Below are 72,089 nucleotides of genomic sequence, written 5' to 3' on the forward strand. Positions count from 1 at the left end.
TGGTGAAAACAAAGCATAGGAGATATCACATGATTTATGCAAATCATATTCATAATTAATTATGCGAATATGCAAATTTTTATCAAAAAATTGAATTTTTCATATTTTGGTACCTATTGCGGTCCATAAATTCCTGTTTGCAAATTCTTGAGTATTCTAGATATATTTCGGGTTTGTGTAATATATAACTTATTCAATATCAATTATAGCATAATCAACTAAAGTGTGACATTACTTGTCTATTCAGTGTTTCCTGCACCCAAGAATATAGTTGTGCAAGCGATTCTGGTATTTTGCACTACTTTTCTTATGTTTTTCTTTGATTTTAATTTCTTGTATTTCTTTATTTTGCATTTCTTATGTATTTCTTTATTTCTTTATGCATGTTTTTTATTATTTATATATCCTAGAACTGCTACTTGAATTCACAAGTGACATAATATAGAAAGAAACAAATAAAAATGTAGTTAGAAAACAATGTGTATAACATTCATTCAAATACCATACACTTTACACACAACACAAACGAATACAAATTTCAATTTCTTACGTGACATGTGATACGAAAATGTTACGTAACTCCGCAACCGCGGCATGAGGGTATACAAATTTGGTATCAAAAGTTGCGCAAAACTCAAGAAAAAAAGTCATGAAATGGCGGCGCGAACGCTTTATGCGCAAAAAAGTTATCGCGATTTATGTACAGGGGGGGGGGGGGGCCTAAAAGGCCCCCCCCCCCAGTCTTTTTAGTGTTAAGGCGCTCTATATGCTCATTGTATGTACATGATTATGTACTATGCATGCATTTATTGTCATGTTCAAGTTCTGTGCTGTTCATCGCATCGTCCACTCTTTCATTTTTTGGTCATGTCTTCAATTTCAAGTTCTAGTAAATGAATTAACTGGACAGACAATGATCTCAGTTGTTGAGTATACAGTATCAATATTAAATTGGATCTACGCTGAAATTCAATTTCGAACACCATTTGGATAAACTAACAAGATGGATAGAAGCATATGGACCCTATATCATAGAAGTAAACAAAATGAGGTATAGACTGAATTCTGGAAGCAAAAAAAATTTCGAGAGCCGAAACACGTGGGAAAAACTTCCTCTGTCAAACTGCGCACTAGTGATGCGCACTGGATTGGCCCGAATCTGAGGAGAAACAGCATTGGAATGAAGGTCGTCTAAACGCTGATTCTGTGATATTGTGATTCATGTTTGTGATTTGAATCATAATTCAAATCATGATTCTGGCTTGAGGTCGCAGAAACGCAGCCTCCGACCCCAAGGAAGGATGGATACAAGTGAGGTATCAAGAACTCCAAGGTTATCGCTAAGGCTACAAAAACGTCCCTCAAAAGTGGTTCCGAATCGGATAAGTACATCAAGAGGCACTGGTCCTCTTGGGCAACAGAGTACAATACAAGAGTGAAATGGAACAGAAAGCCAATCATCCAAGTAAAAACCTACTATGAGCTTCAGACATCGAGTTTTAGTGTAGATGCGATATATGATGGGATGGTAAATAGAACAAGAATGCTCCAGTAACGTCAGTACAAGATTCAAAGGACTGGCAATTAGAAGGGACCAAAAGAAGTACCTAGTGTACCCATGGAAAAGAATTCAGCGATGGTTGGTTGATCGGATGACAAGGGACGTACGCCTGCCCCCCCCCCCCCCCTGACGAGTCACAACCGATTCCCGACGAGCCACAAGTGGACCACTCTTTTGAACTTGAAGACACTTTTTTTTGCTTGTTATTTTTTTCTGGTACGAAATCCTTTATTTGAGTTAAGGTTGAAGACGTTTTTTCCGCTTGTCAATTTTTTTGGCGGAAGAATTTGCCCTCCCCCTCCTTTAATTGAAAAGGACTGGCAATTAGAAGGGACCAAAAGAAGGGACACAATAAAGCAATCGTTGAAGATTTGACTCAGTTGAATCAAGCACTTTTAAATCATACTAGATTGCATGAGAGGGTTGAAACGGCGTGGAGCTTCGATGGAAGAATCATTGCGTTGTTAAAGGAAACCAAAGAGAAGAAGGTGATACACAGTAAAGAAGACTTGAAAACATTAATACCAAGATAGTCTCCTGGGAAGTTTTCACGCACATCGCATATTTGATAATCATCCGAACACTGGACAGTGACTTTCTTTATTCTTTTATTTTTTATATATATATAATTGAAGAGCTACTTTCAAGCTACATGTAAACTCTTTATTTGTATGAAACTGTTTTTAATTCTCTTTTTTCTTTTTTTTTGGCATTCATATTTTGTATAAACCTAATTTTTTTTCTCATTTCATTACATTGCATTTTTTTTTCATATAGTAAAATAAATTTCCCGTAGTAATTCAGCTTATTTTGATTTAAATTCACATTTCATAATAATACCCAGCTTTCACGATATCAATTGTCTGCTTTTTGTCTGCTTTTTTAAAGTGTGTTGTGAGTGTGGGTGTAAGTATGTTTGTGTTTCTCAGAGGAATTGCCTTGTACATTTTGAAGTAGACCTATTACTCCCCCATGTCTGATCCATTTGAAATTATTGATCCTGATTTAAATATTGATAATTCTTTTGTTACCTGTAAGTGTTATACATCATCTGAGTTTAATTGTAATTTTGATAAAATTTCAGGTATTTCACTTATTCATTTTAATGCAAGAAGTCTTCACAAAAAAATTTGCGCAATTACAGATTTACTATATATTCTTAAAAATTCTTTTTCAATTATAGCAATATCTGAGACATGGCTTTCTAGTACACCGATTATCCCCTTTCATTTGGATGGGTATACATTTGTTAATTCTAACAGAATGGATGGTCGTGGGGGTGGTGTGGCGTTATTTGTGAAAGAAAATCTCCAATATCAAATTAGAAGTGATATTTCATTTGACACTAATGTAGAGAGGGTATGTGAATATTTGTTTATTGATTTTGTTTATGAATCTCATGTAAAATACACTGTAGGCGTTATCTACCGGAAACCGAATTCTGACATACATGCATAGGGTCTTTTTCCGAATTCTATATCTTCATATTTCTCTCTCAATAATCAAATACATAATTATAATACTCGTAGTTCAAATTTGATACATTTGTGGAAAGTTCAGAATACACTGTCTCAGAAGTCTGTTCGTCATAGTTTACCTATTATATGGAATTCCCTCCCAAGTAATGTTATTGATTGTAAAACGTTATTACAGTTTAAAAGGGTACTAAAAAAACATTTGAGTTTTACAATGTTTACCATTTATCAATTTACATTAATATATACTTAACTTTACCTTGGCATGTAATTCCTTTGATAGCTGATGGATGTGTCGTGTGGGGTGAGTGTGTTTTGTGTGTTATGGTGTGCGTGTGGGTGTTCATAATACCATTGTAAGACTATTCTGATGTTTGTTAAAGGGGGTGGGGGCATAACAAATTGAAGATTCTTATATGCCTGTAACGCAATGTAAAATGTAGTACAGCTATTTGAGGGAACTTTTACACACAAAGCCTTAAAGGCCTTTCTTTAAGTTTTCTTATTTCATTTCATATTTTCATGTATTTGTATATTGGCATATTATGTGATAATCGTGTATGTTATACTTTGTAAATGTCTTTTTATCGAAATCAAATAAATGGATTCAATCAATCAAAGAAGTACCTAGTGTACCTATGGAAAAGAATTCAGCGATGGTTGGCTGATCTGATGACAAGGGACGTACCCCTGCCCCCCCCCCCCCCTGACGAGTCACAACCGATCCCCGACGAGCCACAAGTGGACCACTCTTTGAACTTGAAGACACTTTTTTTTGCTTGTTATTTTTTTCTGGTACGAAATCCTTTATTTGAGTTGAGGTTGAAGACGTTTTTTCCGCTTGTCAATTTTTTTGGCGGAAGAATTTGCCCTCCCCCCCCCCCCTCCTTTAATTGAAAATCCTGGGTACGCCACTGGTTGACGGTGAAAATATTGGAAGTTCTTCGGAGGTTTTCAACTCGATCAGGCGATGACTAGGAGCCTCGACTCCATACTGCAGAGACATGCACCGGTGTTGATTTAACACCAGCCCGGAAGCTATGTCCACACCAGAGAAGTATTGAAAGAACACCAGTTTGGAATCAAATCAATGCTGTTTCTGGAATCAAATCAATGCTGTTTCAAAACTAATTGGTGTTGTATAAACCCCTATTTGGTGTTAGACCAAAACCAAACTGGTGTTGTTTCACACTTTTGTGGTGTGGACATATATATAGATTCCGGACTGGTGTTAAATCAACACCGGAGTTTTTGCAGTGCATTACGACGATGTCGAAGATGCCAAATTATCGCAGTGGACATGGTGGATAGATTAGATGATTCTGAAAATATCATATGTAGATTGCTAAACCCTTTCACACCTTTGAACTTTGAAGACACTATTTAGACGGTCAGACTATCCCTTTGCATCTTCTAAACCTGCTAAAGGTCTTATCGAGTACGGGAACCATTCTTTAATCGCTAAACATTGAAATCAAGCTTCAATGTTTGAGCTCTTTACTCTAAATTAGTCTTATCCACTACGAATGAAAAGTGTAAAGATTTATTTCATGAATTGATGAGATTTATACACGGTGAACTTGCTAACTCTTTTTTTTATATCATGACAATATTATTAGGAGAAAAAACCCTTTACCACAGTAATTATGATATCAAAACGTGACGAAGCCTTCGATGAAGTATTTATGTGACGATCAACTTTGATGCAATTTCAGAGTCTATGCATGCAGAACCTTCAGTTGTTCAAATACCTGTTAAATGCCAGCAATAATGTAAAAAAAAGAAATGTCACCTTTGATGTTTTCTAATATCATTTGTATAATGTGGAATAATAGCTACGTAATTAAGCCGTAGAGAATGGTTACGTCCAGTTTGACACCTATCATGCCTATAGCGGGTGTTTCGTGAAGCTGCATGTAAGTTCTATCATAAAGGTTGAGAGACCTGACCTGCTGACACGTTTTATTATTAAAACTATTATCTTGCAATATTACAGTGATGATTTGATTAGAAGTACGGATTATTGCCCCCCCCCCAAAAAAAAAAGGGGGTGAAACTGATGAATTGTGCCCTCCTACATGCCTCGAGATGTCGCGAGCTTCCTCAAAGCATTTACCCAGATTTTGGATAATCTTCATTATATATCCTTTTGATTTTCCCTTTGTATATCGCTTTCCGCTTTCTACATCGCTCTTATAAACGACATCTCAATGCACACGTTCTTTAATTAAGACCATGAACACCGTTTTGACAGATATGAGTACTCCAATTACATTTTACGGCAAATGACACCAAAGTCATCGCTTCATATGACATGTTTACGGAAGCTCATAATTTCCGGCCAACCATCATAAAATGCATGTGACGAGATAAGAAGACAAGAAGACAACGAGTCTTAATCTTATTTTAAACAATTCGTTCATCATTTCCATTAAGGCCCAGCAGAGGTGCCGTGACCAGATCGAGATTGTACCCCGGACTTTCGTGCGTCTAGCCAAGGCATGCGTTTTGGACCTCTCGGCAACGACACCTCCACATTTCCCGTTTGTCTTTCTTTCTTTCTTTTTTGGCGGGGGTCGGGGTAAGATGTTAAGGGTCCCTCGCCTTTACACCAATCTGTACTATGCTCTTAATCTACTAAAATGACTAATGCTTGACCTCTGATCTTCCTTTGATACGGTAGACCACAAAATCATTTTTGCAAAGATTGGCTGATGATTTTGGCCTCTGTAATAATGCTCTTTCCTGGTTCAAATCGTATCTTAGCAACATGTCTTGTCAAGTACACATAAAAGTTCACTTTCAAGTGAGAAACCATTAGAATATGGTATACCGCAAGGGTCAATTATCGGGCCTCGGTTATTTACCTACATCGGTAATATTGGGAGCATCATCAATCGGCACTCAATTGAGTGTCATGTTTATGCCGATGCGTTAAGATGTTCACCATTTTTTATCCTACCAAGCCTGGAGATGCAGCCTGCGCGTATTTCTTGGATTTTAAAATGTTTGTCTGACATTCTATCGTGGCTTGTTGATAATTCACTGAAATTAAATTCTTGTAAAACAGAGTTCTTTGTTGCTGCATCTCCTGCACACATTGATCTGTTCCTTAACTGTTCTTTCCTATGTCATTCCAAAAACAAGCCGCTTTCAACTCTTCCCCCCCCCCCCCGTCTTTGGAACAAACTCATCCATCTCTTCGAAACCTCTTTTCTCTTGACCTCTTCCAAAAAACATCTTAAAACACACTTTATAACCATAAATCTTAACTTGTCTTAATTATGCTATCAACAACGCTTTGTATCCTTTAATCTGGAAAAAGCGTTATATAAATCCAATTATTATTATTATTATTAACATGGATTGGGGGTAGAGACTCGATCTCCATTTATAATTTCTCTTTTTAGCTTATTTTCTTTTCTTTCCCATTCTCTTTCCAGTCTCTCTGTCTCTCTCTCTTTTCTGTTCATTTATTTTACCTCTCATTTTTCACTTCCTTTGCTACTATAGTTTTATCCTTTCTTATTTCCTTGCTCCGTTTCCTTTCTCTCTCTTCTCTTGCCCCCTCCCTTCCTTCCTCTCTCAATTCTTCTATTAACTATTTCCCTCCCTTTACCCCCCCCCCCCTTCTTTTCCTTCTTTCCTTGGCCCTTGGAAGTTGGGGTAGGTGGGGATACTGCGTGCATTATTCTCCACAGGCGGCACCCCTTGGAATTCACGCTAGGTATCAATAAATGGAGAACTACCAAAAACGACCGATATTTTTTTAGTCAAACCCTTTCTTGTTTGTGTCTGTTTGTTTATTTTTATCTATTTTTTTTTACTTTTCAGATTTCTATGGACAAAATTGAGCTCTATTTTGTAGTGGAATCTTTTTTTTTTTGGGGGGGGGGCTTACATTTTTCTGGACCGAAATTATACCTTCCTTTTTAATGAAACTCTTATTTATTTATTTATTTGTTTATTTATTTATTTATTTATTTATTCATTTATTTATTTATTTATTCATTCATTCATTCATTTACTTATTTGGGGTCCCTTCTGTTTAAATGTATCCGTGCTTGCGTGTGTGTGCATGAATACAATACGTGAAATATTATTAGCTAACAAAACTTATTGATTAAAAAGATGAAAACAAATATGATAATAATAATTGTAATTTTCTTTTTAAATGCTTCAAGCGATTTTTCTGATCGGATTCTCAGTGGAAAAGCATTCCGGAGAGATTAAGGTAAAAGCCTTTTTCCTGGATTTTTTTTTGTACATTTTCTTTTTTATCAACAGGAGAGTGGTGTTATTTTTTTAATTGGCGGCACCAGGATTTTTAAACTAGGGGCGAATGAGTTGCAAAAACACCTGAAAGGTATCTTGCGAAAACTGAAACATTGCGATAGAATTTTGCAATGTCGTTTTAACAGGTCACTCACATTGCCAAATTTCTCTCAAGCATTGGCATAATTAGGAATTTATCCTATTTAAAGGGGAAGTTCACCCTGACAAAAAGTTTATTGTAAAAATAGCAGAAAAAATAATAAAAAAATATTGCTGAAGGTTTGAGAAAAATTCATCAAATAATTAAAAAGTTATTAGAATTTCAATTATTTGATTTGTGCCGTCATATGCGAGCAGCATTCATACATAGCAAATGGTAAAAAAAATCAAATAAATGTCATTTTCTCAGAAAATTGAAAATGGTTTTCACTGTACCTGTTGTATATCAATAGACAAATCATTTCACACCCGATCATGAAGAGAAAACAAAATTAAGTCATCAGGAACCATACAAAATTTGAAATTCATGCATTTTATATTACATAACACACGGGGCAGCTGCTCGTCTATGACGTCACAAATCCAAAATTTTGAACTCTAATAACTTTCTTACTTTTTAACGGATTATCCTGAAACCTTCACCAATATTTTTTACTACCTTTTCTGCTATTTTTACAACAAAGTTTCCTTCAGGGTGAACTTCCCCTTTAATTTCATAAAGGCCAAGTTTTGGCAAAAAAAAAATAAAAAAGAAAAAGAGGTTCTAAGGTAACAACCATAGCACAGTAAAGGACCTACTGACATGACTGAGAATCCCGATTGACTTTATACAGGCGGCATGTCTTCCGGTACCATCTCTGGTGTCCTTTGAGAGATTATAACTTGTGTTCTGTAGCTCTATGACATTGAAATCTTCTACATCATTGGCAAAATAATTTAGTCTTAATATTTACCCTGCACTCTAAGAATTTGAATTTTAAATCAACATTTGAAACGGTTGGAGGAGTGACAACATTTTTCAAATGTTACACCCAACCTTGCTTAAAGCTGAATCCAATATTTTAAGTGTTGGGTAGAACCATTTAAAGTGGTAAATGCAACATTTATAAAATGTTGTCAATACTCCAACCTTTCAAATGTTTAGTTAACATTTTCTTTTTTAGAGTGTAGTGTTTGAATAGTCCTCCTGCAGGTTTTTGGAAATAATTAAGAATAACTAACAGAACGCGATCATATTTATTTTCAATGTGTATCGATCAGTGGCGGATCAACAAGGGGGGGGGGGGTATGGGCTGCCATGCAGGTATATATAAAAAAGAGTAATTACATACATTTTGGAGCCTTCCCCAATTGCCTTCATTTTATATTTTATAGTGAACTTGTAAAAAATTTCCTCGGTAACATCATTTGCCAGTGAACCCCCCCCCCCCATTTTTTTTATTGTCCCGCCTTGGAAAAAAGGTATATCTGCCCTTGTGTATTCAATAAATACCAGAATTAAATTTGGTTGGAATATATGTTTTTTCTATAATCTGATAATACTTTTGATTGTCCGACTGCTGCTTTCAAAATGTTTTTTTTTTAATCTTTTTCTCTCTAATCATGTCATATATTTTGTTAATATTTCATTTTGTAATTGCTGAAACGCATTAGTATTAATTTCTAGTATTTTGAAGTTTGATGTATAAGTTGTATAATTATATTGTAATGAATTTATTGTATAATTTATAATTATGTTTCAAATAGTTTGTACAAATTGTTTATAGAATCTGTGTATTTTGATTTGAGAGAATATAATAAAACATCCTTTAAAAAAATGTTCTTTAAACAAAAAGTTAGAGCGCCCTCATGTGCACACGTAAACCCTGTGTGAAAACAACCATCCAAAGTTTCCAAACATTGTGACAGGTGTATAGATCGGATGAATCGATTCGCCGTAACTAGGGAAATACCAACTTGCTTGGAGAAAATATAAATTTATCCTGTGTCAATTTTAGTAAATATACATGGGTTTTATAATCTACACTATTTCGATATGTTGGGGAATATTTTTGTATGATTTATACTTGTTTTAAATGTATTTACTCCTGCAATACTGATTTTAAATTGTTTGCATTTGAATAAATTGATTTTTTACCCCCTATCGATGAAATCGACGTGTCCTTAGCTCCCAGACTAGACGAGACGCGTGAGTTTGTGAATAGAAACTGTAATTCCCGATAAACTCATTATTAATCGGCATTTTGCTTGGATTTCTTGTCCACACGCGCTGGAATGACAACACTTCTATACTGACTACAAGGATTGGAACTCATTATATCCAAGTGAAGTAAACATGTCTGAATCATGTAGGAAAACGAAGAAAACAGTGTCAAAATGACACAGCTACCGACTCTGTGCATGGTCAATTATGACCAGGAAGAACCACCGGGTTTTCGATACCGCTTGCCCCCAGATCTCGGGCGACGACGTCGGGGCAATCCGGACTCCTCGCCAAGACACGCCTTCTCTCTCCCGAACTCGCCGAGAAGTGCCCGGGTTCGAAGTGCCCACGGCCGGGGGCACTCGTCAGCATTTCCCGCTGCTCAGAGACAAAGTTTATTAACCTCAAAAGATGACTCTTACACAACTCAGGTATTGTTTGATTTTTACCAGATCCAGAGTCTGACCTGGACTTTTACAGCCAGGTTGTGAATTTTTAACGGTAGACCTAGGCCTACATGTATATCGTAAATGTCATTTTGCCCCAGGTTGTAATAAACTGCCCTTATATTCTTAACATCTTCGTGCAGATACTAAGAACACCCAATACACCCTTCTTATAGTTATTATCAGTTCACAGACAATTGTGATATTTGCTTAAAAATCTACAGACAAAAAACAGCTCCAACTTGCCGAACACCCTCCGAGAGAGACGTCGATCACAGAGCCAGGACGCCCTCCCCCTCATCTCCCCGGAAGCATTCAACTCACGGACGCCCAACAACAGCACGGTGGATCCCCTGAGCAGGGAGTCTCGGATGGTGAAAGTGAACCCCTCCTATACTCAGCTACCCCCTCTAAAGACGATGGGAGAGACCAGTCTAACGGCTAATGCCGAGTTGCTCGACGGTCCCATATGGAATGAGTATCTTCAGGCATGGGTCTCGCGATCACAGGTAAGCAGCAGGCTAGACAGCTGGCAGCCGTCTGTTTCGAGGAGATTTTAATTTTTTTAATTTCTCCTCGTACACAGATGGCTTGCTATCGTGCAGCCACCATTAGGGGTTAACAATGCGAAATCCCCCCGACTCGGCTCATTAATTTTGGTCTTTATTTCATAAAAATACATAAAAAGAACTGTACCAAAATAAAGATGATTATTTAGTTTGGGCCTGAAATGCACCAACACGGGGAAAAATAAACTTAAAAGGGGGAAAAACAGTGACTTCATCTGTCGCGCAACTTCACTTCCCTGTTTGATCAGAACTTAATACATAAACATATGGCCATTAAGTCCCCTGTACAGATCGCGCTAGTTCTTCAGTCTCTGTAATTGGTGAGTGGAGCCAATACAGTTCAATGGAACAACCAACAGAGACTGAAGCTTTTGGTCCAGCTGCAGGCATTCTTTTCTTCTTTCTCTCGTTTTTTTTTTGGGGGGAGGGGGGTCTTCTTGTAATGGGCAAGTCCAAGAAAAGGTCACCCTACAAGGCAAAATTTCATCTTCAATTTTAAGAAGTTATCTTTGGTGTCAGGGTAAGAAAGCCCAAATGCTGAATTTTAAAATTTCATTAAGAAAAATTTGATAATATGCATATTTATGCTAATTTGGGGCACCTAATTTGCATAATTGGTAAAATTGGCATTACGTATGGGACAATTATAAAAACTCATAGAAAATAAACAAAAAACTTGTGAGATTTAGTCATAGGTGGGACATGGACCCCCTAACATCTTATTACTTTTTGGGGAAAAAAAGTGTCCTTAATTAATTATGCAAATTAGGTCTTGTCCAAGGATGGAATGTCCCATATGTAACATTTTGAGGATGTTATTTCTCACAATACAATAATTGTATTGTTGCATTTCTGGGAATTTATAAAGTATGAAAATGTTATAACCCAAAAAGTTTCAAAAATAGAGTTTACTTTCTAATGAAAAGTGAATTTAAAAATTGTTACGTATGGGACAACATGTTACGTATCATGGGACATTTACACAATGTCAATGGGGAGATTTGTGTACAAAGTGAATGGAGAAAAACAAATTTCAGTAGCTTTTAGCTGTTATTGTAAATTAGTTATTGTAATATATTTTGTGAAACAGACCCTAGACTCCCACCTGAAATGAAGTCTGTCTGAAAGAATGAAAAGTATAAAATATTGTATTATTTTGGAACTACTTACCCAGGTATCGCAAATTTGGTCTCAAAAGATGCACAAGACTGGAAAGTAAAGACTCGGGGAACAGCGCGGTCAAAATATTGTGTGCGGCAAAAAACATTGCGTGAAATGTTGAGGGGACCTACAGTAAACATACGAGCTTCCCCTCCCCCCCACGCTCTTGCCTAGATAGGGGTAAAGTATAAACTGAAATTAGATATTGGCAGTGCAGTACATATTTTATGATTGCAGAAGGGTTTTTTATGTGGGGGGGTCTTGAAAATGTTTACAATATATCTCACAGGCAGGCATTCTATGCCTGAACTCAAAATGCCCCCAGTCAGAACAATAATTACACCCTAAATGTATCACTATGTACAGGTACAGTAAAGGATTTTATTGATTTTACAACAAGAGATTTGCTTGTTTGCCATTTATACTCCCAGAAATTGAAATCAACAATAAATTGAAAAGGGACAAAGGCCCATTCCAACCTTAAGACTATTTTGTTTTTATCATTGTGAATTGACCAGGCCTGGGTGGAATGCTAGACTGAGGTATTGATCCAACTATCATTCAGAACAATAGTAGAGGCCATTCCTGATTGGTCCCATTCAGACTCACTATTATTTCGCGCTTCAGAGCACTGTACATGTTGCACAATACAGTATCTAATGAATGGCCTTTGGAACCGGTATTGCGGCCTGTTGCTAAGCACGCTGATGGTACATTACATGTACATGTAGTGAGCATTATATTGTACAGTACTAGTTACTCAATTTGTGACGGTCGTCGAGTCTTGGTACTGGTTTGACTTGATTTTGTGAAATGTTAAGATAGTACGAAAGGTTTAAATAACAATAGTGTTCATCCATACATTTACATGCATTCTCAATTCAAATTTTAGAAACCTATGACTTCCATGTTTCCTATTTTAAATGTTTTTAACTTGGACAGCATATTATCAAAATATTTACAAAATTTTTGCAAAAGATTGAGAAATTGAAACAACAAGATCAGATCTGTGATTATTGGGAATAAATAATGGAAGTTGAAGAAAATAAATTTTAAAAGAAATAAACCATACTGTCTCCAATTCTTTCATGTTCAAACATATTTTTTTCTTATTTCTAATATTTTAATTCATTTATTTTTTTATAATTTTATACTGGTGTAGAGACTTTCAAATCTGAACTACCAGGTACATGTAAAGTGTTATCTTTTCTAACAGTATCAGTTAATAAGGTGCCCATCCAAACTCTCTTCATCTTTCTTTTTTCTTGTAAACTTTAAAAATTTTTAGATAGATGTCAAAGTATGGCTATCTTCATTATTGCTAAATTACTATTACTATTATTATTATTATTTGATAAATAAAGTAATTGATTCATTTATTTAATTGTCTATTTTATTTCATAATTTATTGCTACACTTTTTTTATTAATTTAATTTATTTATTTATATATATATTTATTTTTTATTATTATTATTATGCGTTCTTTTTTTTTGGGGGGGAGGCTTGGTTGGCAAACATTTGACTGGTAGAAAGCTTAGTCAGTTACTCAGTTCACATAGTATATTTGTTCCCTAACTTAAGTCATCAGTTAATATATTTCTCAGAAAAGTCAACAGCCTCCAAATCCATAAAGAATTTGGTACCAAACATAAGAAAACAAATATACCCATTTATTTATTTTGATTAAATATTAAAAAATGTACAAACCTTATACAGTTTTAAAATTTAGAGTAACCAGTACATGTTCTGCATACATACATACATTATGTATCACTTTACACTGTACATACTAATGAAATATTGGAATTTTATCATGAAAATATATGATTGACAAATATAAATTACATAGAAGCTGCATGTAGCATTATGGGATCTAGATGCTTGCATCTAAATTACTGAAATTCAGTCATTTACTGCAACTACATTTCAGGACCAAAGTACATGTAGATACAATAGACATTCACATGTATGTGATTAATGCTCCTTATTATATGAGTAATTATAAGCATTTACATGTAAATAAAATCAGCCAAAACAATGCCTCTTTTTTATTCACCTTTATTCTAATTCTGTATTTTGTAAATTATTTCTTTCTCTCTTCATGGTACTTCTCTCTTAACACATTTTCGCGCATATTCTTCACATCTTTCTGTTTATTTTTAATTTTGGATTTTTTTTGTCTGCAGGGTACAGCCTTTGCCTACATCAGTTTTGCAGGTGCCTTTTCACTCACCGACAGAGGAATATATGATATACGGGTAAGAAATGTACATGTGTCCATTGGTGTATTTTGAACATACTTCCAAACTAAAAGATAAAAATTAACACAAGATTATCCATCAGGTTACGCTGATAAAATCAGTGCAAGAATTATCATATTTTATGAATTCTTGACGTCCCTCTGGGTTTGAAAATAAAAATAGCACTGTGGTTAATAGCACTCTATAAACCGGTTTCAGGGGTGCTTTGGAGTTTTACAAGTTTCTCGATACTCCCAGTTTCTTTTACATTTCAAGCCCTTGTAATGTTTAGCTACCCCATTTTCAATGGCACTCGGTGCATTCAAGGAAGTATTCCTGCCTGTACCCATTCACCTCACCTGGGTTGAGTGCAGCACAGTGTGGATAAATTTCCTGCTGAAGGAAAACACTCCATGGTTAGGATTTTAATTCAGGGACAGACAGTGAATAGTGTGCTGTGCAGATCCTTCACTCAAGAAAAGGGTCTGAATTGCAGCCTACTCATGCCTTGTGTACTGAAGGCCCGCTTGCCCTGAATTGAAACGGCAAGCTTTGTATGTGCTAATCTTTGCGTGGAGACACAATTGTTGATCCAAGTTTCAATCAGGGTCTGTGCCTGCAGACTAGACAGTGAATGTCACCAGCCGAATGAAATGGGATAGTAATTAAAGTAATGTAGAAAAAATACCTTGTTCATGAATGGTCGTGGACATGTATTAAGGTTGTAACATTGGCCTTGTTTTGAACCCCAGGCTTTCATTAATGTGCACGTACATGTCTCTGTGTGTTCATGTAAGTGCATACAGGGAAAGGTCTTAACGAAATATGATCATTTTTATTTCCTTCAGCCTGAATTTGAAGATGCCCCTGTGGGCCCCTGCCCCCGTTTCTTTGCCCACATGCACCGGGTGCCGCCACCCAAGAGCGAGACCAAGGAGGCACGCAAGCGGGTTAACAAGAAGCCAGAGTTCTGGACGTGGAAAGGCCGGACTCCAATATCGGTCCCAAAACCAAGGCCAAAAAGAAAAGGTGAGGAGATAAAAAAATTCTTTATTAATGAAGAAGCAAAAGTTTCAGTACCTTCATGATTGGGCTATGAGCACCAAGGGAGCCTTTCACAAAACAGATTTCAGTGCCAACTCTTACAAGCTACTGAAATCCTAGCATCTGATTGGTTCAGGACAAATAAATCGGTGAAAATCACCAACTGTTTGCTTCATATTAAAGCTACTCTCCAAGATAGCTGGTCCCAAGTTGCACATGACTGAATGCATGACCAGTGATCCTTTCTTTTACTAAATGAGTTAACATTTTTCTGTTTTACTTTTAACGACTTGGAAGTTTTATTCCTATCAAACTCATTGAACAATGTTCATTTTTTTTCCTTTTCAAATTCTCTTATACTTGCCTAAAATACCTGTTTATCAGAATTTTCTAAGCGCTCTATTATAAATTGAAGCATATGCAGATGCTTATTAATCATGAGAAGTTTCCTCTACAAAAAATCAAATTTCAAAAGAGCTGATGCGATCCAATCAATTAAAAATCTGATTTTTCACACAAAAAGGTTGACCAGTTTGTTTGTTAATGTGTGCATAGGCAGTGCAACTTGCGAACAGTATTACGAAACACCCATCAGCTTGTGTGGGCCTGTTTTTAGAGTTTTGTTTATTAAAAAAATGAATCATATTTCAACCATCAAAAAGCAGCATGAAATACAAATTCAAAGCAATTTGAATGAAAAATGAGAAAAAGAATATTCAGCGATTTGAGAATACATCCAAAATTAGAAGTTAGAAATTACAGTGTGTTTAATTTCCTGATTTTTCAGTTGTGTGCAGTGCCTTTTTTTCCAAGTGCACTTTAACTTCTTCCTAATTTTTTTTCCAGTGTGGATTGCACCTGCATAAATCATGAATTGCATTCATCTTTTTCTCCTATCTATCTTTTATGAGTATATCAGAATGTGTCATCAGCTCAGGACAAATCAAATTCTACATGCTTCAAGCATTCTTACATACACATTAAAGTTTGAAGAAATAGATACATGTTGACACGTGTACTGAGATGTAATTTCTCTTTTTCGCTGATATGCTTGCAAAAACATAATAATCAAAATTCCTCCTTTTTTGCTCTCTTCATGTACATATCCTTTTGAAAGTAAGCCAGGGCTTCATTGTAGTTTGGTTTTTATAGATCAAATTTCACTTGAAAAAAAATCTGCCTATAGCATTTTATTACTAAGAATTACTTTTAGCAATTCGATGGCTATTGTAATTTTTGGTCCTAATTGATATTAAAAATTGATGTGGTTAAGAAGGAATATTAGTTTTGTTCATATACAAAGAAAAGATTGCAAAAATAAGACCTGTAAGAATAATTTCAAAGCCATGACAACTTCTTCCTAATACAAAACGATAATTGACAGTTACAGCATTCTTGAATTAATTTCCACAACTTGAAACTACTAAGAACTACTTGACACTACTAAGAACTACTTGACACTACTAAGAACTCTTCTTGAAACTATTAAGATATCTTCTTTCTTTTTAACATGTGCATGCTGTGTGTTAACCTTTTCTTCTTTAATTGTTTCTTAAATCCTCACCCTACTGTAGTGTTTCCTATTCACCTTTCACCTTGTCCTTCTCACACCCTACCAACCCCGCCCTCCCGACCTACCCCACCAACAGTGACCCCTGACCCACTGAAGAATGTGTCACCAGTTGACCCTTCACCCCAGGAAGTGGACAGCGATGATTTTCCCGTCCCTCCAGGTAATGTTATAAAGGGGTTTACATTGTATCAATTGGTCCAATGCCAATTTGTCCAATTACCAACTCGGCTACTATCATTTGGTCTACCACTAGTTCGTCCACTATCCACATGGTCCAATTGGCATTTCGTCCACTCGTCATTTCGTTTAATAACCATTTGGTCCAAAAGTCATTTAATTAATAGTCCATATACCATTTGGTCTAACTGACTAAGTGTTAATTGTGATTAATGGATATTATACCAAATGGTTATGAGACGAAATGGTCATAGACAACCTAGTGATTAGACAAAGTGACGATTGGACTGGTCATTGGACCAGTTGATAGAAGAAATGCTGATCGATGGAATGGCATTAGACTAAATGAAGTTTGATCATGTGATGAGTGGACGAGTTGGCAATAGAGGAATAGGCAATTTATCTTATGTAGGTACCCTCTCGATCGGGGAGTGTATCATGAAGATGTGTGTCAGTGATTTCCATTGATAGATGTTATAAGCTACTATAAATCCTTGCATTTGATTGGGTGAGAGCAAGCTTAACAGTGAAAATCAAGGACAAAGCTTTTCATTAAACAGTCCCTTGGTCTATCCTTTTGTTCTGAATGAATAATCAAATTCCGCACATTCTAACTTTATCATGTCTACAACCAGATCATTTTAATTATCCACCATTGAGATCACACACTTCACATGTTGCAATCAAGAAAAAAAAATACCCTGGCTCCTGGTGAAATAGTAAATAAAAGTCGTTATAAAAATTTAAAAAGAGCTCTGGAAACTCACCTTTCACTAAAGCTTTTCTATGGTTGCAGATTTACATGAAGGCAGTACCTGTTGACTGTTGTTACTAAGTTTCCTTTTATCATCACAGATTTAACCCTAAATAGACTGGGCTATTTTGGCACCTAAGAAGATAAGGGGGGGGGGGGGCTGATTCAGCCCCCCCCCCCCCTTATGATCTCGGCCATCGATCGCACAATCGCGACGAAAATTGGCACATGCCTTACCCATGGCATTATCTACAAGACTATAACATAAAATTCTGCAAAAAATCTCATGTCTCATCAGTTATGCTAATTTATGCATAAAATCATAAGTTTGCTCTAATTAATAAAATAATGCCCCTGAAATGCTAATTAATCAGCCCCCAGTCTTTTTAGGGTTAAATCACTTGATCTTTCTTCTAATTGAAATTCAAATTTTCATGATTTTTTCACCATCTTCTTGCATGCTGTTATATTTTGATATTTTTCCCCCTCTATACTGTACACCTCCAAAGATTTCTCATAAAGTACATGTAGCACATTTAATTTTCACATTGACAACATTTTGGTTGAAATTTCTCATTATTGGTTACACTGTTATGTGTTAAATTTATCTTTTTTATCAAAATAAACAGGTTGTGTCATGTAATTGAGGTTTTGGATCTTTATAATACATTAACATGTTCTTGGTGCAACTGCTATTAGTAATGATGAAATACAGACTGCATAAAATAAAAATTGTCAATGCTATACTTGCAAGTAAACATGTTTCTAAAATGTTTTCATTGTTTATAAAATTTTCAGTGTATGAAAACTGATTGCTATGCCTTCTGAAAATTGCATGTTAATGTTTTATCAAATTTCACATAAAGAATAGAGAAGATTGATGATTAAATAAACAAGGTGAAAAAAATACAAGGACTATGGTATTTGTCATATGGGCAAATTTAAAGTAAAAAAAATCATACTGTGAGATTGCAGGTCAAAAATGAAAATTACAATTTGTACCTCCATCAGAAATGCACTGAAATTCACAGAGAATCATTCAAGTCCTTGCATTTATATATAGTATGCATTTGACTTTTGCTTACATAAATATACTTGTGAAGAAATGTTCAATGTTTTCTTTGTGAATGTCATTTTTTACTATCATGTGGAGTATAAAGTACGGTAATGTTTTCTATTGTTTATTTCAATTTCATTTACGCTCTCAAAAGTCAAATTTTTGGAGAAGGGTAAGCCAATCTGATTCTCTTTTCCTGAAATTAAAAAGTGTATTTTTGTGCAAACTGCATGTGTTGTGTGATTACAGAGAAATAAGCAGTTCATTTGGGTTTTTATGCTTGATTATTTTTTTAAATATTTTTTATTATTGATATTTATATATTTGTTGATTGATTCATTGATTTATTTACAGGTATTCAATTATGTTTTTTGTTTTTTATTACTTACTTTTTATGATTAAGGGGAGGGGGTGGTTTTAAGTGGATAGGTGTATCCTAAGTGATAAATCAGGGGCAGCTTAATTATTGCTCCATTTTTGCTGTGAGTACATGGGATTCTGACAGATTGTATTTATTCCGCAGTTCTTTTTATACGACATCCTACATGGATAACTGTTAGATATTTTTATAGACACGTTGAGCACTTCCCAGCATCAAAATCCAGACCAGCATATTAATATGTCTGACTTTCACAAAAGTAATATGTGTGTACAGTTATAGGCAAGTCCAGACTATTTTGTCCCTTTTAATGAGATTTGTATGTTTTATAAAATTTGCAGTATATAGGATTCAATGAGCCCATTAAAAATGGGTTTCCAGTAAAATACACAAAAGTTACCTTGAATTTAAGATATTTGAGAGAAGATGGTCATGATCAAGCCTGTTCCTACTTCATCAATGTTTCAAATTACTTTATGGTAATTTTTTTATTTGATTATTGAGAGAAAGTAAAGCATTTGGCTGAATAGCTTGGACTTGCCCATCGAAATGTTAAGTATGCAGTTGATACATGTAATATTAACATCATCATCTTTACACATCATCATCTGTACACATTATATTTGGTGATTTCAAGTTTTGTAGTGACCTTTTGGTGTTGGTGCTAGGTCAATTTTTACACGATTATAACACCAAACATAAAATGAAGATGGTCCCGAAAAGTCACTCACCTGTTCTGGGGATGTTTATAATATGATCTAGATCAGTTTGACAAACTCTGAATAAGTTTTGGCGCAAGGGGAAGCAATCCAAATTTTAACACCAACACCAAGGCCAACACCGGACTTGAACACACCCATTGTAGCACCTTAATGATCCATACACTGTATTTCATTATTAACGATGACCTTTCACCTCCACACGCACGCATCGTTTGATTGACACAGTGCCCAGTATTGATGAATACGACAGCAGCGACTATGGCTCTCTTTCCTCCGGTAAGACTAATGCTGAAGGCATGTGTGTGTGAATAGAATATTCTATAAATGGACTTTAAGCAGGATATGAAAAAATATACAATGGTATTGTGGATCTTAAGCAACTGATTGGTTGAAACCTATCACATGACCAGTCATTAATTTTTTTGTAACTTATTTCTAATGACCGTTGATAGCGATTACTTCATACCGGTCATAAGGGTTGTTGCAAGTAAATATTTGTCAGTAATCGATTGCAAATGTTCTGTTGCAATTTTACAATCGATCAATTTAAGCAGTGGCGAAACGGTTGACAATCCTTGGGTCAACTAACCGATTCGCAATGAGCTCCATATTTGCAATTAACTGCAAGACATGATTGCTTTAGGGACTGAAACTAGACTTGCAATTGATCACAAGTTTCTGCAATTGATCGCAAGTAATGTGAGATAAAGATGGTTTATAAAACAAAAGGATCCACATTACTATCTTCTAAAAACATAAAAGAAATACCATCTAGCTCAGGCATTAGAAAGATTACCCACATTTGTTACCTTTGAAACACTCTAAAACGCCCTCTGTGATGCCTCGGATGCGTTGGAACTGTACAAAACTACCTCTTGCATGTAATTCTTCGTAATGTCCTTGTGCATTATGACTGCTGTAAAAAAATTATTCAGTTCAATCTATTATACCAATATATTTTTATATACCTTCCTGTATACAGGTTGACTTTTGCCATACATGTAGTAATGGTACTATACATTGACCAGCTCTACCCAAACCAACAACAATTCGCCAAAAGTGATTTGTGGGATTTTCATAGAGCTTGATAAAGCGCATCCTAAGCATTAAAATTATATAATTTAGAACTTGCCAGATAGACAATAACTCTCACAAGTACTTGATAAATAGTAGACGAAATTCAGCAACAGCTTAAAAACATAAGTAGAAAATAAGGGTTGCAGTTTTGGGTTCAGTCAAGCATGAGTTATGCACACTGTGCAACTTCCAGTGCAACTTCCTAGCTGTCCACAAACTATGGTGTCAAAGAAAATCTGGCTTCTTAATGTTTATTCAACTTAACAGCTTCAGATTTTGACAGAAAGAAAGGAATTGTTCTTTCATTAAAGATACATATTTTTTTTGAAAACTAATTTTTTTTTATCATTACAGAGAACTTTCCCTAGCGACTTGTTGGTTTTGGGGTGGCTGGTTAAATTTGTAATTATTTGTCTGATATCGACAAAATTAATGATCATCCAAAGTTAACTTATGTTTGTAGTACAGCATAAGTTTTAAGAGCCCAAACCTGTACAGATCATATGTATCCATGTCACTGCACAGCAAATATCATTCACCCGACACACAAAATCATGTATGCTTCGGCGTGAATTACACTACTGCACAATCAAGTAATGATGTCACTAAAACAACTTATTTATTGCCACCCACAATTTTTGATACTGTGTACATGTGTCTAGCAACACCATTGCACAAGTTAAGAGTTGATATCATAACATAATATGGATGATATTTCACGTTAAATAACATGATACACCTGCATGATGTATACATACTCATTGTTTGGTTTTGTATTTCAAGTAATATTGTGTTTTCATTGTAATTGAGTAATTAGTGTTGCTCAATCACGTATGATTATTTTGCAATGTTAACCCAATTAGGATCAGTGATTTCAGGATAATAGACCATATTTTGTTTTCTGGCCCAATAGCACTAAAAGTCATGGAAAAGAAAGGTTTTTACACTTACTGAACTCATTTTAAATGCATTAGCACTATCTTCTAGATTCAGTGGTTAATCATCTTCAGTAATTACTACCTTCTAATTAAAAAAAATGTCCATGATTTAATCTGTAAAATCAATTGTTATAAAAATTCACATTTTCCTGAACTTGTAAAGGCACTTTACATACATGTGTTGAAACAAAAAGTAACACACTTTATTGTCAATGTTTTATTTTTCATTTTTGCAATTTGAAAATGAAAAATGTATCAGTGAATGATAAATATATATTGCCAATTTGAGGAATGATAACTGATCAATCACTTATCATGAATGGGTTTAGCTATATCACACATGTTCTATGTTCTTGTTAGATGTAATGTATATATATGTCATGTATCTGATGTGTTTGATTTTTGCCACCCACATTATGCGCACAATTTCCTAACATAAAGGACCAAGTACCCACGTGAGAACAGAGTCTCAATCGCAGCATTCTGCAAATTCTGCAGATCAGAGTGGTAAGAAATATAAACCTTACACCTAATTTTGCACCACTTAGAAGCTTTTGCAGAGCACATATTTATATAACTCCCAGCTTAGCCTTAGAGAACATCTTCATAAAGTATCACAACTCTTGTATCTTTGTCATTACGGCACCTGCCATGGTAACAGGGCTCAGCAGCCAATCACAATCAAGGTTCCATGGAAATTGCAAAAGTGGCAAATTTACACTATTTGTGACTCTTAATGAAACAGACCTCAGCCTACAATTTTATATCAATATTTCTGCTCCTCACTATTTATTGTACAAAAGGAAATGATTTTCTATTTTGTTATCACAATTTTGATTTGCTTTCATTTATTTTCAATTTACTGACAGTACATTTTTAGAGACTTTAATGAAGGCATCTTAATGAAAGTCGATCCAATGTCATTTAAAGGGGAAGTTTACCCTGACAGAAAGTTTGTTTTTAAAATAGCAGAAAAAATAATACAAAATATTGCCGAAGGTTTGAGGAAAAATTCGTTAAAGATTAAGAAAGTTATTAGAATGCAAATTTTTGGATTTGTGACATCATAAACGAGCAGCATTCCTACATAGCAAATGGTAAAAATGAATAAAATCTCATTTTCTCAGAAAATTGAAAATGGTTTTTACTGTACCTTTCGCATATCAATATACAAATCATTTCACACCCGATCATGAAAAGAAACAAAATGAAGTCATCAGGAACCATACAAAATTTGAAATTCATGCATTTTACATTACATAACATGGGGTAGCTGCTCGTTTATGACGTCACAAATCTAAAACTTTGAAACCTTCGGGGATATTTTCTATTATTTTTTCTGCTATTTTTACTACAAACTTTTCTTCAGGGTGAACTTCCCCTTTAATAGGAATGCTACTCATCCTCTTTCACAGTTGCCCCCCCCCCCTTTGTTTTGTCTAATACTGATCGAATGAGAAAATCAGTAAGAAAAAAAGGTATTGAACAGTTTTCATGCTGAAAAGTGTTCTTTGTTTTATACAGAAAATCCACATTTAAGTGAATACTGGTGAATTCGGGAGGACCTCTGAAAGTTTAGCTGGTTTTAGGTTTTTACAATGCCATCTGTCGGGTATATCTATAAAGAATAAAATCATGCGAATGCTAGCCGACTCCTATGCGAACATGCTGTAAATTACGTGTCAGTGTGTATATAATCATGTTATAATACATGTATGTACTGTAATGTAATGTATTTTTCCCCTTGTCCAGGATACTTTATGTTCAAATACATTTCCATTTTGTAAACTTCATTATTCTACTTGCGTTTTATGCTCTAATCCACACTGAATACACTTATTAAAAAATACCATTTAAGCAAGGGAAATTCCAATCCAGCAAGAAATCAGTTTGAATCAAATGTGACGGATGAAACAAGCAATAAAACTGCCAATTCCAACAAAGTTATATTGTGAAATGAAAGTTGGGATATTTTAAACTTGTTTATTTCACTGTTTTCTCACACAGTTACATGTACATGCACATAGTGGCAGAATATGCACATAAGAGAGAGCTCTAATGATTCCCTCCAATAATGAAACAGCCCAACTGCTTCATGAATGTATGAAATTGCACTTAATTATTGTAACTTATGATTGAGTCAAGTACTAAACTGGAAACCTTGAAGAATAACATGCATTTATTTTATTTGAAAGTAAATAGTGTCCGACCTCATTACCATCCTCATTTGCATATCATTTGTTGTGTGCATGCCTATATGGTTTTGTGAAAATTGTTAGCTTATTGCAAAAATGTCCGTGTGAAATTTTAAGTATTATTTAGCAACCTCACATGCACATTGTTTTTTGTTATCCAAAACGGGTAAATCAACAAATATGTGAACTTATGTGAAACTACTTGTGTACAAAATTAATACTGCATATAATGTATAACCTCATTTTATAATACTTATTACTTTTATAACCTCATTTTATACTAATTGCCACCCCTACTAGCCCATGCACCCGTAGTGATGATGTCTCCCCCGTCCTCACATAGCAATGGAGACATCCAGATCCTTGATAACACGGGAGAGCCTTCCGCGGTGTCTCCACCGCCCACAGTTAACTGTCTTTGTTCTGTGGAAGCATGTACATGCAAAAAGCGTGGTAAGATATGATCAGTCTGGGGTCATGCCGTGGACATTGGACACAGTTGTTGGCTTGCGGGTTCCGTCCAGCACACAGGTGTATGGGATTTGCCACAGTGGCGGGGGACACTTCTGAAGTCTGATGTGACATTTACCACAGTTGTTTGCGCTCCCCATAGTTGTGTGTGACATTGACTTTAACCGTGTGTACAGCCAGCAATAGCTATTTGTACACACCTAGCTGTTTCGCACCCGACACTAATTGTATAATGTTGCACCTGCCAGAGAACACTACTGAAGTCAGATGCACATATTTACCACAGTTGTCTGTAGTACCCTGTAGTTGTGTGACATTGACTGTGTGTAAAACCAGCGATAGCTGTTTGTTTTGCACCTGACACTAATTGCATTATGTTGCACCTGCCACAGAACGCTCCTGAAGTCAGATGTGGCATTTACCACAGTTGTATGTAGTACCCTGTAGTTGTGTGTTAATTCACTTTGACTGTGTGCAAAGTCCCTGATAGTTGTTTATCATGCACCAGATGCTAATGGTATAATGTTAACACAGTTTGCCAAAGTTGTGTGGACATGACTTGTGTCAGATGTGGTATTTACTACAGTTGTGTGCAATACCCCATGGTTGTGTCACGTTCACTTTGACTGTGTGCAAACTCGATAGTAGCTATGTTTATTTTGCACTTCATATATGTTAATGTTGCACTCCACACTAATAAAATTTACACCTGCCACAGTGGTGTAAACACTGCTTACCTCAGGTGTGGCATATACCGCATGTGTTTGTAGTAAAAACATTCACTTTGACTGTTCATGCATGCATTTTATCATAGTTGTGTATTTTGCATCCGATGCTGATTTTATAAACTTTCCACAGTACTGTGGCATTCTCATGGCCTTGTTAATCCACAATGCTTGCACCATTGTTTAATCTAAGTTTGAGTTCCAAGAGCACTGCAACTAGCTGTGTTCATTTAATGCCTCATGTTTGTTAATGGGTTCTAAATTCTAATTTTTAATTTTATTTTTTTTTTCTTAATCACTGGTTATATGACCCACACCAGTGTTTATGATGTTGTCATAGTAACTACACTGAATAATTCTGGCAAAGCTAGGTGTGAGAGAGTTGATTCTGTATCCATTCTGTATCAAAAGTTTACTTTTATCATGTTATTTCAAAAGGTGATGTGGATAATCTAGAGACCTAGATGTATCTACATGTATTTTAAATGGTGTTTGCTATTTTCTGTGTGCGTGGGTGTCTGTGTGTGTTTGTGGTGTGAGTTACATGTACTTGTACCGCATACTGTGCTTTACAAGTCATATTTTTAGGGCAATAAGATGGCAAATGTCTTCTTTATATGAAATCCTCCTGGTACCAGGCCATGAAGGTATTGTAACTTAGGCAGAAGTACACCAAATTTGAAGTTGATGATAATGGGCTGAATTTCTGCAAGTAGTTTCATTTCAAAACTGATAAAGAGAAAAAGTGCACTTATTGCAGTAAGTCTGGTCACACTGCCCGAGCGTTGTTGGAGCGGTCGTGGAGCGGTAGGAAGAGAGGGTCGAATTTTGCTCACAAAATTGGGGGGGGGGGGAAATCGAAAACAAAAATAAAACAATCGAAATCGAAAATGGTGAACGGTAGCAAGTGGTGATGATTTTTTTCTCTCCGCTCCAACAACGCTCGGGCAGTGTGACCATGCCTTTAGCTACAGAGAGCTGGCCCCTCTTGGTCCAGTTTGCCAACAGGTAAAAATGGGTGTGATTTAGGAAGCGACTAAGTATGTCCATTGATACAGATAATCTCTGAGCACGTAGACAGCTTAACTTTTGAGCAATAGTGTAAATAGTACCTCCTTGGGCTTTCATTCATCCTCAGGGTACTTATCGCTTCTGTAAGGCTGCTCAGACACATTGGGAACTGTTTGTTGAGCAAACAGGATTCAATGGCTTCATGAAGACTTGTTGGTAGTTACCTGTGGTGTTTTTCTTGCATGTTGGCACAACTTCAAAGAAAACCACCAGAGGCTAAGTTTTAGCAAAATTTTGTCTTGAGAATCTTCTCCACATCCTTAGTAAACAAAAAATGTTTGAAAAAAACCCTCTAAAAGTGGGTCTTGTTTCCCCATCCTTAGGACCAAATAGCAAATATTCTTTGTAACTTGACATACTCCTGCCACAATTGGCATTTCTTTCTATAATTAAATATCTCAAGATATAAGATGAATTTTACAGTTGTGGAATAGGGTTTTTATGTCAGAATGATGCAGGGATTAAAGATTGGGTTAAGTTTGAAGGCATTTCAGGTTTATGTTTTGCTTCATGTTTGGATTACTGGGAGGAGCAAGTTTCATGGAACCATCTACAAACCCAAAGGGCTCTTATTATGATCAGTACAACTCTTCCCCCTCTGTAAATTCCAGTAATATATGGACTACTTGTACATTTCATGAATACATACACTTATTGAAATTTTGCAGTTGCAACTGCCGAAGAATCCTTGATTTTGATTGGCTATTGAACCCTGTTACCATGGTGTAGTCTATAATAATAAGACTTTATGATCGGCCCCTGATTTCTTTTTTTTATTTCATTTTACATTAAATGCTCAAATCAGCTTGTGAGAATAAGGGAGGGGGTGATTTTTTTTAAAATGTGTGTTCATGTACATTAAAGGCTCAAGTCACTTTTAAAGAAAAGGGGATGGAATAAAGTAAATAATAATATAAAATTAAAATATCTGTCATTCAAAATAATAATGAATAGGACATGAGGTTGTTTGGTGATGATTATTATGATTATTATACTATAGTTACACTCCGTGGGGTACATGTATATCTTGGCTGGGGGTAAGCCAGATAATGATCCAATCGTGCATCTGTGATAATTAAGGGAATGGATGCTTTATTATTGAAGGTTATTGTCAGGGTCGATTTAGCCTTCACATTATTGAATGTTTGTCATGCTCTCTATTTATTGTGGCTTCAGCAATTTATGAATGTTCTGTTAATATCCATAGCATCAGAAAGCTATTAGTCATCCATGCAACTCTTGCTGATTGTATTAATGTTAATGCCACAAAGTAAAAGTCACACTCTTAAAACAAATCAGTCAAATTGACTAGACCAGTAGTCAGCTGGGAGCAACTGATATGGCAATCACTGATATTCACATTTCTGATATATATTCTAGTCAGAAATGATCTGTTTTAGTAAAATATGACTGGAAAATAGTCAAATATGACTAGAATAACAGTTGCACCCAGCTGACCCTATGAACTAGTCATTTTTGACTGATTTGTTTTTAGAGTGCACAATATATCATTAATTGTAAAAGCTATCATTTATTTATTGATCATTTATATTGTTGGTTTGATCACTTATCTCAATATTTCTTATCATGTCATTTTCATTGCCAAATATTGAATACAAGTATATACTTGTTGCTGCGTGGACATGTACGTGTATTATTTGTTTTGCTTACCTATGGATGCTTTGCCCACAATCATATATATTTCCAAGCTCTTTTCATGCAGATTTTATTAAGTTGAAACGTGAATGTATTTTTTATTTATCGGATGTAAAATAAGAAAGTTATGACGTTTCAAAGTTTCGCTTATTTTCAACAAAATAGTTATATGAACGAGCCAGTTACATCCAAATGAGAGAGTCGATGATGTCACTCACTATTTCTTTTGTTTTTTATTGTTTGAATTATACAATATTTTTATTTTCTCATTATGGTCATGTGAAATGAAGTTTCATTCCACCCTGAACATGTGGAATTAGGACCTCCTCGCCTGAAGCACAAAATGTTAAAATAATGGAATTCCACATGTTCAGGGTGGAATGCAACTTCATTTCACATGACCATAATGAGAAAATAAAAATATTTCATATTTCATATAATAAAATACAAAAGAAATAGTGAGTGAGTGATCTCATCAACTCTCTCATTTGGATGTAACTGGCTCGTTCATATAACTATTTTGTTGAAATAAGCGAAACTTTAAAATGCCATAACTTTCTTATTTTACATCCGATTTTGATGAAATTTTCAGTGTTATGCTTGTTAAATTTTTCTGTTTTTATTCAAATCAAGTTTTTGTTGGGGTGGACTTGTCCTTTAAGAAGCAGTAATGAGTACATGATATAATATGGGCATACAGATGGGGGCCTTGCATCAGGACCATGACCTCCACAATTTTTTACAGAAACAATGAAATGGGAGAAAAAGAGAGAAAGAAATGAAAGAAGTGAAATAGTTTCCAATTTTTGGAATATGAAGCAAGATTTTATCTTTAAAAGAAGTATATACTTGTGATTGACTTTTGTTTGTAAAAGGTGAAAAGAGATATCTTGCTTCCTGTATTCGCTTGCATTTTTTTAATAGAAATTTTACCCCTTATGCAAGGTCTGGCCAGGGATCTCAAAGTTCTTGGCTCATGCCAATGACAGTAATAATGAATTTTATTTTATAGAACATATTCATATAACAATGATAATATCTAGTCTCTCTGTGCTCAAGATAAATAAGAATAGAAAGAGAAGAGGAAAATGCCTCTTCACATCAGCGAGAATGTGATCATAAGTACATCAAGGATATTAATAGTTATTAATCTGTACCTGCCACTATTACTAAGATGTTACTTTGCTAAAATGTATCAGTATGGCTTGAACTTTTTATCATTTCTTTGTTTACACAATCAACATTGAAATCATTAAATCTGTCCCTTTTTTTCACAATTCCTTCAGTTAAAACCCCCCTGGAACTTCTGCGACTTTCCAGCCAGCCGCACACCCCCACCACCGTGGCCTGGGATGAAGTCTTCAGTATGGCCGGCGGGGATGGCCAATTTGAGGAAGACGAGGATGGTAATGTCGTGATTCCTGACGCCTTTGATTCAGCCGATCTTGTCCCTCTTCACTTTGCCGTTGATTATATCGAGGTCCTTCAACCGGAAGTATATGGTAGGTCCTCAAGGTTGTTTGTGTTAACCTCTCTTTTTTTTGTCAAGTGTACCTTTGATTATTAACTACATAAAACCTTTTATGACTCAACCAAATTGAATGTTGAGCTCAGTTTCAGGAAGCTTGTCAGCACTGACAAATTGTCAATCTCGGACAATTATCATCGCATCTTCACATTGTGCATTCTGAAGTGTAGTATAACTTACGCCTTTGCCTCACACTGTATTAAAATTATGGGAAGCCAAAAGTATGAAAATTGTGTTTGAATTATATGCTTCCTATTTTATTTGGCTCTTTCCTCATATTTTAATGATGAAGAAAACTTAAGTAATTATCCCCAGTCAGTTATGGATGATTTGAATGTCGATTAAACTGATAAATTGAACTTGTCCTGTTAGAAATACTTGTCTCATTTGGCTGACCAGTCAAATCACAACTTTAAACCAGCATTTAGAATAAATCTGAGTTCAGAATAATAATAATATGCATTTACATAGCGCCATCTATCTAGAAATATTCTATTCTGAGGTGTGATGTTATTATTACCAAGGCTTTAGCTCGAGCTGCCTTTCAGCACTCATGCATTCAAGGAATTAATCCTGCCGGGTACCCATTCATCTCACCTGGGCTGAGTGCAGCACAATGTGGATGAATTTCTTGCTGAAGGAAATTACGCCATGTCTGGGATTTGAACCCACGACCCTCTGTCTCAAAGTCAGAGACTAATCCACTGGGCCACAACGCTCCACAGAATACAGGCTAATAAGTCCCAGCTCTCTGTTTTAGTGCCAGAAATAGAATCACCGCAGCGTGTCAAACAAAGGGGGACCCTGATTAGAATGCATTGGCTGCCATTTTTTTCTTCGCTTTTGTCATTTTTCAGATACGAGATTGTATCCGCCCAATGATGATATTATACAAAGAGCAAATAGGCATGAGTGCGATGGTGCAAGATTTTGCTTGAGGTGATAGAAAGATGCTCTATTCAACGAGGCATTAGCCAAGTTGAATAGAGCATCTCTTTGTTTCACTGAATGCAAAATCTCGCACCATTGAATAAATAAGAATATTTGCTATTTGTGTTGTACGGAATTCAGTGAAAAGGGAGCAAAAATACTAAAAGCGGAAAGCAAAATCCAACAAGTGCACATGACCTTGGGGAGCATTGCGCATTTAGGCAGCAGTCTAATACGCGTATCGCAACTTCATTTTACTGAGCGCAATGAATTAAATGGTATTGTGACATCACCTTCTAAAGCTGTGCAATGGTACATTTTGGATGGTACGTCTTTTGTGCAACGGTACGAATGTGTGACGTTCAGCCTCCCATTTGATCGCGTACAACTAGCTAAAGTAGGCATTTACAATACATCCATAATCCTTTTCTGTATCATGTCCGAACCCACAATTCTTCCTTCCCACCCCATGTAGGTGAAGCTGTGGAGACGAACGCCGGTGAACTTGCTAACGTCGGTGTAATAAGTGGACTCCAGTTCAACGTTGATAAGCCACTGAAGATCGAGAGACCGTGGATACCCAAGATTCTTGGACTGGATAGGATCAAGGTTCACAGCCCCCCTCCTGATCCTATTCCAACCCCCAAAGTGCCCACTCCGCCCCCTCCTAAAGGTGAACAAAATGTAATGTACATTTCAATTTTAATGACATTTGGTGAAACATTGCTGTGATATGATCCTTCATACCAATGGTGTCTGTGACATGTTGTAAAAATGGAGCGCTTCAATAATTGCAATTGAAAAGGAGACCTACATGTATGCATTGTCAAACAACATCTTTGGAGGTTAGACCAACCTAGATATGTCGACCAGCTTTAGTCGACTCTTTTGGCTTTATACCAAGTGATCATACTTACATCTTTAGTGCTGACCTTTTTCGCATTATATGTTCAATATCAAAGAGGGGTTACAATAGGTGCACTAAGTCCTTGTTAATTGAAGGATTACCCATTTGCATCCACATCAACAATTTTGTGTTTGCTTGAGAAAATCCACATACTTTTAGATGAAAACACAGTTACACAAGAAGTTCCAGGTTCATTGAACCTTTTACAATATTTGCTGATCATCTCCATCCAATATTTTCTTAAATCAACTCACCTTTTTTTTCACACGAGACACTGCCTGTTCTTGATAGGAGAATTTACAGCAAAATTCAGTATTTTAGATAGGAATAAATTACTGATTGATCTATTAGAGATACAGGAATGATTAGGTACATGTACATGCCCAAGTTTCTATTATGTGTACCAATATGTCTGAAACTATATGGATTAAGTTACAAACAATCCCATTTGAGTAACTATTCAGTTCAATACAGTCTAATTTGGAATTAAAAGATTTAGAAAAAAATACTTATGCAAAACATAGATTGATATTTTGTTTTTGCATTAGCATGCATTACTTAAAGTGATTACACAGTACCTCTAGAAGTATACTATTAAAGTTGATTATTTTTGCAGCACAAAATGCATTTAAGTACATCCCTATGTTTTCTTGCATACTGAATTCAAACTGTAAAAAAAAACTTTCCAATACCAGGTAGATTGTGTTGCCTTGGTAATGTACTCCTGTATGTGATGATGTTTGAACCTGTATTTAGACACAAATATTGATTCTAATTTGATTTACTACTTGAGCGAAAATGCTTAGTCTGTAGGGTATTTATAATTACATACATCTCCATATTTCAAAACACAGTACTAAGGGTACTTACCTTTTAAATTATGTTAACAAGATCTTTTTTATAACTTTTGTCTTTTCACAGAACCAACTCCGACGCCACCACCCCCGACTCCTCCTCCACCGAAGTCGCCGACCCCGCCCCCCAAAGAGCCAACTCCCCCACCTTCCCCTCCGAAGCCGAAACCAAAGCGTAAACCGGTCGTCAAGAAGACCAAGCCAGCCCCTCCGCCCCCTCCTCCACCACCAAAAACCCCCACCCCTCAACCCCCTACTCCCAAACCACCAACGCCAAAGGAACCAACACCTCAACCCCCCACACCTACCCCACCACCCCCAAAAGAGCCCACCCCTCCCCCACCAACACCACCGAAAGTGACTGTCGGTAAGTTTTGAAGCTCTGTGTTTCTTAATTCACTTTTTAAGAATAATGAAAATAGTAAAATATAAATTTAACTTACATGTCGGCCGTCAGATGGTCAAACAAAAATCGAAAATCTCTGTTCTGAGAAAAATTACTTTAAAGTTTAGAGGTTTGAGCTTTTTCATGAGACAGGAATAAAGCATTTTTAGCAATGGGAAAAGAAGAAGCACAATAAACACTAAAGTAATAACTGAAGAATTTTTAGCTTATTTTGGGTTTTAATTATGATATAAATGAGATTTTTGTGTAGATAGACTGTTTAACCACAACACATGTATACACTCATACTACACATCATAAGATGGTAAAATCTTCTAGCTAGACCATTTTACCATCTTACCCCATTCATATTTTCAGAACAGCGATTTTCGAGATAGACTGTTTTACCATCTGACAGCCGTGATAATACAGAACCTCATGCAATTACCAAACTTGAAGCATATCTAAAGCTGTAAAAAAAACATAGACCTCTTTGTATTCATAGGATCAAAGCATTTGATTTAATCAGGTATTCTCGTAGAAATACTTAAATAAATTCCCTTATGTATTTTGACCTTCATATTTTGATTTTCATTGCTTTGTTATACAATGTCCCCACAGTAGCTTTTGAAATCCCACTGCCAAAACTGAAAGGTAAAGAGAATTTTCTGTAGTGTATTCTTTTGGGTTGTGATAAAAAAAATCTTAGAACCTGATTACTTCACTTATTTATGTATTTTTATTAGTAGGATGGTGATGGATAATGTAAAAATGGTGAATGGTTTGACCCATTTTTTAAGCTGTTGAATTTGGGGTGTTTTTTCACGTTTTGGGAGCACAATTTAAAAGTGTTTAAATATCACTCACTTGGTATATGGCATGCACGGTACAGCAGTCATTTCCTCTAAATAGAAAAGTGTAATTAGTGGGACTACACATCACTAGCAATTATGAAAAGAAAAATTATGTTGCCATTTCTTCACTACTTCCATAAAAGAAAATTTAGTTTTCCTATAAAGTTAGGTGCATGAATCTATCTCGACTAAATATACATATTTTCTAGAAAAATATATTTTTTTTGCTGCAAAATGGCCCATCCTTCTTTAGATTCTCCATATTTTACCATGCTTTCTTTATGTAGATGATGCATTCTGTGAGAAGAAATATTCTACATGATGATTTTAGTGGCTGGAACTGTATTGCAAGAACTAAAGTTATTTTCTAGAAATGAATTTTAGGAAAACACCAGCCTATATATATATATATCATTGAAGATGATTTATTATCAATATTAGGTGTCAGATCAGATCTCGAGTAGCTTTTTATTTCCACCTGTTCTGCGTTTAATTCTCGAAATTTTCAACACCTTTTGAACAAGCGTCTAATCACATTTCTCAATTCATCTATAGTAGACTATATATATTCAATAATCACCTCACTCAAAATATTTTATTATATCAGACTATGCAAAACTTAAGTTGATAAAGCTGAATTTTACCCATTTTAACAGATTCCTGTGGTTGCAAGAAACTTGGCTTAGGCAGAGTCACCCTCATTTCTTTTCATGACTACCTCTGAAATTTCTAACCTCCTTCGAATTTATTATCTTTTAGCTGAAGGGAACTATATGGTTTCAAGTTCTCTCATTATAGCTCATTTAGATTCCATTGTCACCATCTAATTTTGTACCTATGCAACATTATAGTTTTTCAAATTTCATTCATGTTTCCATTCCGTACCACGTTTTCTTTTCTCGTCACCCACTGTTTTCGTGTTTTTTTCCATTGTATCAGAGCCGCCAACGTTGCCACCTGTGATCTATCGAGATCCAACACCTCTTCCTCCAATTACTCCTTTTACGGTTCCAAAATGTAAATTGAAATTAGTAATAGATTTTAAAATCAGCTGCTTGTTTTTTACACTTGTTTTTTGCTTGCTGTTGCATTTTCTGCACACAGAAGTATGTTGCTTTGCCAGTGGCGGACCATGACCCAAGGAGACAAAGCATTGGAGGGACACCGTATTGTCAGTGAACGATGCTGTGCCCCTCCAATGCTTTGTCTCCTCCAGGTCATGGTCCGCCTCTGTGCTTTGCAGTATATTTGGTTTTAGCACGCTAACAAGTCTTTAATTTGCTTGAATGGAGTTTTACAGTTTAACACCATTTGTGCAAAGATTGAAGAAATGGATTTATAATATATGACACAGCCACTTACTATCAGGAATTGGACATTCAGTAAGACTATGTACATGTTTATCCATATTTGTGGAAAAATTCTCATTTTATGTTTATTATGGGTAGCTATTATAAAGAAGTTTCACCAGGAAAGCAACATTAAAAAGTAATTTTTGTTGAAAATAGACAATTTGCCATATTTCCTAATATATTATTTGATCTCAAAATATGGATCTTAACACATGTTGAATTATGTACCACTTTCAAAAAGCTTATTTTCCATGAAATTGTGCAAAATATTTTATGATTAGAGTGTCAAAATTTGATAAAATCTCAGTATCTGTGAAGTTTAACCCCTTGACTGCTATAGGTTGTAATGCGCACTGACCCCCCTGGTGCTACTGAATGGGACTAACAAGTTAGATCTGTTTGGGACTACAACCGACAGCAACTTGGGGGAAAAATTCTAAATAATCACATCACTTTCCTCATCACTATTTCCAATATCCATTAAAAAAATCATCCTCCCCTTCTGACCCAGACCTTTCACTAAATTTATCACTCCTATCGTCATAAGTTTTGTCAAAATCCTTCTGATTGACTTCTCCACTGTGAGTCGCCATTTTGAACTGACCGTCGTACACTTTCACTATGGTAAATTGAATACAAACATTTATAAATTACTGCAAAAGTTTCGATAACTTTTTTGGAATAGCGCCATCTAATGTCCATAGTCTGAAATTTGATGTACACATGCTGTTTTCATCGTAGGGGTATTGACGGCGTGGTGCTGACGCCTCAAACAGAAGATAGGTCAGGCACGTAATATTACGTGCCTCGCACAGATCATACGCTCACCCATGTGAGCGTATGATGGAAGTTTGTGGAAAATTTGTAAAATATTGATTTTAACCACTTGACTGCATAGCACGTAATATTACATGCTGGGTGAGCGTATGATCTGTGCGAGGCACGTAATATTACGTGCCTCGCACAGATCATACGCTCACCCAGCACGTAATAGTCAAGTGGTTAAAATCAATATTTTACAAATTTTCCACAAAATTTCACTTCCACATTTAAAAAAAATTGAGATCGGTTTGTTGGAATGTATTTGTCATGTTTTGTGTCACGGTTGTGGCCACATGTGGCCAGTCGACATACATAAAACGTAAAACCCTATTGCAATCCTAACCCTAACCCTGCATCTTAATCAAAATTAAGCCCGAAGAAGCAAATGTTGTGTTACAGCTGTGTTTGCTATTTAACATAATGTAGAATAATAATAATAATAGGCATGTATATAGCGCCATCTATCTAGAAATATTCTATTCCGAGGCTCGTTGTTATTATTATTACCCCGGCTTTAGCTCGAGCTGCCTTTCAGCGCTCATGCATTCAAGGAATTAATCCTGCCGGGTACCCATTCACCTCCCCTGGGTCGAGTGCAGCACAATGTGGATAAATTTCTTTCTGAAGGAAATTACGCCGTGGCTGGGATTCGAACCCACGACCCTCTGTTTCAAAGTCAGAAGACTTATCCACTGGGCCACAACGCTCTAAACGGGGGTACACAGTGAATACTGTTGTGAAATTACTTGTTGCTTAAAAGTTTGAAGACAAAATGAGATCAATTTGCAGTTTTGACCATTATTGTGTGTGTGTTGTGTGTCAAGTAATTTACACTGCACATTTGTTAATTGTCTATACCTGCTATTTTTTCTTCTTTCTGTTTGGTCTCGTTTCTCTTGGTCTAATCCTAGTTCATCTACTAACCATTTGGTGTTATTGCCGCTCAGCCCATTCCAGCTACTATTAGGCTTTACACATATTCTGAAGTCGGGTTTAATTTAGACAATGGTCTAACTCTGTCAAAATTATGGAAAGCCAAACGTTTCAAAATTTTATTTACAGTGAATGCTTCTCATGTTTACTGTGCTCTTTCCTAATTCTTTAATGGTGAAGACAACTGTCATACTTATCCTTCCCAGGCAGTAAATAATGTTTTGGGAGTCAAATGGGCTGATGCATTGAACCTCTACTGTTATAGATTTATGTAACAAGTGGCTGCCATAGTAAAACCACAACCTGAAACCAGAGTTTAAGATAAGCCCGACTTCAGAATACAGGCCATTGTGTTTAAGATCGACTTGGTCTAACATCATGTTAGTCCTGCTGGTTATATGAACTATTTATGAATCAATTTCTTGTTGTTGATTAGTAAATCTGTTTGAGACATTGGTAGCATAGAATTTTTTGTTAGTTTCCAGCTACATGTAAGGCTCTACCCATTACGTCTAATTTTCACTTGGTCCAACACTGTTTAGTCCTAATGGGTGTATGAACTGCTTTAAGAAATCAGTTTTTCATTTGACAAAGTGCAAAATAGTCAACAAAGTGGAATAAAAGTACCTGGGCATTAGACTACAGGAAAATTTGACTACCTGGGCCAGTATTCATTCTACAACCACAACTTTTTCATTTTTCTTGAGACTATAGTATTGACAAATTTGTTCCCATTTTTGAAAAAAAATGTGAAAACGTTACGTGTACTACTTAAAAGTTTATTTCAAATTATGTTTATGTTATCAATCATACAGTATGCATGTTGTTCAAGGATCTTGTGGCAATGATGGAGTGAAGTATAAAACTACTTACTAGGAATTAAAATCCTAGTCTTTTAATTTCAGTAAGGTCATTGTGTCATTGTCTATTGATTCATTCCTATAGTGCCTACACCAGAACAAACACCCGAACCACCACCACCTGCTTCTCCAACACCCACCCCTGCCACGCCCACTCCAGTACCCCCTACGCCCTCACCAGAGCCTACCAGGAAGCCCCTTCCACCGGCTGAGAAGGACCCAGCGTTCCTGGCCGAGATGGAGAGACAGCGTCTGGCTGAGGTGCGGAGGATGAAAGCGATGGCGGCCTTCGAGAGTCTGAAGAATAAGAAGTTTGTGGTCAAGACTAAGCCCATCCCTGAGGACTTGAATTTCAAAGAGTGTAAGTCTCTATACAGTGTAATTCTATACACGAAAAAGGAAACTCCATTTTCAGACATTGATTTCACAAATAATTCAATATGATTGGAACGGTTCTAATGCTTGAACTGTTTCAAATGTATTAAAGATGGGTATATATATATATTTATTTTTATCTGATACCTGATTGTAAACTCCTGAAGAAAACGGATGATCGTTGAAATTTGAGTGAATGATAAAAATAGGAGTGGGCTATACATGGGTTAAAAAATACCTTTTTTGTCATTTTTATATGCCAAAAGTTTTTTTTCTATTCCTTTTAATGTATCTCAACATGAAATGATAAGTAATCCAACTCGGGTAACCGGACTTTGCAAGCTCAGCACATAGATTTTGGTTATAAATTATCAAAAGTAGGATATAAAACAAATATATATCAGGCATTTCATTCGCTTTCATAAGACATGGATACTGCATTTTGAAATCTAAATTTATGTTTCTTACCTTGGGGGTGTTTCACAAAGATTTAAGTATGACTTAGGTCGCACTTAAATGTCGACGCGTACATGATATGCAACGCGCAATCTTATTGATCAATACGCAGTAGTGCGCGTCCTCTTGACATGATCTGACCAATGCTGTCATGCCTTTTATACTGCGCGCAACTAGACATTTAAGTGCGACTCTAAGTCATACTTAAATCTTTGTGAAACACCCCCCTTGTCTTATAATTTATTTTAGATGGCTGGCTGGCCCAGTTTTGTATATTAAAAGAAGAGAAGATCAGGATGTACAGGATGGCATTTGATACGGTGAGTTTCGTGTAAAGTATGGCTTGCATTCTAAACCCTGGTTTAAAGTTGTGGTTTAACTATGGAGAGCCAATTGAGGCATAAATCCCTAACAGTACACATTCATTTTATTAACTCATGACACCCGAATTGTTCATAATAATTTGGGAGTGATAACTGACGCATTTTTTTTTGTTATGAAAACAAAATAAACAAAATAGATAACATAAGAAATACACAATTAATTTTTTAAGTTATGGCTACCATAATTTTAGCAAAGAGTTAGACCCTGGTGTGAGTTAAACCTGACTTCAAAATACGGGCCTATGGGTTCTGCTTGTCATTTTGATCAGGAATTCTAGCTTCTTTAATACCTTGTAGAAATTTCAAAGCCTATTTCTTTTATTGCGAATTCTTACATATGTTTTACAGTATGCTCTTCAAGGTCAGTAGGATTCCAGCTTTCTTCTACCCTGCAGAAACTTAAGTTTGATTTTTATTGCTGATTTATGCAAATATTTATAACAAACTTTACTAAATCGCTCTATCTAAGTCTAGAAATAAATTGGAAGCCCTTTTTGAATAGATATCATGTTTTGTGTTCACAATTGAACAGCTGCAAAACTTGTCTCTGCATATCATGCATGTATAAGATGTGAATGAACACAATGCAATCCTCTTCTTTTCTTCACTTGAAGCAGATCGAAATCCCCCACATTTAAATAAAATGTATGTTTTTAAAAATATAAAAATAAAGCAATTTTGATTATGTGACAGATTTATTGTTGACACTATGTTTCATATGCTTTTAGCAGTGTATTTTTTCTAATGTGCATGGCTTTTATCCACCATGCATATTACATAATATCCTGTTATGCATGTTTTTAAATGTGATGTAAAATCCCAATACAAATTTCCTTGCAGACAAAAATCATTGGAATTCAATTCACTCTTATTTTTTCAGCATGGTAATCTAAAGTATATTTTGTTTTTCTTCTTAGGTTGATGAAGATGAAGATGGATTCTTAAATCCGTTTGAGACACTGATGGCGTTGAAAGGCATCACTGGGTCTTCCAATCTCTCTGAAAAAGAAGAGGCTTACATTTTACGGGTAAGATTGCACCTTTTAAGACTTATCATTTGGTAATATTTTGGTTTGAAACTGAAAATTTTTATAAAGAAATGAATAAACCAAGGATTTATATAGCGCATGTATCCACCTTGTTAAGTGCTCAAGGGGCTCCTATTTTATCCCAGCTAATCTGGTCTACTGATTCTGGTGCTCATAGCTTTTTGAGGAATCACTTCCTGCCTGCTGGTATCCGTTTACCTCAACTGGGTTGAGTGCAGCACAATGTGGATTAATTTCTTGCTGAAGGAAACATGCCATGGCATGGTGTTGGGGGTGTGAAAATACTTCAAACATCTTTTTTGAGCTCACAAATATATATCCGATATGAAATTTTTATCATTTTATTACACATTGTTAAATTATCTTTTCTTCAATGTGTTTCAAATTGGTTTTATAAGTCAGAAAATATGATTCAATCTTATTTTGTTGTAAAATTAGCAGTATTCTTTTATCATTTTGAATGTCATGTCTTCCCCCCCAAAAAAAAAATAATAAAAAAATCACTTTTTAGCCTCAGGCTGCAATAACAAAATGATGCACAAGACTGTAAACAACTCATCTAATGACATTTAATGGTGTGTTGCGACCAGTGGCATTTGTGCACTTAATAACAAGTTTTTGTGCAGGGAGGCAGTTTGAAATTGACCCCTTCCCTTAGTTCCATTTGGATAAATCCAAATACCGGTATGCTTCTTTGTGCGGATTTTGTCATATATTTTTGTAAATCTTCTTGTATGATCTATGATTTTTGTTTTCAATTTTAATAAATAAAATGCATCTCCTTTAAGACAACTTTATTTAGTAAATTGATAGACACGCTGTTTTGAGGACGCATCAGTGCAAATTATTTTATAATTTTTCATCACTTTTACAGGTTCTTGATTTAGCAGATTATAATATGTCACATGGCACAGATTTCAAACTGTTCTCCCTTATGGCTGCTCTATATCAAAGGATATCATCAATCGAGTAAGTAGATTTACCTATTGACTGAATTGATAAGTTTGAATTAAAATTTGAATTGAAAAAGTTTCAATCTTCCCATATATGAATTCAGGTTTCAAATGGAGAAGCTTCTTTTTGGAACAAGATCCTGAAAAAAAGTCCTCCAGGACAACAGAAGAAAAGTCTAGTTCATCTGTTTGTATTAGGTCACTTTTTTTCTAAGTACCTTCACCGCTTATATGTGTTTTTTCTTCTGTCTTCCTTCTTCTTTCCTGCTGCTCTTTTCTTCCTTCCACGCTTCTTTCCTTCATTCATTCATTCCTCCCTTGCTTCTTTCCTTCCTTCCTTCCTTCCTTCTTTCCTTCCTTTCTTCCTCTGTTTTTTCTGTCATTCCTTCCTTCGTTTCTTTGTTCCATCCTTCCTTCCTTTGTTCCTACCTTCCTTAATTCCTTCATTCCTCCCTCCCTTTCTTCCTTCATTTCTTCCTCCCATTCTTTCTTCATTCATTTTCTTTTCTTCCTTTTGCTGCCTTCCCCTTTTTCACTTCTTTCTCCTGCCATCTTGCCCCCAGGGGACCTTAGGTTATGTGCTTTTCATGTGGGATTGCAATAATTGGCAACCTAGAGAATGTATATGTTGGTGTACAATTCAATCTAATTTTTTTTCATTAATTTCAAACCCACAGTTGTTATTTGTCATAATTGGAAAGGAATGGTTTGGAGAACAAGTGAAAGGACATAAATGGCCACTTTGTAAATCTATTGTATTTCAATAACATTTTCCTTGCAGCAAATTTGTCAAAAATGTGATTGAAAAGATGGATCTTCAAACATTGGACTGGAAAATATTTCGTGCAAAGGTGAGAAGTCTCTTGCATCTCTATGCATTAGAGTCTAAGAACCAACATCTTACGCTGATTGGTATGCTCTAAAATTCTTGCTAACTTCTTGATGAACTTACTTGGATACAAATTACAGCATCAAACAAGTAAAAGAAGGTCCTTCCAAGTTAGTGCTGTAGTATATTTTTATACTGCATTAGACTCCCGGTTAAAATTTGTGTATATGATAATGGAAAATACATTGAGACTTTTGCATAACAAAGTTCTTAAGACTTTCCATAATATTTTGTTATAGCAGGAATCATGCATCAATTATGATAATGTAAATAAGTGAAAGACAACAAAATTTTTGTAATTGTAAAAAGATTGCATAGAACATAAAGGTTTGGTTAGAACTGTAAAAAAAATAGAATCTGAAGAATCAAAAATTAAATTAACATTTTTTCTCATTACGAGTGTTATTACATTAGGGGTTTGTTTCCTCAAGAGCTTCATATGATATTGGTAGGTTTATCATTATGTTAACTAACATAATATCATTGCTAAGCAGCCAATCAAAATCAAGACTTGACATAATAGCCACATGCCCATTTTTTTATGAAACAGGCCACACATCTCTTCATTATGAGGTTCTTTTTAAGAACAGTCAGTAAATTTTCTATTTAAATTGTTTCCTTCCTTTTCCAGGAGCTGTTTAATTGGTGCCTAGATGAGAAGACAAGACATTTTAAGATGGACCGGTTGTTGATCGAACTAAGAGCAGGTGGAGTTAGTCTGGAACATCAGCAAGAGTGTGAGGACATCCTAGGTCCTAAGGGTCCTATGGACATGCTAGACTTTCTCACATATCTGCCCCTCTTTATTCTCATGCATGACTCGGTTGTTGACAATCCTCTTGACATGACCATGGATAAGTGATGAGGGGGCCGTAACAGATTAATGAGACACTTATTGTTTCATCTTAAGGAGAAGTCTGAAATGTCTGAGACTCCAATTGTTTCATCTTAAGGAGAAGCCTGAAATGTCTGAGACACCAATTGTTTCATCAGAAGAACTCTGAGATCTCTGAGACACTGATTGTTTCATCTTCAGGAGATGTCTGAGACACTGATTGTTTGGTCTTCAGGAGTAGTCTAAAATGTCTGAGGCACCGATAGTTTCATCTTCAGGAGATGTCTGAGACACCGATTGTTTCATCTTCAGAAGTCTTGCTCAGTGACCCTCCCATCATAATCCCCTCATCCAGCTTATACAAAACCTTCGGGGATGCAGAAAGCTGATGTGATGCTTCTGCATTTGATAGATCCTTAGGGCACCTTGATGAAAGCCTGAGCCACCATTTGTTGTGTCTTCACTGGGATTACACTCTTCATATTTTGCTAATCTTTTCCTTCTATGGCAGCATAGACAAACCCTGCAGGGTAGGGAAAGCTGATGTAAAATTCTGCATATGGCAAAGCCACTATCCACTGAAGGATGCTAGTTTTCTAAGTGACATGTACTTTAATAAGTTGCTCCTTGCAACAACTGCATGATTAGGGTTGGGAACAATTCCAACGGCTTGGATGGGCAGTCATGGTACATGTATGTAACAACTCTTCAGATATGAGCACAGACAAATGAAAACCATTGCCTACTGGAACAGGATGGTCGCTGTATGAAGCCTATAGGTACTTCAAGATTCAGTGGTCAACAGGTAAACAATGAAGTATGAAGCATCAAGAGTGTCAGAGTCGCATTGAAACCTGCAGCTTGTAAACTTACTAATTTGTGTATCAGTACTAGTAGTTCTTGTGTACTTTGTTGTTTGACCATTGAGTATTAGAATTAAAGAAGAGAGGAATGGGTAAATTCAAATGGTCACAAGAGTTTGAACCTAGCCATCAAAAGCTCTTTCATCAACAACCTCGGTTTGTGTCTTGACATGGTTGTGGGTGACACTTTCTGGTGGACCTTCAATTGGAGCACAGATAGTGTACTTCATCCAATATCCCTGTCCAAATGAAGAGAACAGGCTGGAGGAAGATTCTCTGTGAGATAATTGCTATAGGTTCATAACCCCTTCTAGGTGTTTACCACTAGTTTCCTTGAATGTGCACAGAACTGCTTAGTTTAATTTTCCCCTTTCAGGGAGAATTTACTGAGGAAGAAGGGAGATCTTTCTCAATTACACACAATCCATTGAAATAAATCAATGTATGTAATGGGGAAATGTCATAAATCTGCAGTTTTTCACTAAAAAATCAGTTAATATTTTAGTGGGTCTCCCTGACAACCAGAGAGACTCTGCAGCCCCGTATGCACCCCTGTGCTAATGGAGAGAAGAGTAGGGACAAAACAAGTTGACGTAAATGCTGTTTGCTTGTGTACACCTGTCAACTATCATATTTTTGGAGACCATATATGATAGGAGAAACAATTGTAAAAATTATCCATGTTTCATGTCTATCTTATGGTGTTTAAAGATATCTCTGTAAACTGTAAAATGGAACAAAAAGTCAAAAGTAAAGGAAAAAAGAGATTATGATTTAGATTAGAGATTATTCTTGCCAATGTGTATAAATCAGAGATAGATGTATTTATTATAAAGTTATCATCTGGAGCACAAGGGGGGACGTTTCACAAAGCTTTTCTTAAATTAAGAGTGAGTTTAAAGAGACTGGTGATCCTTTCTTGTGGTAAATGGTAAAGGTCTCCACCAAAATGTTCATTTTTTTTATTATTAGGCACGTAGAAAAGGTTCACCAGTCCTTAAAGTCACTCTTGACGTATGAACAGCTTCATGAAACACCCAGCAGAACTTATATCATAAACCGCTCACATTTCTGAAAATGAAATGAGAGAGAGAACTTCTGGGAAGTTCTTGACTTTAGATTAAAGTGAACTTTCAAGTCTAATGATCTTGCAATTTTTCACTGTTTTGCTTAATTAAATAAGCCATTACAAGATGTTTTTTTCACCAATCTATGCATATTTGTTTGCTGATAATGCACTGAATTAATCAGGAAAATTTGAAAAAAAGAGGAACAAAGAATATTTTCATATATTTCAGTTTGTCACATTTTCTAGCAATCGTATTATATGGGACAAGTTTATAAACTATGCAATCAAACTTTTGAAAATCTTGTTCACAAAGGGTTGTGTTGATTCAGACAAGGCACTGTGACTTTATTCAGAGGTTGGGGGTCTTCAGTTTGAACAAGGAATTTTAAAAGAATATTATGTGAATAGATGTGTTGTTGTCAAAGCAAATTGAGATAAAAAAAACTCCCTTTTGCCTTTGCCAAACAAAACAACTGAGAATCCCTTTTTCATATTTTTCTTGGACACCTACATGTTAGACATGTATTCATTTCCCTTGGTGTTCAAATAATGTTAATCAGTCTTACTTCAACCCTTATTTAACTGGGGGGGTCAATTTGAACCCCCCTTGACAAATTTCGTCACTACGCCACCACACAAATTCTTTTTTTCACTGCACCGTTTAATGACTTTTTTCTTGCACATCTTTTGAGACTAAGTTTGTGATGCCCAGATGAGCGGTTCTGAAATTATGCAATATTTAATATGTGAATGTCAGACTAAAAATTGCTAAGAAATGTAATTCCATGAATAAAGTCAATGCAAATTGTATTGACTGCATCGTTTGGTGAATTTTTACCTTCAAGGCTGCGCATCCTTTGAAACTAATTTTGCAATGTTTGAATAAGTGGTTCCGAAATAACGCAACATTTTGTAAGTGCGTAATTATCAAAGTCAAACTTGCTCAAAAATTTGATTCCGTGAATAAAGTCAATGCAGATTGTGTTTTCAGACCCGAAATCATATGTATGGTTATATTTACTTTTGTTGGATTACATAGCTTTAATTTTATGTTATTTATGATCGCAAAAAGGGTCTCCCCACAAAGTTTATTTCAATAAACAAAAACAAAATTAATGTTAAAAAACAAGGAAATACATAAAAATTAGATTAACCATACAATACATAAGAAATAATGTTTTAGCAATTTTTGTAGGTATTTACATATTTAAAAAATTATATTTCACCACAAGGTAGCACTCTAGTAGCTCTATAAATTGAGTTAGAGGGCAAAACATGCACAAAAAACCACTTTTATGGCAAATTTCAGACGCTAATTTGCATAAGTTATCAATTTAAAAACAAATAATAAAAATAAGTTTTCTGGTGATCGCCGAGGCAGTCTGAATACACCTATATATAGCTTATGTGCTCTGCCTGTTCGTGTTTGTCGAATTATGTGTGCCTAGCTGATTATATGACCAAATTGGGTCGATTTAGGCATACATTTATTTAGCTGTAGCTGTACTTCTCATCTGATATACATTCATGTATGCTTTGTGTAATGGATCTTTGCGTGCAATTATTTGTATCCTTTTAGTCAGTTTTATACTACAATGTCTTCTCAAGATATCATTTAACCATGTACTTTGTATTGTATGAGTGTCAATAACCTTATGTACCTCTCTGCTTTAAGACTATGCAAGCTCATTCAAGTGGTTTGTATACCCTTTAGTACAATGTACAAATTTGCTGTATCTAAAACAAACAGTTGTAGCCCGAAGCATTACACTGCAAAAACTTCGGTGTTAACTTAACACCAGCCTGTAATCTATATATGCCCACACCAGAAGCGTATTGAAATAACACCAGTTTAGAATGAAACCAATGCCGTTTTAATACTAATTGGTGTTGTATAAACACCTATCTGGTGTTAATCTGAAACCGATCTGGTCTTATTTAATACTTGTCTGGTGTGGACATTTATAGATTCTGGGCTGGTGTTAAATGAACACCGGTATATTTGCAGTGTACTGCTTGATGTGATCATGCTGAAAACATTCTTAAGGCCTGGTACCACTGGCCGACGGACACAGAACGTAGTCAATAATGGATACAGCGGACAAGCAAAATTTCGGAGTGGCTCCATCTGTTTTCATCCGCTCCAGACAATGGACAAAATGGGCGAACAATGAAATCACAGTGGAAGGATGCTCGATGGATATATATGAAACGTGTATGCAAAGAGCACACATTGGATACATAACTTTTTCCAAAGGATGGCAAGATTCTTTACATCCTCTCTGCATCCGTAAGTGCAATGGGCCCCAGGCCTTTACACCAATGTGACAAACTGTTGATTCTATGCAGTGAATCTTGTTTTTGTGTCTAAATGAATTAATTCCTCTAGGGCCCCGTTTCACAAAGAGTTTTGATTGATCCAATCTATCGTAACTCTATGGAAATCCATCAGTGTCATAATTTTTCGACAGGAAATTTTCACTATGTCCTTTGTAAACAAAGAGAAGCACAGTGAATTTTTAAGAAGACAATTAATGCATGAATATACATCAAAGCTTGAAAATATTTTGAACAAGCATGCATAATACATGTTGACGTTGCTGGCCGTCCATAGTTGCGATAGATCGGATCAATCGCAATTCTTTGTTCGATGGGGCCCAGATTTGAAGTTCATTTTCAGTCTATAGGGCACTGACACTACCCATTTTGCTACATTATGCAAGATAACTAACATGTCGTCTTTTAATCAGGATAGTATATTTGTTAAAATGAAAATATAGAAATAAGGTGCTTAGATAAGAAACTTTAATTTAAAAACAATGGAATTCCAGAAAAAATGGGATTAGCCCCTACTATGCTTCACAGTCTACTCACTAAATTGCCAGTTTTCGAGTTAGAGGCATGCCCCCCCTATAGTGAGATGAACGGGGGAAAAAAACAAACTAAGAATTCAAAAGAAAACTGAGGTTTGCATCATGTCCATTTAAAGCCCGTCTCACACTTTGCGATCTTATCTTATGCGACTTGATTTTTCAAGAAATTGCATTTTATGTTAAATATAGAAGTTTCAAGAAGTAAAATTATTTTATTTTAAGTTTGGCATATTGTTAGGAAAACTAAAATCAAGTTTTACTTTGCGACAAGCCCTGTGGTCAGAGTAAATTCTAAATCGGCTTCAAGTCGCAGCCGATGATGATGTCATTACGATTTGGAATTGAATTGGTTTTTATTCATTCAGGGAGGCTCTAACTAGACTGAATTTTGACTTCAGTAGTCCTACCACTATTCTGAACTCTGATATGGAATATTTTATTAGTTGGATAAGCCATATTAAATGTTACCACAATTAATTTGAAATTCGGTTCACATTGAATTAACAGTGTGTGACAGGCTTATTGGCGGCGGAAGATAAACAATTTAGGGGGGGGGGTCCACCATAAATGTTGGGATGGACACAGGTAAAAAAATTAACAAGCAAAAAAAGGGGGGACGCTTCTGCCGCCTATGGACAGGCTTATAACGCTGTGTGTCAATTGAGAAAGAAAAATAAATGACATCACCTTTTGTAGGTCCGTCTTCATTTACTTCACCCCATTATCGAAATTCTCTGTTTTGTTTATTTGTACATCATTTGTATGTTTCTATTTTTTTACACACATACATGTACTCCTATTTACCTTCATAACATTGTATGTATACTTACCTTGAATGTTGCAATGGCGTGATGAGATTTGCTTCGAAGTGGTTTCTACTACAGCAATGTGATTCATCTGGAGGAGAAGAATGATCCTGTGTGTTGGAATCTGAGGCCTGTATTCTGAAGTCGGGTTTAATTTAGACTCCGGTCTAAAGTTAACAATGGATAGCTACACTGTAAAAACTCCGATGTTGATTTGACACCAGCCCAGAATCTATATATATGTCCACACCAGAGAAGTGTTAAACAATACCAGTTTCATTTTGGTCTAACACCAGATAGGTGTTTATACAACACCAATTAGTATTAAAACAGCAACGGTTTGATTCCAAACTGGTGTTGTTTCAACACTTCTCTGGTGTGGACATGTATAGATTCCGGGCTAGTGTTAAATCAACACCAGAGTTTTTTTAGTGCAATTGTGACGTAAATCTCTAACACTAGAGACTTATAGTATCAGCTTATTTGACTCAATGTTTCATCAACTGTCTCTGAACGGTATACCAGACAGTTGTCTTCACCATTACAGAATTAGGAAAGAGCACTGTAAACATAAGAAACGTACCATTTGAACAAATTTTGACATGCTTGGCTTCCCATAATTTTAGCACAGAGTTAGACCACGGTCTAAGTTCAACCCATTTTCAGAATATGGGCGAGAGTATTTATATTAAATTGATTATTATTCATGCATATTTTGACTACTAGTACTTCTTCACTATTACTATTTTTGCTCTTTTGTCACTGATTGACATGTGTTATATTCACACTATATTTATATTTATGAATCGTTTTGTGATTTGCAATATTGCATTACCTTCAAATAATAAAGGCAATGAAATTAAAAATTGATGAAATAAAGATGCTGTGTTTTCTGTGTTAGACCAAATCAAAGGCAATGTCACACCTCATGACTGCTCCATGACCCAATTTTGGAAGAAATATCTTGTTTTGTATATTTTCTGAAAAATATAAAAAAAATCAGATAAGATTGCTAATAAGTTTTGATGATTGGAAGCTCATCACGATTGCTATGCCATCGTATTGATTTTGCATTATTCTAATAAAGGGCAGTGGTATAATAATGGATTTCAACTTCTAAGCGTTCATTTGATGATTACATACTGCCATGCACCCACACCTGTACACCCTTACATACATAACATTACATAGTGCTTTAACAAACATGATCAAAGCGCTTTACAATGAACAGCTAATAATCATAGGCGGATCCAGGGGGACCGGCCCCCTCCCCCCTATTGGTAGAGTAAAAGGGGGGGGGGGAGAAAGAAAAGGAAGGGAAAAGAGAGGAGAAAAAAGAAGGGGAAATATAACAGGATGAAGACCAGTGAATGAAATAACTTGAGTGGTAGACTTGGAAAAGAAATTTAAACATCTGTCATGTCGGGATATAAAATGTTCGCTCGCGCTCGCATTGCCTTTTAGGTGGTTTACATATCTTGCTCAATATGGAGCTTAAAATATAAAGTCTAGAAGTCAATATACAAAACATATTTCAGCTCTGAAATTGAACTTTCGCTATTTTGTTTGATTTACAAATTGATTATAAAGAAGTGCTCTGTCAAAATATCTGTATTATGGTCTGAATATTAACATTTTCTGCTTGCGCTGTGCGCTCGCAAAATTTGATTTGTCAGGTCCCTATTATTTTCCTGTATTCCATCAAATATCCATATTCAGGTCAAATTGTCAAAATGTACCTGCTAGCTCTACACGCTCGGATATTGATTGGTGAGTTATGTAAAATAATAATATGTCCATTTATATAGCGCAGTTACTATGTGCATATACTCAACTGCGCTTTGATACTTTGTATCATATTATTACCCCGGCTGTAGCTGAGCCGCCATATTAATAGGCGCTAAAGCGTTCAAGGAAAATCCTACCGGGTACCCATTCACCTCACCTGGGTCGAGTGCAGCACAATGTGGATAAATTTCTTGCTGAAGGAAATTACGCCATGGCTGGGATTCGAACCCACGACCCTCTGTTTCAAAGTCCGGAGACTAATCCACTGGGCCACAACGCTCCACAGTATATCTCGATATCAATTCTTTAAAAAATACTTAAAATCCCCATTTGATGACAGTTTATTAAAAAGAATTCGGCTCGCGATTTCCGCTCGCTTTGACTGTTGAAATATATTAACTCTTGCATCTTATTCATGATTACAAAAGTGCTTTAAATGTCCAGTTTTCAGGCCATAACATTTACAGATTTCTCATGCTTAGGAACAGAAATAGGAAAATAGTCATCATTTTCATATGATGACATGTCCTTATAGAATGTCCCGGTCCTATGTCAAAACTCAAAGTAATAATAATGAAATATATTAGCTCTTTTTTAACTGATCCATATCCACCTCACAATTTGACTCTTTTCAGATCAGAATATCATATATTTTTAGCTCGCGCTATGTGCTTGCTTTATTGATTTTCATGATAAGAAAGGTATTTATAATACCCAAATTTTAGATCGAAATCTGAAACGCGCGTTTATTCAGATACGCAGCTTGTTCTTTATTCAAATCATCCAGTTTCAGATCACAATATAAAAAATTATCTGCTCGCAATAATTAATGTAGGAAAAATTTTAATTACTCATCCTTTTCATGATATAAAAAATGTAAATGGAGTGTCCCATTTTCAAGTTCAAATTTCGAATTATCAGTTCTTTGATAGTTGAAGTATATTCATGGCCAACAAGCTGCCTTAAGCAGATTCTTTTTTTTTATCAGACCAAAACGTATATTAAAAAATTCTGTTCGTGCTCGCACTTTTTATATAAGGCTTAAATGAGATATCAAAGTGATTTATGTACATTCAGGAGATCCCTCAAAACATATCTATTCAATGCATAAAATATCAAATTTGAACTAATGGTCCAATATAAATATCTTGATTACTTTATTCTTACCTTACACTATTTCTTCTTTAAGCGCACAGGGACATGCTATGCTATGTGTGATGCGCTTTACAAGAATCGAGCATTATTATTATTATTATATATATATATATATGCAAATAAGCCTTATATATATATATATATATATGTATATATATATATATATATATATATATATGTATATGTATATATATATATATATATATATATATATATATATATAGAAATAGTCTGCTTCGGCATATGGAATAAAATAATCATAAAAGGTATAGTAAATGCCGTAGAAATAAAATCATAGATTTTAAAAGGAGCATAGCTATAAAAAATGAAAGGTAAAAGTAAGGTAAGAGTGTGACTTTACCTTTCATTTTTTAGAGATATGCTCCTTTTAAAATCTATGATTTTATTTCTACGGCATTTACTATACCTTTTATTTTATATATATATATATATATATATATATATATATATATATATATATATATATATATATATATATATATATATACATACATATTTATATATGTATATATATGATTCATTATCGGGGTCGATCTAGTTCGAATACATGGTTTATTGTTTGTCAAGTAATTAATCGATCTAGCATGGCCGAATAATACTGTATAACGGCGACATCAATGACAAACTAGCGGCGGATCCAGGATTTCTAAGGGGGGGGGGGACACATTTCCCGACAAAAATTTGACGAGAAAAACAAAGGTTTTTACCTAAAATTGAAGATCATTTCGTCCATGTAAAAATTGACAAGCAAAAGAGACAAAGAGAGAGAGAGAGTGTGAGAGAGAAAGAGAAAGGTCCTCACTTGTGTATGAAGGAAAGAATAATGTATTGCGTGACTTTCAAGGGGGGGGGGGCACATTTGTGTTAGAACGGCACTTTAAGAAATGTGATTGTGGCTCTCATACAGGCACATCCGGTTCGTGCCCCCCCCCCCCCCCCCCCCCCTGGATCCGCAGTGTCTGGAAAAAGCCTTTATAGTAGTTGGAATAATCCAGATGTTTCTTCATTCATCTGCGCAGTGGCATGCATTTCCGACATCTCAAAGGAGGAATATCAAACTCTGAATTGCTAATATCCATGGCAAATATTTCGATACCAGAATTAGGGAGAATGTGTTCAAATCGAAAGATATTCGCAGTATTTACACTATTATTTGTGGTTGGTGGAATGACCCTTCCGCTTGTATTTAGGACTCCTATAGGTAGGTCATATCGTTTTATTTTGGTAACATTCTTATTTATTTATTTATTTATTCATTTATTTATTTATATATAAACACTCATACTAGAACGTATAATCGTCTGAAATTTACCTGCAGTTAGAGGCCCGTATTCTGAAGTCGGGTTTAACTTAAACTCAGGTTTAAAGTTGTGGTTTAAGTATGGGAAGCCAAAAGTATCAAAATTGTTATAAGTTGTATGCTTCTTATATATGCTCACTGTGCTATTTCCTGATTCATCGATGGTGAAGACAATCATCTATTTACACTTCCTACACAATTATGAATGATTTGAGAGCCGAATGAGCTCAAGTATGATATCTCTACTGTTAGTGATTATATAACAATTGGCTGTCCATGCTTAAACCACCACTCTGAACCTGAGTTTGAGTTAAACCCAACTTCAGAATGCGGGCCATTGTGTCTAATCGAAGTATACGTGGGAAAGGGTATCAAGCTTACATTACACTTTGTCTCTTCAAACGATTTTCGGTTTAATTTCCTGGAATTGTCACGACTCATTAAACGTTCATTGCCAGCTTAAAATAATTTCTGATAATGCTTGTGTAAAATGTGATATAACACACAGCCGGAAATATCAGAATTGTAACATGGAAGATAAACTCATAAAGTGACACTTTGAGCATATAGGGGGTTTCAAATTACATTTCATGATTATTTCGTGTATTCATACCTTGAAAATTCTGAGCATTTTGTGTATGTGTGTGTGTGCGTGTGCGTGTTTGTGTGTTACCATGATCGAAATGCGTATCCTATGCGTATCTGATCTTATAAATGATTTCATTGTTTCTCCTTTAAGTTATATATGATTTATGCTTGTATTAAGTTAGTGAAAAAAGTCAAAATATGAAATGTAAAATATTATTTTATGTGTTTTGAAATGTTAAATTGAAATGTTAAATTGAAATGTTATATTTTTGTTCATGGAATCAGAATAAAACAGTATGAAAAAAAAGTATCAAACTAAACAATAGAGAAGTTTTGCATTTACTACGGCGGGCCACTCTTTGCAACGCACCAATTCCTTTTGAAAATGCAAGTCAAATCACAAAGGAAAGCTGGGAGGATAATTGTCAAAAGTTGGTCGACCTGGACAGCAGGGACCTGTTGTACAAAGAGTTACCATTGATCCGAACGATCATAACTCTATGGAAATCCATCAATGTCATAATTTTTTTAATGAAAAATTTGCACAATGTTCTTTTTATGCAAAGAGAAGCGCAGTGAATTTTCAAGAAAACACTGAATGCATGAATATACATCACAGCTAGAAAATATTTTGAACAGACATGCATAATAGTTGTTGGCGTTGCTGGCCGTCCATAGTTGCGATTGATCTGATCAATCGTAACTCTTTGTACAACAAGGCCCAGACCATCCAAAGTTCTGCACCGGACAAATAACTGCAAATATGTCGTCCAGAGTGACGAGATAGCGCGACGCTTGTTACGGTGTTAAACTGTGAACTCCTGCTATAGTGTAACTCACTCCCTAGCTTATTGAAAATATGTCCAGTAAGTGCGCGCACTGCCTCTGTGTTGTCTGGTGCCATTTGTTTGTTTACCAACCTGAAACCAACGCACCGGATGCACACAGACATAGGATCCACTGCATGCATACATACACGATCGCCTATGACTAGCTCGAAATGCAAAATATGCTGCAGTTTTTTACCAGGTTATTATACTATGTCTTAGATCTCTTATTTTGTGATGAGAAAGATGTGTTCTTCTAGAACGGACTACAACCCCCCCACCCAAAACGAAACTTAAATTGTTGGAAAAGGAAACATACAAAGTGTTTGTGCTTGAATATTTTGTACTGAAGTGATTATCTCGCATAAACTCCCTATTCACTGTGCGCTCGTACATTATATAAATTGCAATAGAACACTTTAACGCGAACTTACCCGGCGAGTTACACTATAAGGACGATACGCTTATAAGATCGTAACAGACGCTGCTGTCCCCGGTCAACCAACTTTCGACAAAAACATGGCCCTGGGAACCACTTTTTTCTCAGTGGGGGTGCTGACACGGGCTGAAATCTCTCCACAAATTAACGTGGGGGGGGGCACAATTGAGTTTTCCCTTGTTCTTTCACATACACACACAACTGCAAGGGACCCCCGGGCCCACACACACACACACGCATATACAGATGAAAGTCACTTATTAGCTTTATTCTTATAATTGCCTGGTCCATCGTTTTAATAAATAACATTTCAACTCCCCTCCGAAGCTATATTTTTCCCTCGGGATAATATTTTCCCTCAGCGCTGCGCGCTTCGGGCGAAATATATTCCCTTGGGAAAAATATAACTCCATCGGGGAGAGGAAATGTTATATTCAAACTCTAGGTAGGCAATATCTGTATATTATTGCTTTTGAATTTCTTATGTATTTCTTTGTATTTTGTACCTTTTGTTTCGTGCATGTTTTGTCATGAAATCTGTCAAAGCATTGATTATCAATGGCAGACAATAATAAGTTTCAATGATTTTTACGTGTTTGTATTCGTATATATCCATGGGCATTAACAGATGCACCGACTCCCACACTCACATCTGCATACAAAGGTAAATTCCTGCAGGGAGGGCCTTCGCATTTTAAAAGCACACTGGTGGTGATCCAACGAATTTCATGAACCTATCTGTATTCAAGCGAATTTCACTATTAATTGCTTAAATATTTTAATATAAAATGTTTTTTTTTTATTATGATATCAATCAATTCATTCGTATTTACAGTTTTAGATGATGGATTATCAAATTTAATCGCATTTAATATCCTTTGGAGTAGTTATGTTCCCCGACCAACAGAATCTCATTACACATACATCATACATCATATATACACAACAAAAAAGTAAGTCCCCCCTTAAACAAACATCAATAATTTCCAAACCAATGCGAGTTTTTAATATATTTTTACATGAGCGTCTAGGTAATTTTATAAGCTACCCTCTGAGTAAATGTTATGGCCGTATTTTACGTCATGCTTCAGTGAGCACCGTCAGAAGGCAAAATGTCACTTTTCAAAAGTCACAAGCCAAATATCATGACTTTGATTCTATTTTATTGGAACTTATTCCACATTCTCATGATGAAAAATAGTCAGAAGGCTTATAACAGGTACTTACTAAAAGACGATACAACTTTTTGGCTAAATTTCACGGTTGAATAAACACAAGTCCAAATTTGCTAAAATTTGATATTTTACACGTTTCTATCAATAAAAATGATAGAATATGATGACATTTATTTTTGTGAAGAGTTTCTTCAACAATATTCATCGTTTCACGGTTCAATGAACATTTATTAAAAACAAAAAATACGATTTTCAAATATCATAGGTAAGTATTGTTTCATTTTGGTAACTGAAAATTATCTTTTCTCAACTTTTTCGTTGTGTTCATGACCAATTAACATGCTTCAATGATTCAAAGGCGTTTAATTTAACATTCACGCTTGAATGAACATGTGGAATGTGATTAGCTCTTTTTTACGTTATTGGAAAAAATGCAATTTGTAACCATGGATATCTGTCACAAACCTCCTTGCATAGTTCATTTGACTTGATTTTTGTTGATGTTTAATGCATCAGTGAGCACACAATACTCGAAAATTATGCAAATGAGAAGAAAGTTCAAGGCCTTGGCCCCACTCTGTGCCGTATCGAATGGTTATTTTGGTGTGTGCACCTTTTGGATAGTGTTACTCTGAAGCCATGTGCGAAGTTTCATGAAATAACTGTTGGCAGAAATAACAAAAACCATCCATGAAACAAACCCTCATTTCAAAATTTTGACTTCCTCTCTCATAGACTTGTGTACATTATGGGTGCATATGTTTACGAATAAGTAACCCCCTTATTCAATATGGTGGAACTTTTTTTCAAGGCTGTCTTTAGCAATGTCGTTTGGCAGAAATGTTTATCAACCTATGGGCAAAATTCTGTGCAGAAATGAAATCGTTTTGTTTATTTATGGATGAGTGAGCACGCATCAAAGTGGGAAAATTGGTATTTTCAATGTCACAGACGCATTTTAATGGGTAATAAAGTGATTATTGGGGGGAAATTCGGTTTCAAATGTGACTTTAATTCCTGTTGTTTTATCATCCATCCTTTCTATCACCACAAACTTTCCGAAATTTAAACATTTTCATGGTTGAGCGAGCACAATGGAAAACTTAGGAATGAATACTATACTGCATAAATTTATTCTTTTCCTAGCAATTTCTGAGAATCAGTTGAATGTATGGACAAATTAGTGGTGGATCCAGAATTTTAAAATGGGAAAGGGGTCTATATTCGGGGGAGCCACCAACATTTTCAAATTTTAACATGATCTAACAAGATGTAGAGGATACTACCATAAACCCCTATGATGATAAGTCACAATTCAGAGGCCACGGAACGGTTTTCAAAGCAAAGTGGGGGGGGGGGTTACTGAGCCAAAAGTGAGGGGGTGATCATGCAAAAAAATCAAAATCGTATGGTAATTTTTACATTTTTGTACATGCTTTTGGAAAAAAGTTGGAGCTGAAGCCCCCCCCCCCCGCTTTCGCAGCCCCTGCAATACATTGTGCTCACTCAACCATGAACATACGATATCAAAATCTGGTCTGAAGTGGTTAAATGATGGATAGTAAAACAGCATAACACCATCAAATTTACCTGAAAACAACTTTTGCCCAACTTTGTATTTGAAAAAAAATGAAAAACAACTCTTGTGACTTTTAAAAATGGTCATTTCTAATTCAATCTTTAATTACTCATGCATGACTCAACCAATCGATTTCATTTTTCCACAAGAGTTGCTTAATGAGTGCAGAAAACCACCTAGGAAATATCATATCTCAAACTAATTCGGTTCAAAAGTTACAGCAATTTGATTTAGTGGGGACTTACTTTTTTTGTTGTGTATATATATACAGTGCGTATCAAAAAAAGTTTACACTTTGAAAAAGACCTGGGAATTAAAATATATACAACATGTTATTATTTTTTACATATAATCTTAGGTTTGGGTCTCATCTATCCAATGAATGTAAAAGTTTTGACAGATCGTTACACTTGAGTGAGCACTGTCAATGTTTTTAAAGCTCGCAGGAATCTGCGCAGAAATGCTTGTTTCCACGCTGTGTTAAAGGTCAAGTCCACCTCAGAAAAATGTTGATTTAATTCAATACAGAATATTCAGACAAGCACAATGCTGAAAATTTCATCAAAATCCGATGTAAAATAAGAAAGTTATGACATTTCAAAGTTTCGCTTATTTTCAACAAAATAGTTATATGAACGAGCCAGTTACATCCAAATGAGAGAGACGATGACGTCACTCACTCACTATTTTTTTTTGTTTTTTATTGTTTGAATTATACAATATTTCAATTTTTACGAATTTGATTATTAGGACCTCATTGCCTGAAGCACAAAATGTTAAAATAATGGAATTCCACATGTTCATGGAGGAAAGAAACTTCATTTCACATGACAATGACGAGAAAATGAAAATATTTCATATTTCATATAATAAAATACAAAAGAAATAGTGAGTGAGTGATGTCATCAACTCTCTCATTTGGATGTAACTGGCTCGTTCATATAACTATTTTGTTGAAAATAAGCGAAACTTTAAAATGCCATAACTTTCTTATTTGACATCCGATTTTGATGAAATTTTCAGTGTCATGCTTGTTGAATTTTTCGCTTTTTATTCAAATCAAGTTTTTGTTGGGGTGGACTTTGTCCTTTAAGTGGAAAGGATGAAATCAAACTTACCCTGCGACACATTTCTCATACATTTCCCTTGCACTTTTAGTCAATTGAAATAAAATGAATACATTCGAGCATCTTGTAACAATTTTGCCGCCCAAATTGACATTTCAACACTTAGTAAGCATAACCTTTACCCTTTTTGTGCCAGCTGGATCTTAGGACATAACTGAATCTTAAAAAAAAATTATTTCAGACATCTCTAGCATTTTTCAACTAGTTTTTATCATTTAAAGTGGGTTTACATTTCATTTTTCATTTAATACTTGTTTCTCTACACTTTTCCCAAGCTTGACAATGATTACCAAAATGAAAATCAAGCCTTAGCCATTTCATGTAAATTACAGCTCATTTTAAAGCAAATATCGTCACAATGCATGGCCTCGGTGTGTGGGTAAGTGGGGTGGGGCGCAATGCACTCTTCGAAGTTTATTTGGCAAGGAAACAAGTTTAAAAAGGCAAAAGATATCTTCAAATCCTTTTCCTAGCTAAATTCCACATGTTCTTAAATTATTAAGGTCTACTTTTATCCGCATAACTATTTCAAAGTTCTGCGCAAATCATTTTTTTACTAACTTTTCAAAATGTTAAAGTGTGGAAAAATCTTCAGGATATTAAAAATGTATAATTTTACAGGATTTTTTCAAAGTGTAAACTTTTTTTGATACGCACTGTATATATACATTCAGTGTGCTTTTCTTTAGCAAAATGAAGTGAAAACAGTCTGCTGAAATTGAAATGTCTAGTGCGTTCTCCATTATGCTTGTCAAATTGTTCCAATTTTGAAAAAAAAATTCTCAGAACTGAACCCACATATTTATAAACCATCTAATGTCTCATTTTGCCTATCAATTAGACCGTTTTAAATGATTTAAAGCCAGACTATGGTGTTCTAAAATTCCACAACGAATAATCAGTCACTGCATGTCCTTTTAATAACAATTTTTGATAATTGGACTTCATTAACTGATTACATGTGCATCTCCATAATAAATCTTTTCCAATGCTGCAGTACTGCACCTGTCCTATCAATGATTGCCGCTTCATCCAACTAAGAGGCATCCGGCTTCCCCCAGCTTGATACACCTTCGGGGGTGTTGAATGATCAATGTCAGTTATCATCGAGCTGTTGTTCCATTGGATGGCTTGATTGATAGGGCAGCCTCATATTATAAAATTGTTGAAATCAAATCAATTTAGCACAAGTGTTCTGCGGAGGCAGTTGGTATCGAAGTCATCGTGTTTGTGTTCTTGAGATATGTCCGATTCTTGTGTCACAGATCCATAGAGAAAATCTAAACTTTTGTCTTGAGAGATAATCTGCTGTCTGACCAGATCTTGTTTCAGGTGTTAAAATGCTAGGAGTGCACCTTTCAATACCGCAGTGAATTGTGTAATGTCCCCTTGGCCATTTATCGAACTTCTAATATTCTCACATATTCATATCATCATAAGATGTATTATTTCTAATTGATAACGAAGATATCTTTCAGAGGATGGTGGGTTCCTGACATGTTTGGTGTTCATGTAGGTTATTATTAATCCACTTCTTTTGATCGGTATTAAACCCAGCAGCATCCAATAGCTGACCCAGCTCTGATAGGCTGCATGCGAGTCTGAGTTATCACCATCAAAGTCTACATGTAGGTCAAGAATTTCTTTGTAGAGCCAGGAGATCTCTTTCTATGAAGAAAGCAGTTGCCTAAGTTATGTTTGACTTGTCAACCGGTTTTGCTACCACTGAACATGTCATTCTTCTTGGGAGACTGACAGTCTGTTTTGGAATTGATGATTCTGCACTCCAATGGCTTTCCCTTTACATTGCCAACAGGAGGACGAGCTGTATTCATCACTGACATGCAGTCTCCTGTAACTATCCTTTGCTATGGAGTTCCTTGGGAGTCTGTCCTTGGTCCCTTGGTCTTCAATCTGTACACCACTCCCCTTGGCTCTATAATGTGGCAACTTGGTCTTGGTGTACACTTCTATGCTGATGACATCCAGCTGTATACCTCACTTTTGATCCAAAAGTTAAAGATACAGATGTTCGTGCAGCTGCTGTTGTTGGTGCTGCCACTGAGGATTCGATGTTGGATGAAGGTCAACTTCTTAAAGCTTAACGATTAAAAGTGAAGTAACTTGTTCTGTCATCTCCGTATAATTATTATGAGTACAACTCCAGTCTTAATAGGTGAGGAAGCTATATATCTCCAGTATTCAAGGCTAGATATCTTGGCGTAGTCTTTGATAGAACAATGAGCATGAAGAAACTCACACCACATGTCTGCCAATCTGCATATTACCAGCTTCACAGAATTGCTGAGATCAGACACTGTCTTACATGAGGTGGTGCGGAAAATATCATCCATGACCAGATAACCTCTAGACTGGACTTCTGCAAACTGTCTCCATGCTGGTTTACCTTCATCAGGCATCCCTAGCACTTTTCAACCATAGAAGGCAGTGTGAAAATTTGTTCTGCATCGGGCAGTGACTGGGCAGCTGGAAACCTTGTTTTGCCCATGTTTTTACCATGGAGCTAATCTGTGTTTAGCCCCCTATTTTTTATCATTTCCTCTTCTGTATTCAGTATCGTTTGGCAAAGAATCTTCAATGGCAAGGATTGGATAGAAGTTGTGGTTTTCAGTTATTACTTTGATGGTTGACTCAGAGGAAATAAATATATCGGTAATGATTAAAAAAACGAGTAAGTGATCCGGTAATATAGACCCTTTGCCTTTATTACAAATTCTTCTTATGTTAACTGTAATGGTTGCCGTTCTGATGGAGACGAATCAAATATATAATTTTGCTACAAGGATGTTAACAATGTACTGATACTTAAATCCGATTGATAAACTACACTGACAAAAAAATCATTAAACATCATTGATTATTGGGTCTGTTATCTAATTACAAAGGATATATAAGACATTTTAATATAAATATTTCAAGAAATCTAATTCCAGCATGATTACAGGTTTTCTAACTTCTAAACCTTTCTTTTCTGACGGGTTCATTGAATTTGTTAATTGTCATGATTATAGGATCAGCATCAATTTGCTTTACATTGGGCATGTATAATATACCTTGCAAGTATATTACTTTCTATATACAGGTGTGGGAGTGGGAGCATGTGTGTGTATTTGTTCCTGAGTACAATTAACAGTTGTGGCAAAAGAAGTTTATCAAATGATTCAATGATTGAAGCTTGATATTTGTCTGCCATTGATACTAGTTTTTTCAAGATCTCATATCAAGCATATACAAAGAAAATGGCAAAAAATACAAGAACATAAAAAAAATCAAAGAATGATAAAATACATATAAAACTGGACTTAAATATTATATTTAGGGGCCAAACAGTTATCATAATGATACAAATTATATTTGTACTCAGAATAATAATTTTTTGAGGTGTAATTATCAAATTATAGCACATTTTGCAAAATATGCATAAATTTGCATAATTAATTAGCAGCAAACAGAAATAACAAATTTTCCTGAATGGTACATTGTTATGTATGTAGGATTTTGCAGTATCCATATCGGTGAAAGCGAATATTATAAAAGAATATTGTTTATGCAAATTAGGTGGTCAAAACATGAAAAATTGGCTTGGGAACCGGTCTTATCAGATTTAGCACAATGAAATTGATCGGTTCCCAACTTTTACCCCAAAATGCTTCTTGAACTCAAATTCTCCCCATATTGGTCTTGTCTAAAATAATTAGTGCGAGCGCGATCAGCTCGAGCAGATTTTTTTATATACGTTCTGGACTTAATTCACAAAACAGTTATATGCACATCCTGGTTGGTATGCAAATGAGGAGACTGATGTTATCCACTCATTATTTCTTTTGTATTTTATCATATATGAAGTATTCTAATTTTCTCCTCATCGTCAAGTGAAACAACGATGAATTCTTCTCTATATATGTGGAATTAGCATTGTTTACTACTTTATGGTTCAATAAAGTTGGTCCTTATTGTCAAATTTGTAAAAGTTAAATATTGTATAATTCAAACAGTAATAAACAAAAGAAATAGTGAGTTGGGGACACCATTGACTGTCTCATTTGCATGGCACTGAGTTGTGCACATCACTAGCTGTTTTGTGAAAAATAAGCGAAACTTTAAAATGTTATAACTTTCTTATTTTATATCCGATTTTAATGAAATTTTCAGCGTTATGTAAGTTTGATATTTCTCTTTTTATTCAAATCAACATTTTTTTTTTTGGGGGGGGGGTGGACTTGGCCTTTAATTATCAAGGTTTATATAATAGGCCTGAATAGCGTTGTATAAAATTTCAAACGGCCTTTTTACTTTGTTTACTTTTTTTACTGTAGAGCGTTGTGGCCCAGTGGATTAGTCTCCGGACTTTGAGGGTCCTGGGTTCGAATCCCAACCATGGCGTAATTTCCTTCAGCAAGAAATTGATCCATAATGTGCTGCACTCAACCCACTGGGTACCTGCATAGGCGGCGGAAGCGGGGGGAGGGGACAGATCCCCCCTAAATTTGAGGTGGGGGCGGTCCCCTCTCAAATTTTAGTTGATAACTTTTTTTTTTGCTTGTCAAATTTTTTAACCTGTGTCCATCACAAAAATTTAGGTGGACCCCTCCTAATTTTGTTGGCTTCCGCCGCCAATGGGTACCTGGCAAGAATTTATTCCTTGAAATGCAGCGCGAGTAATAGCTGCTCTGCTAAAGCTGCATATACTGTAGAGCGCTTAGAGACTTCTGACAAAGTAAAGTAAGTATTAAGCGCTATATAAGCAAGTATAATTATTTGTTTGATCAATGGTAAAAATAGTCACATTATTAATTGCAAAGCTTCCTGTTACAGAGTTCTGGCAGAGTGTTCATATTTAGCATTTTTGTCAGAGAAATCATGGATGTGGGCAGCGGCTGATCAAATTAGCTTTAGTTAATTTACGAAAACATTGATTTTCGTGATATTGATTCCGAATCCGAATGTCGTCTATGGTTTTCATGTAGCGTTCTCTTTTCCCCTGGCTGCTATTATTTCAAGCTTTCAGCTTACCAGCTTACGATAGCTGGCCTCTTTATTTAAATTTATTTGTTATTGTTTACATGAATTATGTCTGTATCTAGTCAATTTTCACCTTTGTAATTTGATCATTATGTATGTTTGATGTTATATCATTGTAATTATGATTTATTATTACTAATAAATGCAGAAATACCTGCTTTAAAAAATCTGTCATTTAAGCTATTTAATTTGTTCTCTTTTGACATGTTTGAGAATGACGCAAAACATCAATAAAATCTCTTCGCTACATACCCTCCTATGCAAACTATTATGAACCATGAAACTTCTACTTATTTTCTCCGCGTCCTTTTTCATTTTAATCCCTTCCCCCTGTATTTTGCTTTCTTCCCCTGTTATCTATGTTATCTATATTATGTTTTTAACGTTTTTTTTATTTGTCTGTTTCTTTTAAGCTAGTGATTTAGTTCTGTCTTTTTCACATCTGCTTTTTAAACCAATTCTTCCCTCCCAAACTTGTGAATTCATCATTTTAGATGATTGCAGCGTTTCTCGTACTTATTGTGTATTGATAATGTGTGACATATCCGGGCCGGGTCAAAAAACCCAAACGACTTAAATTTCAGTTGCGCGTTGGCGTTTGACTCTGGGTAATACTTCAATCTTTGTGAAACACCCATTCCTCTCTAGAACTCGATTAATTCTTGATTTTTTTGGTCTTAAATTTAGCGAATATTGAGATTTCTCCGAGGTACAGGACGTGGGAGCAATGGACACGAAAGAACCTGAATCTGTCATCACAAGCACGTCACGGTACGTTGTTATATTAAAATAATGTTACCATGTGACTCGTCATGTTTTACCTTTGTAAGTTACTACACAAATATACCAGGCTTTGAGTAAGAATAGCGGGAATCGTCCCGAGGGAGAATATATTAATTATGCCAGTACAACCGAGGATGAATATACATGTAGTTTCGAAACAAAGGCCTGGGGTCGTTTCATAAAGCTGTTCGTAAGTTAAGAGCGACTTTAAGAACGACTGGTGAACCTTTCTTACGCGCTAAACCATCGCCAATGAACACTTTGGTGTATACCATTTACAAGAAAGGATCACCAGTCGTTCTTAACTTACGAACAGCTTTATGAAACACCCACCTGGGCCCTGTTGTACAAAGAGTTACGATTGTACGATTGATCCAATCAATCGTAACTATGGATATCCATTAGTGTCATAATTACTTACGAAAAACTTGCACAATGTCCTTTTCATGCAAAGAGAAGCGCAGTGAATTTTCAAGAAAACAATGTATGCATGAATATACATCACAGCTAGAAAATATTTGAACAAACATGCATAGATGTTGACGTTGCTGGCCGTCCATAGTTGCGATTGATCGGATCAATCGTAACTCTTTGTACAGCAGGGCCCATGTATATTTGTTTTATATCTAGATCTTGATAATCCAATTCTTGTACTCTTAGTTTATCTTTTTTTTTTAATCTGAATCAAACCAGCTGCGCTGACTGACCTACCTTTTCTGCAGTGCACGGAACGCGTTAGTGCTTGCGCCATCATGAATAGTCGACTATTCCATCATTGACATGATGCTATTTAAACCAATCAGCATACAGGATTTGATTTATTGGACGTTTAATTTCGTACCGAAATCCTTTATTTGTGATTGCAGACCTTTTTTTTTGCTTGTCAACTCCCCCCCCCCCCTGTGGAAAATCACTGGGCACGTTACGTACGTAGCGTAATAACAAAATGATAAAATACTGAAAAGGAGGTATGTATTTCGCTAGGAAAGCTACGTACGTATTTACGGTCGAATTTACGAGGGTAGTAAAAAAGGACTAAAATTCATTGTAAAGGACATACTTTTTGCCCCTACACTACGTATTGAGAGTCCGATTTAAGCGAGGTGTGGGAAGTACAAAACCCAAAGTAAGTAAAGGTAAAGTGGACGTCTGTCACATACACGATCAAAATATCGCTGTACTTGTTTAGGGGGTCAATTCATGAAATACTTGTCAAGGGTCCCGTTTTGTTCCCAATGCTTGTTAAGGTTAGGGTTTCACACGCCAATACTTGTTAAAATGGTTGAGGGGTGTGGAAAATACTTGTTTGGGGGGGGGGGGGTTCGAAACCCCGTGGTCGCGCCTGGTGTCCACTTGTCAATGGAAGTGTCCTTCGGGCCAAAAATTAAGCTTAACTTGATCCTCAACCAATAAAAATAGTATACGCTTGATAGTTCTTTTATTTTTTTTTTGGTTGCATTATACGTAGCCCTTTCTATTCAACTGGCCCTGGTATCGAAGTAGCCCTTTCTATTCAACTGGCCCTGGTATCGAAAAACGGGGTAAATGATTAGGTCCAGAGATATCATGTTCAGGTAACGGGCCGTGTGGTCCAGTGGTTATAGCATTGGACTCATAATCGCAAGGTTTTGAGTTCGAATCCCAACTCTGCCATTGTCTCCACTTTGATAAAAAGGCCCAAGAGTGATATATGTCGTCTATTATGTCAGCCACTATGACTGATTAACCTAGATGTAAAATGTTTCCAAGGTAATTGGTTAAATACCAGCTTGGCGTTTACCAGCGAAAAATGCTGTCCTGCCGAGTTCCTACGGGAATTACCACAAAATGAAGTATGGAGTAAGTTTTTTTTTAATTATTTATCCGGGCTTTCATTCTCTTGAATCACCAATAGGTCTCTCTCCACGTACGGTAACAGCGGCGATATGCCCCGAGGATAATATACCCGAATTAGGTAAGGAATCCCTTATAATTCAGTTTCAATATGCTACTAACAGATGTTTTTATGCAATAAAATTTCAAAACCGAATTTGCGATCGCCATTCTAACTCTTTCAAAAAGATAAAGTGGGCCTATAGTGGCCCGCGCTAGCATTTATGAGATCGAACTACATTATCCTGTTTGTAAGAAAAATAAAACCTATTTTTTTTCCTTAAATCAAATTTTGTCGAATTTGGATGGATTTCTTTGGCCGAAGATATTTGATTTTTAACACCCCCCCCTTCTGCCCTTATCTGTCATTGAATAATGATGAATCTTATTGAAAAAAAGACGCCCCCCCAAAAAAGTAAATCTGATTATCCATTGTTACGTCATGCAGTGGGCAGGACGATACCAGATTTCAACACCACACCCATAGCACAGACAGAGGGAATGATATTTGGCCCGTTAGTTGAAGAAGTTCGGACGGCTGTAAAACGGGCCAATGAGAAACTTCGTTGGAAACTCGTCAATAGCGACACTGGAAATAAAGCTGTCGCTCATTGGTTGTTTAATGAAATACTTCAACCGGAAGAAAAACCAATGAAGAATAGGTATTGGTTTTTACCGGGTGGGCACTGGATACCAATCAACTGCTCACCTAAATGGAAGGTAAAGTTTTTTTTAAATTTTGGAAGAAATAGTTACTTAAACAAATTATCACCCCTTTACAACAGAGAAATACATTCTTTTTTTAATCAATATTCAGATACCGCATTCAAATCGACCCTTAATTTTATCGCCAATTTTCAATCAAGCCTCTACTGAAAGACTCATTAATGCCTTCGTCTCATCCCATCTAGACTACGTCAACTCCTTCTTTGTTGGCTTCCCAATTTCTTCCATCTTTCCCCTCCAACGAATCCTCAACACTGCAGCGAGAATGGTAACCTTGAGCAAGAAACACGAGCACATCACCCCTATTCTCCGATCACTTCCGGTTCACTCTCGCATAACGTTCAAAATTCTACTCATTGTATACAAAATCACCCATTTTGTCACCCAAATATCTCCAAAACCTTATTTCCCTTCGTTCTTCATCTTCTGTCAGATCCTGACGTTCATTATATTCCAATGATTTAATTCATGGCCCTCGCACTAAGACCCGATATGGTGATCGTGCATTTTCTGTAATAGACCAGTTCGTAGTTACTTCATGGGCAATTTTGGTCAAATGACCTTTCATTTCTTTCATCATGATAAGCAGATTTCAAAGCAAGATATTACGTAAGCTTGCCTTACATAGCAGGATGAAGAAATTGAATAGACCAGGTGACTAGAATAGCACACAAATGAACACGGTATTTGTTGCATTCCTACTTTGAATGCATATCTTAGCATGTTGCACAATGTACTTGACAAACTGTGAAATACCAGTCGTTCGTGGAAGCATTGTTGTTTTTTGTGGATGTAAATGAAACGACAATTCAAAAGAATATATGAATAATCAAGACATCAAAGTTGGTGCTTATCTCATTAGATTTTAAAGCACCATGTCACTTTAGTACAAATGACCTTCTTCTGATCATGCGTAGAATCTTTTGATCATGCGCAGAAAGGAACTACGAACTGGCTTATTGCTCCCAACCTCTGGAATAAACTCAAAACTCTTATCCAAAATGCTCCATCCGTGGAAAATTTCAAATCGTCACTTAAAACTCACATTTTCTCATAACTTGTTTTCTTTTTTTTTTCTTCTTTTTTGATCGATTGACTGTGTATTATTATAATCTGCTAAGCTGTGCGCTTTGAACACCAGTATAAAGAGCCTTACAAATGTTATTATTATCATTATTATCATTATCAAGAAAACCGCCCAAATTAAAAGTTTGTGCACCACACTCCCCAAGCATGATTTCAAAATAAAATAGCATGTATTGAATCCATTGAACATGTTGATCAATGAACATAGAGAGCGCCAACACTTTAATCATGTTAATAGCTGTGGTATTACAGGCCTACTTCATTTCCCATAGACTCGTGTGTTAAAAGATCGGATATGGATTGACAGATATTACATCCTATCCACTAGTAGTAAACATTGGACTCCCAAATTCCATTCTTATTTTTAATGATTTTTTGCATGAAGTTCCACTTTAACACACGAGTCTATGGGAAGACCTGCAATACAGAGTTATCAATAATCATTAAAGGTCAAATCCACCTCAGAAAAATGTTGATTTGAATCAATGACAGAAAAATCAGACAAGCACAATGCTGAAAATTTCATCAAAATCGGAAGTAAAATAAGAAAGTTATGACATTTCAAAGTTTCGCTTATTTTCAACAAAATAGTTATATGAACGAGCCAGTCAATTGAGAGAGTCAAAGATGTCACTCACTCACTATTTCTTTTGTTTTTTATTGTTTAAATTATACACTATTTCAATTTTTACGAATTTGACGATTAGGACCTCCTTGCCTGAAGCACAAAATGATAAACAATGGAATTCCACGTGTTCAGGGTGGAATGAAACTTCATTTCACATGACAATGACGAGAAAAAAGAAATATTTCATATCTCATATAATAAAATTCAATAGAAATAGTGAGTGAGTGATGTCATCGGTTCCTCATATGCATATAACCAACTGTTTTGTGAAATGAAGCGAAACTTTAAAATGCCATAACTTTCTTATTTTACATCCGATTTTGATGAAATTTTCAGTGTTATTCCTGTTGAATTTTTCTTTGTTGGGGTTATTATTTGTGTGGCGTCACCTGTGCCTGGGAGGCGAAACGCGAACTGAATCACTATGACCCGCAGGTCTCTCCTCCCGATATAACTGATTGGGGGGAATGCAGGTAGACCACTACACCGGGGTTTCCCCCTACTCTTATACGAATAGTGCAGTGGGTTCTTAACGTGCAAACGTGGTGACTCTCCTCTACACGGGGCCTCCATTTAACGTCCTATCCGAGGGACGGAGTGTTTTCCATTGTAACATAGCCTGCATCTATGAAACATGGGAGAGACGTTTACACACAACGCACTGGCTTCAGTCATCCGCCCGGAGTGGACTCGAACCCACGATCTTTGGTTCGACGGACAGACGCGTTACCGACTGAGCCAACACCGCTTCTCCTTTAACTTCTCTGCTGCAGTGATATTGACACCCTCTACGTTCTTTGGTGTTGATCAATTTTGCTTTGCTCCTGACATAAAATGTGTCTGAAGCTCGTCTGAGTCTGGTGACAAAAAAGCGCTGTGATCAATACAACTCAAATAAATCAAACGAGACTCGATTTTCAAAAAAATAACTTTTTCTGACCCTACCCTGACCCTCCACGCAGGTTGCCGTTCTGATACCGTTCCGGGATCGCTTCGATCACCTTACGATTTTGTTGCGGTACCTGATTCCAATGATGCAAAAGCAACTTTTGCAGTTCAGTATCTTTGTTATTGAGCAGGTATGTAAGCCATATTTATTTTGAACCGGCAGCTCGAGCCAAAGCCGGAGTAATAATTGAAGTGCGCCTTGGAAGAGCTACATAAAATATCAATAAGCAAATTGAGTTGAATTGAATTGAATGCATTTTGTTATCATTTATTAACATTATTATTATTTTAATACTATTGTTGTTATCATTATTATTATTATTGCTCTTGTTACTATTATGATATTTCTTGTTATTATGATGATGATGGTGATTATTATTGTTACTACTATCCATATTTTTTTCAATGTTATAATTGATATGGTTATCTCATGTGGTCATTGGAATTGATTGAAAGGCAGGGGCGGTGATACTTGGGGGCTGGGGGCACAGTGCCCCCACTTTTTGAAGCACTGAAAAGGTGCCCTTTTTGCACAAGAAAAATGCCCCCCCCCCCTCACGAACATGACTTGTGCTCTTTTCACCTGAGGATGAGGACCAGTTTTAACTGTTACCACGTTCACTTTCTCGTAAAAGTTGCCATTTTTTATACCAAAAATGCCCCCTCCCGAACGTGTTCTGTGCCCCTGTGCCATGAAGGGCGAGCGGAGATAGCCACATCTGCAGCCACAGTCATGACAGTAGACCCCGGGGGGGGGTATTTTTTTTTTACACCACTGCTCCGCCAAAATATTGAAATACCCCACAGAAACGGCTCGCGCTATAGTCTAACACGTTGACCACACACGTTTCGTCGTGCACATCTTGATTTCGTTCAATAGTCATACAAAACAAACCTTATGATTTCAATATAGATATATATAGCTTTTTAAAAGCGTTTAGTTTGTAGGGACCTAATCGCAGTTATGGCACCTCCAGACATTCAGAAGCATGAAACAAAGAACTAGCGAGGGTTCTCAGCTGCAGATAGACTAGATTTCTTTTCTTCGTCGACTAAAATTTTCACCTCTCTGATCTTCAGCACTCACCCTCTCTCTTTCCAGCATTCTCCGTTCTGTACTGTATTTGGGCGACAGTGGTCTCTGCATTGCCCTCTTGCTTTTTGCCCAATACAAAAAAACTTTATTTTGTTGTCATTGAATTAGGCACAATCATTTTGTCGATGAATTTGGTCTGTATTTATTGATAAGTACACCTTGATACCTTTGCTTTTCTCTAGTTAATTACAAAGCACATAGGGACTGCTTCTGCAGTGATATGCGTCTATTATTGTTTGGCAGATAAGATCTTCTCTCTACCTCTATATTATTTCTTTCTTTCTCAATTTTTTTTAAAGGAAAGAGACCTACGCCAAAATAACCTTTTTTTTCAATCGGACAAGAAAAATCAGATTGACAGAAGAGGCTAAAAAGTCGGAGGGAAATCGGACAACTAATAAGAATGTTATGAATTTTTAATGAAATGAATATCACTAGGCGATTACCAACTTGCTGACATCATAGGTGCACGACTAACCATAGTTCATTATTTAATTTTTTTCCGAAGTTTGATTTCCTCAAAACTTTTTCCAGGATATTTGCTTTTCATGTTTCCATTATTACAAACTTTATAGTTCTATTTAACAACCTTGAAAATATGATTTTATGATTCAATATTTATAATAATTGAGTGATTAAAGGTATAAAAATATATAGTCAAGCTCAATATTTTGAGTATTTTAAGAAGGCCTACATAACAATTTATGTAAGGCTTGATTCGAGTTCTGAAAAAAAAATCATGTGATTGGTCAAATAATGATTTTTTGCAGTATTAATACATTTGTAAACAAAATGAATGGTTAGTGGTGCATCCATGACTTCATGAAATCGGCAATTTGTCATGTGATTTCCCCATATTTTCATAAAATTTCATAAATTATTTAATGAACGTTTTTGTTCATCTGATTTTTCTGCTTGGGTAGTTGCTTAAGGCCCATTTCCGTTTTGATTTTTTTTTCACAATATGTTTTTTCCAAATCAATCTCCTTGTATCTCCTAGCTCTCACCCTTTTTCCTTCGCACCCCCACCCCTATAGTTTCTCTTCTCTTTTCGGGCTCTTTTCATCTTTCTCAGATCACAGTTACTACTGAACTTTGTCCAACAGGTGCACTACGTACAAATTGCTGCAAATGTATACTCTGTACGTGATTCTGAAAAGTATTTAAGGTTGGGAAAACCTTAGAACAAGTCAAGCCTATATCAGTTGCGTACCTAGGATTTTTCACGGGGGGGGGGGCAAATTCGTCCGCCCTAAAATTTGACAAGCAAAAATAAAAAGGTCTTCAACCACAAATATAGAATTTCGTACCAGAAAAAAAATGACAAGCAAAAAAAGGGCTTTAAGCTCGTCAGGGGGGGGGGGGGGCACGGATACGTCCCTTGCATGGGTTGTGATTCGTCAGGGGGCAGATTACTCCCCTGCCCCCCCCCCATCATACGCTAGTGAGGCCTATATACTGTAGGAAAAATACTATACAGTGCCCTCATGCACACTTTCTTTCAGCAAATTCAATTCGCCATGCACTAGACTTTAAATAGACAATATCTTTTTATACACCTTCATTTTCAATACAAAATCAGCTCAGTTACAAACTAAAATCGTTTTTAGAACCCTTTTCCGTAATATCAACAATAACCCTAAGAAAATAATGTGGCATCGGGATGATTTCAGGTGGTTATGGATAATTCATTCAACTTAATACACCGGGTTCACATCTCACGCCCAGCTTGCTTTCAAGAGCGCACATATTAGACTTGCCCGCGAGTCGTTTCTGTCGTATTTCTGGGAATTTGGCGGAGCAGTGGTGTAAAAAAAAATACGCACCCCGGGGGGGGGGGGCACTCGACCAAAAAAAGTGGTGGGGGTGTGCCGCGGGCGAGACAAAAAACGGGGGCCTTATGGAGCGGGCGTATTGCAAAAAGGAGGGTCCTCGGAACGGGCTTCGGAACTACAAATGTTTGTGAAAACGGGGGTCCTTTGAACGGATCGCCAGCGTGTGAGTGCGCGTTACATCCCTATGGAACGGGTATGCGTGTAAGATGCAGCTAGCCCGGCGGCACGGCCGCCGGGTGCGCTCGCGCAGAGGCGATGGTCGGACAGTGCTCTGCTGCCGGTTTTTACCAAAATTGTAGCTCATTGTAGCGGATCAATGCGACCGGA

General features: G+C 36.0%; 2 protein-coding genes across 16 annotated transcripts in view; both read left to right on the forward strand.

The window, feature by feature from the left end:
• Positions 1 to 9,505: 9,505 nt before the first annotated feature.
• Positions 9,506 to 42,424, forward strand: LOC121405719 (protein app1-like). 15 transcript variants are annotated; one of them, XM_041596647.1, is made up of 19 exons: positions 9,506 to 9,945; positions 10,185 to 10,469; positions 13,878 to 13,949; positions 14,780 to 14,960; positions 16,550 to 16,708; positions 18,691 to 18,708; positions 19,863 to 19,913; positions 22,094 to 22,159; positions 24,148 to 24,300; positions 29,057 to 29,272; positions 30,704 to 30,901; positions 32,057 to 32,356; positions 32,996 to 33,028; positions 37,281 to 37,556; positions 38,276 to 38,346; positions 39,327 to 39,437; positions 40,333 to 40,427; positions 41,193 to 41,262; positions 41,932 to 42,424. In XM_041596647.1, exons 1-19 carry the CDS (start codon positions 9,688 to 9,690, stop codon positions 42,160 to 42,162), a joined length of 2,844 nt encoding a protein of 947 aa, XP_041452581.1. In that variant the 5' UTR covers positions 9,506 to 9,687; the 3' UTR covers positions 42,163 to 42,424. The 15 variants fall into 15 exon arrangements, with proteins under 15 accessions (XP_041452581.1, XP_041452579.1, XP_041452584.1 ...); XM_041596645.1 differs by lacking the exon at positions 32,996 to 33,028 and adding an exon at positions 34,168 to 34,245; XM_041596650.1 differs by lacking the exon at positions 32,996 to 33,028 and adding an exon at positions 34,168 to 34,245 and having other exon boundaries at positions 16,625 to 16,708.
• A 23,520-nt stretch (positions 42,425 to 65,944) lies between these two features.
• LOC121405752 (beta-1,4-galactosyltransferase 6-like) overlaps positions 65,945 to 72,089 on the forward strand; it is a 14,822-nt gene continuing 8,677 nt past the window's right edge. Inside the window, exons 1-2 of the mRNA XM_041596707.1 lie at positions 65,945 to 66,163; positions 68,846 to 68,962. Of these exons, the coding sequence (XP_041452641.1) occupies positions 65,945 to 66,163; positions 68,846 to 68,962 (336 nt within the window). The remainder of the gene's footprint in view (positions 66,164 to 68,845; positions 68,963 to 72,089) is intronic.

This window comes from Lytechinus variegatus, chromosome 19, assembly GCF_018143015.1.
Source record: "Lytechinus variegatus isolate NC3 chromosome 19, Lvar_3.0, whole genome shotgun sequence".
Taxonomy (NCBI): Eukaryota; Metazoa; Echinodermata; class Echinoidea; order Temnopleuroida; family Toxopneustidae; genus Lytechinus; species Lytechinus variegatus.

What these genes read in the sequence shown, in the direction of transcription:
- LOC121405719 (XM_041596645.1), top strand. Translation starts at nt 9,688, where the DNA reads ATGACACAGCTACCGACTCTGTGCATGGTCAATTATGACCAGGAAGAA. An exon ending in ATGTACATGCAAAAAGCGTG is followed by an intron (nt 24,301 to 29,056) that starts GTAAGATATGAT and finishes CAATTCCTTCAG; the next exon opens with TTAAAACCCCCCTGGAACTT. An exon ending in ACAGGATGGCATTTGATACG is followed by an intron (nt 38,347 to 39,326) that starts GTGAGTTTCGTG and finishes TTTTCTTCTTAG; the next exon opens with GTTGATGAAGATGAAGATGG.